Source organism: Phyllostomus discolor, chromosome 3 (assembly GCF_004126475.2).
Source record: "Phyllostomus discolor isolate MPI-MPIP mPhyDis1 chromosome 3, mPhyDis1.pri.v3, whole genome shotgun sequence".
Classification (NCBI taxonomy): Eukaryota; Metazoa; Chordata; class Mammalia; order Chiroptera; family Phyllostomidae; genus Phyllostomus; species Phyllostomus discolor.
Window position 1 is genome coordinate 192,273,864 of NC_040905.2, and position 72,089 is coordinate 192,345,952.

Consider the following 72,089-nt stretch of genomic DNA (forward strand, 5'->3'; position numbering starts at 1 on the left):
TTATAAATCTGTGTATTCAAGGAAAGACATAAATCTCCCAACCCTTTCCTACCTCAGGGTATGAAGGGTTCTTTTTTTTCCCCCCCTTTTTCTTTTTCAATGTTTTCAATGAAATGATGATTTGGAGTAATTTGCTGGTTTTGCAGAAACCCTTGGCTTTTTTTGTTTTGTTTTGTTTTGTTTTTTTACAAGAAAGGGTAGAGTATATTATTTATAATGGTGAGTCATTAAAATGCTCCAGGAAGTCATCGCTGCAGAGGGGGTTGGAGAGGGAAGGGGTTATACGGCGTTCCAGATGTGCCTGTGTGGAGAAGGGCCATGCATTTGGAGACGGTTATAGCACCTGGCTCCATTGTAAAGGGTTCTTGGCCTGGAGGCATTTCTGTTCTCTTCCCCTCCTCTTAGCCCTCTCAACACCATACATGCAGGGGCTCCAAGGTGTCAGCGCGTGATGGACACATGGCCACAGGATGTTGTGGTCTGGAAGGGAAGACTGAGTTCTCGCTCCTGCAAGGCTGCAGTAGGGCTGATGAAAGTGTCTGAGCTCCTTGAAGCCTGGGGCCCTCACAGAAGCAAGAAGGAGCCTCCCGGGGAAGGGAAAGAACAAAGCCGACTGCTCTGCAGAAATGCATGCCCCAGCTATGCTGCTCAGCCCCTGGACGTCTGGTCGCCTTAGTTCACTTCCTTGAGTTTCACATCTGTAAAATGAAGGTTGCATGCACACTCTATAAGGGTGGTGTGAGGACTAAATGCAATTATGAGCATGGGGGCACCTAGTATGATCCCTTTCTCTTCCTGTGGGAACCCCCAACTTGAAGGGCTAAGAGACTCAGGATCACCATTGTCCCCAGGGGAACTGCCTCATGGAGTCTGAGCCCTTCTCCAGCTTCCCTCAGCTGAGGCCACTGCTGACCCCACACAGAGCTCAGCTGTTTCTAATGTCCCGAGGAGAAAATGAAGAGTGTAACAAAGAGGCCCAGGCTCTTTCTATGGCATCGCTCCATCCTTCTCCTCTGTAGCATGCATTATTAACAAACAGCCACTTTGTCCTCGTTCCAGGCAGCAAGATGGAAAATGAGAAGAGCAGGCATGTCCCTTCCCTTTAAGGACCAACCTGGAAATGACCTACATCACTTTCCTTCACTGCCACTGGTCAGAACTTAGGCATGTGGCTCTACTTAATCAGGAAGGGGACTAGGAAAAGTATTCTTTATCTAGTGTAATCATGGACCAAGATAAATTCCCTTTCCATGGAGGAAAGAAAGATGGGCATTGGGGGATGATTGGCTATCCCTTCCATAGGGGTGACAAGTTGTTGTGCCCGAAACTCAAGTAGAACTATATACTTGAATAGAGAGGCTTGGGTTCTGTTGGGATGGAGAAAGGAAGATGTTATCCCATGGATGATGAAATGTGTTCGTGTCTAAAAAATAGATTAATTAGGATTTAACTATGTGGCTCACTTTGTTAAAGCACAAATGCCAGAGGCAAAGGTAACTGGGCCTCTCCTATCATGGGTCAGGTACGTTTACCTTCTCCTGCAGCCATCCATGACTACACACTGCCCATTGTGCTTTTCACCTTGCACTCCCAACGCACATCCCAAGGCCTGCCACAATTGTTGTATGAATGACGAGTGAATGAATTAAAGAGGGTACAGGACAAGTAGGGACTGGGCAAGAGGCTGGCAGCAATGGTACCTCACTGCCATTAACAAAACTGAATCATCTCTGAGCTTCTGAGCTACCACCTCCCTCATTCTGTTTTGTTTTCTTTTTAAATATTTTATTTATTTATCTTTAGAGAGGGGAAGGAAGGGAGAGAGACATTGACAGGATCAGTTGTCTGCCCCAGGGGACCAAACCTGCAACCCAGGGATGTGCCCCAACTGGAATTCTTGCCAGTGATCTTTCCCATCTTTTGCCTTGCAGGATGCTGCCCAACTGAGCCACACCCTACTGGTAGGGCTCCCTTATTCTTGAGAAACAAATGTCCTTGTTTCTCATTTACACAAGAGAAAAGGAAGAGCAAAAATTCCTCGGTGCCTCCAGCAACCCAGTAAATTTAGCAGCCTGAATATCCATCCTTTCTTTCTTTGCTTCTGTCAAATTGCCTGAGGCATCTGTCTCACTAGGAAGTCTGGTTTCCTGCTTCTGCTCCACCGGGGGCCTTGTTCCTCCATTTGGCCCTCTCTCATTCACCGTCACATTCTCCCTTCTCTTTCGGATCCCTCAGAATTTAAAATATACTTCTGGTAACTATCTTTCCCATCTTTAACACAAATGTTCCCTCAACCCCTATTTACAATTGTATCTTTCCACCCCCTGACCCATCTTTGGTCCTTTCAGGGCCAAACTTCTTAAAGCAGTTGGCTGAATGCACTGTTCCTACTTCTATACCTCCTACCCCTTTTTCATTCATTTCACTGATGTTTGATGTCAATCCCTTACCCCTGCCCTAACAATGCTGGTCAGAGCCACTGATCACCTCACTGCTGTAACTGCCAGAGCATTTTGCAGTTCTTATTCCCCTTGGCCCTTGAAAGTCTTTGACCTTGTTGATCATTCCCATCTTGAGGAGCTTCTTCCCATGACTCATGTAAAATGCCACCCATTCTAGTTTTTCTTAGATCTTGGGAAGCTTCTCTCTTTTTTTGTCTCTTGTGGACTCTCTTCCTCCGATCATCATTAAATGTTAATGTCTCTCGGGTATCTGTTCTGAGTTCTCTTCTGTTCTTACTCTACAACTATATTCCTAGACATCTTATCCACTGCCATTATTTCTATGCATGTGATGGGGGAACCCCCCCAAAACCAGAATTTATTTACAAAAATTTGTGTTGTTATTCTTTCATGTTTAAACTTCAGTCACCTACAAAGTACTCTCCATTTGATGCAACACACCTATCGAGACAATTTTTCCCACTGCTCAAAACAGTTTTTGAACTCATTGATTTTGATGCCTCTCAGTGCATCTGTGGTTTTTTGTTTCACCTCTTCCACATTAGCAAAACATTTCCCTTTAAGGACTTTTTTTATTTAGGAAAACAAAAAAAAATGTTGCTCAGGGCAGATTGGGTGAACAGGAAGGTTAGGACACAGGAGTCTTGCCATTTTGGGTCAAGAATTGCTGAACACTCAACGCAGACCCATTACGAAATGGACAAACATGTTGAAAAAGTCTGTAAAAAAAAGTTCACTGAAGCTGAATGCAGCCTCTCACAACAACACCATCTGGTGCACTGATACAGATGGGTTCCTAGAACACTCACCTAGCAGGGGAAGCATGCACTACAAGGGGACCACCCTCCAGAAGATAATCTGTTTTTGGGGAGACCCCTCTTATACATATGTAACTTAAATGCATATGATGTTCAAGTGTATATTTCTAGCCCACTGCTCTCTCTATAGAGTACAGATCCAACTGCCTCCAGAACATCTCCATTAATCAGGGGTGTCCAACACTTTGGTGTCTCTGGGCCACGCTGGAAGAAAAGAATTGTCTTGGGCCACACATTAAATATCTTGTGACATGTAATCACAAGAAAATCTTATAATGTTTTAAGTAAATTTATGATTTTGTAGTGGGCCACATCCATAGCTATTCTGAGCTACATGCAGCCCATGGTCGTCAGGTTGGACGTTCCTGAATAGCCTAGAGACCAACACATAATGTCTAAAATACTAAAACATCTAGAACACTGTGTGTCTAACATTAGATTCAGGCTCCACCATTCACTATTCTTGTGCTTTGTGTCTCATTTGTAAAATGAAGGTAACAGTAATTGAGGATTACAGTGGGGACAAATGGATTGATATGGAGGTCTGTGATATGTACGCTGTGAAGTACTGTATGCATGCAAAGGATGACATTGACTCTATATTAACCAGCAGGGCTTGATTGAGTACCTATAGTACATCCATCACGGTTCTGGATATTCTAGTGATTACAGAATAGAACAATCTATGGCTCCTGTTGTGAGGGCCTTACAGATTGATTGCAAAAGGTAAAAGTAAATAATAAAGTTCTAAAGTCTGATTTAGGCAACAAAGCTTGCAAGAATGGAAAGGCCAGTGGCATCACTAGTGGACTTCTAAAGGAGACCTTTATTTCCTCCCAACCCTACTCATCCTCTTCTTAAAGATACTACCCTGCACATTGCCAAAAGATGCAACCATAGTTATCACAGGAACCCTCACCCACAGCCACAGTCATTCGGAAAGGTATCCACTGACCTGGGCTGAGCAGGTCACACAGTCCCCCTCCCAGTGTGGTGATGATGCCAGACTTAATGCAATGGCAACGTGTAACTAAAGATTATGGGTACCAAAACCCTAAAATATCTGGCAGTTAAAGCCTGTCCACTGAAGGGAGATTGGAGCGGGTAAGTGGGGAGAAGTAGAGATGAGAGACCATGTGGTCCCAGGGACAGCAGGGGAGAATGGAAGCTGGAAATAGGTTCTACAGGTCTCCCAAAGCCTGGCTGGGTTTCCTGCAGTCCTGTTAACTTGCAACTCTAAGTCCTGTGCTCATTCTAGTATCATGTGACGCCACATCACATTTATGCTTCTTTTTAAAATTATAGGAAGATATTTCAATTCTATGCCCCTTAGTCATTTACCCATGTAGTCTTAAATTACAGTTTGATTCAAGTTGACCAGAATATATGGGGAGTTGATGCTTTTCTACCTCTAGTTTCTAAAGAAAATTCTAAAGGATGCATCTATCATGCATCCATTGCACATTAATTACTTTAATAATAATAACAGTGTCTTGCTTTTGTAGTGATTCACTGTTTGCAAGGATATTTCACACACATTATCTCATCTGAGCCTCACAATAACTCTGTGTAGCTCAGAGAGAGTAAGTAAATTATTCAAAGTTACACAGCAAGATTGGGACATAAATTAGGGTCTCCTGACTCTTAATCCAGTTCCAAAGCAGGTTAAAAGTACAAAAGTTCAAACAGTGTATTCTCCAACCTAGGCCTGAGATAGGTATATGTGCAGATGCCTCTTGTAACATTGCAGACTCTTAAGTCATTCTTGATTGCCTTTATATCCAAATTCCTAAAGTTCCAACCAAGGAGAAAGCCCCATTTCAACTCAGTTCACCAGCACATTCAGATTTCTTATTATGTGCTAGCTCCCAGCGAGGCCCTGATTTTCTGCAAACAGACTGGCTGGGTCTGAAACATCTGTATTCAAGCAGGTAGACAATCAAGCCTGACCTGTTAAAACATCAAATGTAACTTTCAAGAGGTCTTCTGTACAGGAATAGAGGTTGTATTACCCAGGGACAGGACTCAGCTGTTTTGTGGAAACTTCCCTGCTATTCAGCTCTGACATCTGGCTCCCAGGACACCTGAGCTAGAGGATGCTGAAAGCAAAGTAGCGTGATAGCTCAAAGTAGCATGCTACTGAGAGCAAGAGCTTTCACATGATCTCATAAAACTTGCAAAAGCTGCTACACCATTCCTGGAAAAACCACCCTCTCTCCCATCTAATTTGAGAAGAGAAGGAGGAAGTCCAGGTGTAGGCCCCTTTCCAAAAGGTGAGCCAAGGGAATGCCCCCAAATATTCCCCAGTCTCAAAAGGCAGAGAACTTCCTGGGAGGAAGAACAGGTCATCACTTTGCAGCATACTCTGAGAACAGGCTTGGGCTAATGGAATTCCTGCCAGCTGGTTCCTGCTCTCCAAGTTCTCTGCCTCTCATAACAGTTCCCCCTGCTCCTCCTCCCTTAGAAATACACAGATGAGGGCAGGTAATAGAAAAGAAAAGAGATGCAGTGCAGTGGTTAGACTGGAAGGTGAACCTAATGAACAAAAGGATACTACGCTATGGATCATACTTCCACCAGCATCTCCCCTTTTCTTCAAGTTACCTAAGATTAAAGAGAGAAACATTTAGGCACCAAGTCCCTGATTAACGATGCACAAACCAGGGCCACTGAAACTTAGGTTTTATTCCAGTTCCTTGACAGATTATTGGCTTCCTTTTCCAGAAATTAGTTAGTCTTGGGTACAATAGCTGAGACCTCTCAATTTCTCAGAAATAGAACGAGGAGCTGTCAGGCATGGAATTGCCCTTCATGCCTCCTTCATTTGTGACAGTCTTAGAGCAGACCTCCAGAGCCTGGATAGTTCCTACTCCTGGGCCCTCCAGCCAGGGCTGATCTGCTCAGAACAACTGCTCATGGGAGTACTAAGTCTCCAGAAAAGAAGCACCTCTGGAGTTGGGTACCTGCTACTGGGCTACAATTTTGGTTAAAGCAGATGTCGGTCCTGCCCAGGGAGTGCTTCAAATCCTGTCCCTTTCTGAGTCAAGGGTCTTGCACAGCTGCACAAGTGGGCCATAATCTAATTTAATTGGCTCTCAGAGGCCCCTTCCTTTCTACATGGAGGTCCAAAATACTGAGAGTACCTCTTAAGCCCAAAGGAATCAGAAACCAGTGACCCCTTCATTAGTAGGAGCCATTAGACCTCAGGGAACCAGGTATGCCCTGAGGAGGGTGGGGTGAGATGTGCCAGCTTCTTCCCAGGAATGATGACAGATCCTAGAAAGAGGCAAGTGTGAGCCATCCTCCAAGAGACACCAGATGAATGTGGGTGAGTTCAAGGCTGGTAACCCAAGGAGGAGAGAATAAATCTTCCAAAGGACTGTTTGTCCCATTTTGTACACACACACAAAAAAGATTTTTAAAGGTAATCTTGAAAATCCATCTTTCATCTGTGCTATCCAAAGGAATCCAATTTTCCTCTGTAGCTCTTCTGCTGTTTCTAAATGAACTCTACTATCATTTAATGAATTTGTGGAATGCGTGTATCTCTGGGCTCCACACTGGAAGGGCAGGGTTGAATGGATTATTCAGTTTGATACTATAGTTGGTCTGGTAGTTGGGAGTGTGGGAAGGCTTTCTCTGGAGGCCAGTGCCACATAGGAGTACCAGGACAGGTCATTGAGAGGGTCCCAGGGGAGAGCCAAGGGTGATGGTTTAGAGAAGTATCATTCAGATCACTAGGGGAAGTAGTAACTGATCTCTATATGGTCTCTTTAAGCTCCAGGCACTGTTTTAAGCATCTGATGTGTACTAACTTATTTAATCCTCAAAGTAACCCTAAGTGGGATGTAATTGTTTTATTCACTTTGTAGCTAAAGAAACCAAGGCTCTGAGATGTGAAGTAGTTTGTCCAAGGTCACGAGAGCAGCATATCTCAGAGTCTTCCCCAGGCAGTCCACCTCTGTGGACCATGCTCTTGTCCACACCCTCCATGGCCTCTAATACAACAGCAATATCTCAGACAGTTGGATACAGAAAGTGAGGTGGGAAGGAGAGAATGAACATGAAGTATGAAAGGGAGAGCAGGGACCTTGCATATGATACTAAGTCCTTATTTCTCATACTAGGTACAGATATCACCAAGGCTATATGGTAAAAGGTCAGGGGACATGATAATATGTCATTTTGAAAGTATGTGTTTACAGAAAAAAATATCAAAATTAGTTTGATGACACATCATACAAAAGCAACAAAAAACAATTACTTGATCCTACAAATTATACTTTAGGTCTTTTGTTTATTATATAGGTTTTACAAAGCAAAAATGGGCTTTTCTTCTGTGTGTGTGTACATATAATGTATGATTTGGAGCCTATTGTTTTTATTTATTTCAAAGTGTAATGATCTTGAATTTAAGAATACTTAGCAGTGGTTAAAAACAGGAAGTGTTAAGTCTTTACTTGAAAGTGGTAAAACTCTGAAAAATGAGCAAAATCTAGACATAACCTGAAATCACTGACCACCCAAAAGTCCATGGCCTGGCCTCACCACATACTTCACAGGAGGAAAATGTAGCATTTACCAACCACAATTGGTAAACCAATACTTTAGTTCAGAAGCTAGCTTGAAAAGTCTGTGCTTAAATGCTTCTTAAAATATGTACCTTGTTGTGTAATCTTTTGTTTCAAAGGACTTCAACTTTGGTGTCTCTTGTGTAAGAAAACTTTGAATCATGAGTGAATAAAGACAAAGTTTTGGCATTAATTTTATGATCCTGAAAATTTTGTATGACAATTATCTAAACCTTTTGAACCCAAAAACATAATTTAGATGGGAAAAATATGATGAAAATTTCAAGCAAACAAAATATGCTTAACACTTCTTTTGAGTTCAATATTGAAAATCATCTTGAACTGTGAAATATAAGTAAGTAACAGGGTGGGGAGTAATCTGACCAAATCCAGTTAAGGTCAAAAAGAGACAGCCATCCTGAAAAGATGATACCATCACATGCTCCCTTTCAGTGTGCCAGAAATATGTTCTTGAACAACTGCTGGAAAAGCTGAAGTTCCTTTGATTTTATAATGTCAAACTATATAAAACACTGATGCCAGTGTTGTGGTCACTATATCTTTCTTATACTGCTTTTAGATGGAAAGTTTTGGGATTAAAATGTTTATCTTCAAAGTAGTGACATAGTATAAACATGTAAAAATAACATAAATTTTTAAAATAAGCTTCTATGTGTGCAAAATAATATGCCCACATATACACTTTGGATTCATGTGCCCAGATGTGACAATGGCTCACATCAAAACCACTATGCACCCTTCAATACGTTAGTCACCTTTGCACTATTCTCTGAGAATGTATCACCTCCCCCAAAAAAAAATCTCTTGAATTTTTCTCAGGATATTCGATGGATGGAAAACTCATTCATTTTATTTAATAAAGAGAGTTGTCCGAATACTCATTTCTTAAGATAAACCTGAAATGTAATGAGACGTGAATTTGAAAACGTACCGTACTCTGCAGAATGTATGTTTATTTAACCAGAGAAATAATTGAGTGGCGATTTTCTAATGAATGGTCACACAGCTCTTTTTGTCACAGAAGAGGGGAGAAACACAACAAACAGAAGGAACCTGGAAAGTGGAAGATTTCATTGTTTTCCTCAATGATGAAGAAGTGGCCCACAAATTTTGGTTCTCTGGAGGAATTCACATGAACGATTCTATGAACAAATAGAAGACAGAACTGAATATTTTATTGTGACAAAGTGATGTTTGACATTTGAATGATGAGGATTAATTATGGGAATTGTGTTTTTGAGCCCCTTAGTCCATTTACATGTCACAAAAGTTCCAGCAGTAATAGGAAAACAAAGAGCACTATCAGTCATGTTTCTCTAGAGTGACCATACACTTTATCATCCAAATCAGTAATGAAAGTTGTTCCTATTCATTGAAAATGAAAGTTGGCCCATTTATTAATATACCATGACATTATAAGCCAGGACTGTCACAGGACTCCAATAAATGTTGTCATTGTACACTTTGCCCTACATACATCCCCAGAAATGCCCCCTTCTCTGAAAAGAATGAAAAAGGAAAGCAAAAGAAAATATAATGTAACACTATTTCCTTGTGTGATGGTCACACAAGGTGACACAAGTCTTATGTGTCACCTTGGCTGGGACACAGAGTGCACACATATTTGACGGAACAGTCCGGATGTGTCTGTGATGGTGCTTCCAGACAAGAGGAGCATTTGCATCTGTAGAGCACAGCAAATTGCCTTCCCCTGCAAGTGGGCCTCATGTAAGATCTGGAGGGTCTGAATAGAAAAAAAAAGGTGCAAGAAGGAAGAATTGGCTCTCTGTCAAACTATTTGAGCTGTGACATAGGTCTTCGTCTGCACTTGGACTTGGAATTACAGGCATACCTTGAAGATATTATAGGTTCTGTCCCAGACCACCACCATAAAGCAAATAGTGCAATAAAGTGAATCACACAAACTTTTTGGTTTTCCAGGGCACATAAAATTTATGTTTACACTGTGCTGTAGTCTAGTCAGTGTGCAAAAGTATTATGTCTGAAATAACAATGTGCATACCTTATTTAAAAATAGTACATTGCTGAAAATACGAAATACCATCTGAGCCTTCAGCAAGTCAATCTTTTTGCTGCTATAGGGTCTTGCCTCAATATTGGTGAAAATGCAGTAACTGTGAAGTACAATAAAGCAAAGTGCAATTAAAATAAGGTCTGCCTGTACACCAAGGGCTTCCCTGGTTCTTAAACCTTTGGGATTTAACTTAAACTCCATTACTGGCTTCCCTGAGCCCCCAGCTTGCAGATGGCATATTGTGGAATTTCCCAGCCTCCATAATTGCATTAGCCAGTTCCTTGTCTATCATTCTATTCTATTCTATTCTATTCTATTCTATTCTATTCTATTCTATTCTATTCTATGTTCTGTTTGATTGGAGAATCTCATACCCCGAGAGAGTGAAAAAGATTGACAAGTAGAGCATTGACAAGGAGTATAACCTGTGGCACAAGAGACTGAGGATGAGACAGGCCCCTCCATCCCTTGTATCTCTGATACCATACCACATAGCTATGTATACCTGCTTCTATCCTTATGAGTATTTCTCTGGAAGAGTTTAAAAAGAATGCTGAAGGAACATGGGAATCATCGAAGGAATGGAGAGTGGAGAGAGGCCTCACAAGATTTGATTCTAGAAGAACTCACTCTTGCTGTAGAAAAGCTGATGGAAACAGGTGGCATAAAAAAAAATTGAGACCTGGATTCAACTGATATAGTCAGTTGTCCAGGCAGGAAGTAAGGAGAACTGGAGCTCAGACCCTGCGTAGAGAATATGTCAAAGGGATGAAGGAGATTTATTTACCACTTCGGATCATGAGTGGCTTTGATCAACCATCTAGACTTTCTGACCTGGTTCTATATAACTTGAAGTCTAAACTACTCCTAATTATTGACTAAATGTTTCAGTCGATTGAAACGGAAAGCTTCAGTTCCAAATTTCTATTTAAGAAGGATGAAAAAGGCAAAAGAATTCCCACTCCACTCAGCTCGGGCCAGTGGATGGTTTCACCAGACAAACATGGCAACATAGGCCCATTCCCCAGTAACTGAATAGTCAGAAAATGGAAGTATAGCATGTCTTCTTTAAGAAGCATCTCTGTATGCAATAGGAATTGAATTATAAGCATGGTAGGGGAGGAAGAAGGAAAATGAAATAGAAAGAAATTAACATTTGTTAAGAGGTGTCAATGCGGTAGTCACTGTTCAAGGCTCTTTGCACATCTGCCATTGTGATATTCCCCTGGGGGTAGGGTCAACTCTCTTCCTGCTTCTTAGACACAGAGAGATAAACTTCCCATGGCCGCATAGCTGTTAACGTAGGATTCAAGAGTCCAAACAGATCTGTCTGCTTCCAAAACACATGCGTGTCCTGGCTTCCTCATGATGTTGTTTGACCTAGCATACAGGGATGCCTGGCCTTGGGGACCACCCCTCTTGGAATAACATTTTGCTTCCTGGCAAGAAAACAGGAAGCCCCCAATATAGTCTCTAACTAGCCTCTTTCTGGAACAAGTAGGTCTTCTTCGAGTTCTTTTCATGATTAAATTTTATCCCTACAGGCCCGAAATTAGGTCAGTTAATATCTGTGAGCTCCAGTTCCACTTTGCCTATTTAATTAACAAACTTTGATCCGGTGCCTTCCATATGCCACGCCCAAGGCCATCCTGGAGGATGCATAAAGACTGCCCCTGCCCTCAAGCAGCTCTCAGCATAGAAGAGATGAGATGTGAGTATAAATAATCATAATTCAAGGCAAACATAGATGAGTATTAAAGATACACTTGGAGTGATACAAAAATTTTAGAAGAGATCACCCAGATAAAACTTCACAGATGAGAAGATTCTGGCTGGGCTGGAAAGACGCTCTGAAGTTAAAGGAATGGAATTGGTATAAGGTGTCTCAGGTAGGGGAAAAGTATAAACAGGGGCCCAGAGGCTGGAAATTAGGAGCAGGGCAGGGAACAGCAAGAAGCAGTGCAGCGATAATGAAGCCCCGGCAAAGGCAGTGAGGAGAAGGTGCTGGATGTTTTTCTCATCGGCACACTGACATTGAGAGTGAGAATGGGTTCCCCGGCTGCTCTCTGAAGCAGCTGTGGCAGTCTGAGCTGGCGCAAGGCTGGTGCAAGGCTGAACACTTCTATCTGCGTGTAGTCTTTTTTCTTCTGATGAGTCCCCGGACGTACAAAGTCCACCTCCTCTCCTGATACTGTTATCAAACCTCATACTTGCATTCAAAATGGGGTCAAAAAAGAAAAGAAGAAAAGGGCAATTGATTTGTATGTTTTAGTCATATCCTCAGGAATACACTGAGCCTTTTACTCTGGGGTGACTGTGAAAGAGACCCCGCCTGTGATTAGATCTGTCAGGCAGTGGCTGTGTTACACTAGGTGTCTGGGGAAATAAAACCATGGCCAATTGCCAATGTCTGCACGTCTGGAGAGCTGTCTGTGTGCAGTACGGTAATGGGCCGGTTTGTGTGCATGTGTACAGGAACGACTGGGCTAGGACTTGGCAGGGGGATTCTAATTTGAATCAGGGTCGGACAGATGATCTCTAAGGTCCCTACTCGAATTTCAGATTATATATGTGGACAGAAGCACACAATGAAATGGTGCCTAAGGGTATGTAGAGTCGACAGCTAGGTAAAAAACCTCTCATCTTGACGATATCCATCCCAAATACCGTACAGCTACCAGAATGACATTTCTAAAACCTAAATCTGAACACATGGCCCTCCCTTTCTCATTTAAAAACCTTATTGTCTCCCAGTTATCTGGAGGATAAAGCCCAAGCCACCTAAGACTTGCTATGACCTGGCTTCAGCTTACTTCTTCAGCTTCAGCTCTCAGCATTTCCCAGCTTCATGATCCAGCAACAATGGATTGTTTGTAGTTCCTGCCCACACCACATCTTCCTGCTCATATTGCTTTATCCACCCTGCCCCCTTCCTTCTCTCTGTGATACACACACACACACACACACACACACACACACTGGTCTAGAATGTCCTTCTCAATCTCCCTTCCCAGTTTTCTCAGCTTTGCTTGCTTGCTTTTTTTTTTTTGAAGACTCAGCTCAATTCTCATTTCCTTTAGAAACCCTCTCTGACTGTACTAGTCTCAGAGTGGTACCCATATTTTCATCTTGTCTTCAAAATATTGAATTCTAAACTACCTAGAATATCTCTTCTCTAAACTACACTCCCCAGGGTCTTGATATCACGTAGCTTTGAATCTGTCATGCCTAGCACATTGTCCGGCACAGTGCTACGTACAGTGACTGTTAATTACATAATATTGGGTGAAAGGGGTGGATAGGCGATGGAAATGTATCTAAAAAAAATAGACAAAACCCAGGATTCTATTTCTAGTCTTGATATGATGGTTACTTTTGTTTGTTAACTTGACTGGGCAAGGGGATGCCCAGGTACCTGGTTAAGCATCATTTCTGGTTGTGTCTGTGAGAGTGTTCCTGGAAGAGATGAGCATTTGAGTTGGTGACCTGAGTAAAGCAGATGGCCCTCCCGAGTGTGGGTGGTCACCATCCGATCTGTTGAGGGGCTAAACAGAACAAATGGGTGGAGGAAGATTGAATTCTCTCTGCCCGACTGCTCAAAGTGGTCACAGATCTCCTCTTGCCTTCCATGCTCCTGCTTCTCAGGCCCATAGACTCAGACTGGACTGGACAATATTTGCTCATCAGGCCTTCAAACCACATTTCCAGTTTTCCTGGTTCTCCAGCTTGCAGGTGGCAAATTATGGGAGTCTGCCTCCTAATCACAAGAAGCCAATACCTAATAATAAACCTGATTTAAATAAATAGTGTATATATATCCTATTGGTTCTCTTTCTCTGGAGAACCCTGACTAATACACTTGGCAACATGTTATTTTCTTTAATTTTATAGAAGAAGCTGCTGTGGTACAGAAAGGCAAATGTCACACAGCTAACACTAACCTTTAAAATTGCAATCAGAGTCCCTTATTTCTAACATAGTGCTCATTTCTCTGTCCCTTGGCACCTCTCAGCAACTAAATACCTATTGCATCTTGAATCCTGAATTACCTAGACTTAGAATTCTATAGCTCAAAAGGACCTAAAAGAAGATCCATCCTACCTCACCCTTCTATTTTTTTTTTCTTTTCAGTAGATAATTAAGAGCTAGTAGTGGTCAAGTGACTTGACACCTCATTCGTCCTTCAAAATCCTGCTCAGTCATAACCATTATTTTCATCATTAGTAAATGCAAAATTACATCAGTGATTGATGCTACAGAGAAGTAGATGATACAACAAGAGCCCATAGTACAGAAAACTAACCAAATCAGGAGCCTGATGATGAACTAATTAATCATTAAGTGAATATTCAGTGAACACTGTGTGCCAGAGACTACCTAGTGCTGATAACATAACAGTTACTAAACAGTCTAAGACCCTACTGTTCTGTATGGAGCTTACATTTAGTGGGAGGGAAAAGACAATAAATACCCCAGGAAATAGATGCTATTTCAGGAAGTGGTATTATAGACACAGACTGGCACACAGGAGGGAATAGTCCAAGGAGTAGAAAGACCATAGATAAGAACCCTGAGGAATGTGAGATCATCTTTAGAATGCTTGAGGACTGAAAGATTTCTATGGTTAGAATATGGAGATAAGAGTGTCACAAAAATAGACCCAAGCTGGTTAGTCATGTCTCAAACCATGCTGGGCCTTGAAGGTCAAGGACTAGCATGACCTTGGACTAAGTAAGGTCATGTATTTGGACTAGCTCCTCAGTGCAAGACAAATCACTAATGAGTTTTAAACAGGAAGTGGCATGATTAGAGGTGTGTTTGTGTACATGGGTGTGTACATGGGTTTAAACATTTCGTCCCAGGAAATTTGGGGAAGGGAATAGTAGTAACAACTTTGGAGAGATAAGGTAAGAAGATAGATATCCCAGTAGTTCTGGTGAGAGATAATGGTGGCCTAGACTAAGGTGGGGCAAGGAGAAATAAAGGGAAGTGGAGAGATGTTTTAGAGATAGTGGAGAAGATGTTAGGGTTGACACTTCAATTTCTTGAGCAACTGGGTAGTTTATTATGCCATTTAGTGAGAGTGGTAACACCAAAACAGGAACATATTTGGGAAAAGAAGAGTCAGGAGCCCAATAATTTAGTGTTGGACTTGTCATGGTTGAGATAGGTGCTCATGAGGCACCTGAGTTGAAGTATTAAGTAATTCGGTTGGGTTATATGAATCTTTAGTTCACAAGAAATTAGGGCTAGAAATTTAAGTCTGGGAATCTTGAAATATATAGTGACCATGTGAAGTCATGGGAGTGGATAAACTCACTTAGGGAAAGAAAGGGCACCATGAGAAGAGACTCAAGAAGCACCAAATGAAAAGAGTCAGCAAAGGCCACTGAGACACAGAAGCAAAGGGGTAAAAGAGGAGATTGTGTTGTTACAGAAGCTAAGGAAAGAGAAAGTTTCAAGAAGGAAGGAATGCTGAATGCTGCTGACATTTCAAGTGCCAGCTGATGATTGTCCATTGGATTTGTAACAAGGTGGTTATTAATCATCTTATCGAAGGCAATTCTAAAGGAGCAAGCCAGATAGAATGGGTTGAAAAGTGGATGGGAGGAGATGTCTAGATATCAAGTTAATTTTTTTTGAAGAATTGACTGTGAAAGAAAGCAGTTTTTATCACAAATGTTCTCAAATGATGAATTTTGGTATTTTAATTTGATATCTATCCATGTTGTTGAACTTAAGATCAGGCAATACATCTTTCTTATTTATTTCATGTACTGCAGATCTAATGCACTTTTCACTTCATAGTAAAGCTTAGTAATATTTGATAAGTAAATGAATAAAAATGAATAAATAAGGATTTAGAGAATATCTTGGACAACTATTTTCAGAAAAATGATAAAGCTACATTTTGAATATATCCTTGGCACTGGAAGTTAATTTGTTAGAGGCAACTGTATTGTCAAGCTCTGTTAGTTTCAGGGAAAGACTTTGGGCCAAAAAAAGTCTAGTCCTTGGTCTGCCTTTTTGGAGGGGAAGGGGGAGAATTCCACTGCGATTGTTGTTTCCTTGAACTTTGCCCCTTGCCTTTGTCTTCAATGCTGTTGCCTTAATACCAGCCATTATTATTGCTCGTCTATTCTAATGCAACTTTAAGTGCTCTAGGCATTGCAATCCCTCTGTTGCTATCTGTAAATCAAAATCAGTGTAACACCAAACTATAAAACCCAAAGCTTATACATATGCTGATATTAAAAGAATTTTATATTCACTGCTTGCAAAATTCTGGATAAATCATACAACTGATACAGGCTCATTCAGACCCCTGTATTATTAGTGTCTTAAGCAGGAGCTTAACCCACCTACTGAGGAGTTCATTATTCCTCCTGGCTGGCCTCTCTTCAGTTCATCCTCTTCCAGAGAGATCTTACAACACAGATGTGATCTTTTCACATGAAATCCTTCATTGGCTCCCCATGACTTATTGGACAAAGTTTTTTCTCCTAGCTTGGCTTACAAGGTTTTTGGTTTAATGACCCCTGGAAACTCCCTGGTCTCATTCATTGCCACAGTACACAGGTGCTCCACACATTATAGATCATTTGTAGTTCCCTGAACACCTCTTGGGATCTCACGGATTCATACATTTGCATGGCCTGCTCTCTCTGACTGGAATACCCCTCTCCAGCTTTACCTACCTAATTCCTCCATCTCTCCAAACTCAGCTCAAAAAAAACCACTGAAAATCTGCTCTTCCAGGCCTTCACAAGGTCTTGACTAGGTTCCCTTCACTGTGCTATTGTAGCACATTCTGATTTTAGCGAATCTATGCACAATATTGAAACTGACCTCATTTCTCTTTCCCATGTTCCTTCTAACAATGACAGTCAGCATTTATTGACCCTTTAATGAGTTCTATGTGAGTCATCTCATGTAATTCTCACAACCCTATGAAGTAGGCACTATTAATATTGTATTTCACATATGACAAAAATAAAACCTAATGACTTGTCCAAGGTCCCTCAAATATTAAGAGATAGTGCAGGAATTGAAACCAAACTACCTACCAGTGGAATACTACTTGAGAACAAGGAGTGAACCTCATTCATCTCTGTTCCCAAATATTTGCACTAGGTTTAGAACAAGGAGAAGTTGGTGTTTGTTATATGAATAAAATGAATGAATCAATTTACTTTATTATGATTTATTCCTGTTATCTCCCAGACACTGTTAGGAAAATTAGATTATGTACATTTTTATTTTTTCTATAATAGTCTAATGAGAACATTAGAATTAGAAAGGAGTCTAGCATAAATCAGAAGGTTGGAAGCACTAGGAGGCTCTCCATGTGGACAAGAAATTAAATTCGTTCAGTCCCATGTTAAGAGCTTGAATTAGAGCCAGGAGAAGAAAGCATGAGGAAAATAATTTTTACTCACTGGGGATTAAAACATTTTAGCTTCCAGAGTTGTGTAAAGATAGAATGGGTTGCCCAGGAAGGTGATGGAGTCCCCATTCTCCAGGGTACAAGCCGAGACTAAAGGACCATCTGTTGAGATGTTGCAGAGGAATTTCAATGATCTCATGAGGCATTTTACTGGATGACCTTGAAGCTCTTTTCCACCCAGAAATCTTCTGAATCTGTGAAATAGAAGAGGGGGAGATGATATATTTTCATTTTGCTGCTGATATAACTGAATGTCAAAGTTTATGGAAGAGCAGTGTTTATTGGAATTTCCCTATCAAATCAAAGAGAACAGGAGGACCAAAATAAGCTAATTGAAAGAATTTATTGTGGATCCATTCTGTTGTGTTCCTGCCATCACCCTTGAGTTTCCTCATTTCTGCTACCTACCTTGGTGGTGACTTTCCTATAAGCAATGACCTTTCATAAAATGTGAACACAGGGAATTAGAGATGGGCATCCCTTCCAATGGGCCAGTTTTGAGGCTAGAAGAGGCAAGCGAAGGAAAACTTCTCTAGCACTGGGAGAAATGAAGGGGAATCTCACACTGGGTGATAGAGCAAAACATTGTGAATAAATTCTCTATTTCTGTAAAGGCAGCAGAATTAAGGATGATGGCTCCTACCCCTGAGGCAGGGATGTGCACCTCTACCTATTTCTATGGCCTCAGGTTTTCCTGGGCCTGTGGGAGAAAAAAAAGAGAAAAGAACAAAGAGAGACCAAGAACGGAGAAATAGCATCTGATGAGACCAATGCAGTGTTGCTTATTGCAGAAGCTCAGCTTGGAAGTAGAGACAAAGACTATGGGAAAGGAAGGCAGTATCAGAGGATGCTGGAGTGCCCAGCAGCAGTGCCTAGCCCTCGGCATCAGGAAAAATGGGTCTGGTATAAACAGGTTCATCAAAGGGAGTTTGGGAGGCCTCCCAATACCAGAGAGCAGTAGGGACTGGGGGATGGAAGCTGACATTGTAGTAATTTGACTGGTTTGTCTGAGCCAGGAATTCTTTCTTGTTACTATCTCCTTCCTGGAACTATATTAATAATCCCCTTAGGTTTTACTGAAGCAACTTGAGGAGAAAAATCCTACTTTGTTAGTCCCTGGGATACTAAGGACTAAAAAAATCAATCTTAAATTACTGAACAAATGAGTGAATGAATGAATGAATGAATAAAGAGCAATCCCTAATTTTGTATGAAGGACTTTATTAGACGTTAGATAGAGTCAGAGATGGAATCTACAAATGAGGAAGACAGCATCCACATTCTGAAAAAGACAGGGCAAGTGGGGATGTTGGATGTACACATGGTTAATACAATGGAGTAGAAGTTGATGAAAGAGAAAGAAGTACTAAGTTTAGACTGAGTCTAGAAGTTATTTGCCTCAAATATCACATGAGCACACTGATATTTTGATACCAGGGTGTTCTCTCTTTCTAGCCCTCGGCATCAGGAAAAATGGGTTTCTTTCTTTCTTTCTTTCTTTCTTTCTTTCTTTCTTTCTTTCTTTCTTTCTTTCTTTCTTTCTTTCTTTCTTTCTTCCTTTCTTTCTCTTCTCTTGATTGTTGATGTAATAGACCAGCGCTTGGAATAATTTAGAAAACATTAAAATACAGGACAAATATAAGCTTAGCACTCAGCAGCAATCTACAAGTACTGTTTGGCATATCACTTTTCACAATTTATCTTAGCATTTTTTCTTCAAAACTGAGGTCATATTGCACCTACAATGTTATGTTATTCTTTTCCTCCCCCCATTTACCCTGTCGTTAAAATATTCTTTCTAAGCAGGATGTTTGACTTCCTGGTAGTCTATTGTATGTCTGTACCACAGATTGTTTAATAATTCTCCTTCTATTAGACATATGCGTTCTTAAGATTTTTGATATTATAAAAATTAAACTTGATTTCTATAAACATAATTCCTGGTCAAAGGGGAAAATTATTTTTGGCTCATCTTTCCAAACTGCCCTCGTCTTGGTCTACTTGGGCTGTGTAACACGTTACCATAGACTGAGTGGCTTACAAATGACAGAGTTTTATTTCTCACAGTTCTGGAAGCTGAGAAGTCCAAGATAAAAGTGCCAGCAGGTTTGGTGTCTGGAGGGAGCCCTCTTTCTGTCTCATAGGTGGCTGTCTTTCTGCATGTAGCAGAATGAGGCAAGGGAACTCTTTAGGATCTCTTTTATAAGGTCACTAATACTACACATGAAGGCCTACCCTCAAGCCCTAATCACCTTCAAAGTTCCCACCTCCAAATACTATCACACAGGAAATTAGGTTTCACGTGAACTTGGGGGTAGGTGGTGTGGGGGAGCAAACATTCAGTGTATAGCAGCTCTCAGGGATGGTTGATCCAACTTAGACTCTACTGGCTCTCTGTGAGTGCCTGCCTCGCCATATATAGGGACATTTTAAAACTTTGTCCTGGGGGATAAATGGTGGTGGGAGGAGACTCGACTTGGGTAAACACACAATATGATATACAGATGATGTACTATAGAATTGTACACCTAAAACATATAATTTTATTAACCAATTCACCCTAATAAATTAAAAAATGCAAACAATGACAACAACAAATTTTTGTTCTGGCATTGGGTTGATGTCACAGAATCTTTCCCTATTCTCTGACCAAGAGAGAAATCAGATTAAAAAGCTGTATTTAAATTTACACCACTTTCTGAATTTACCAAAATATTAATATAATGATTAATTGGCACTAACAGGGATTGAGATGATGACTCTTGCACTGTGGATGGGAAGAAAAAATTATGTAACATTTTCAGAAGGTAATTCGGGAATACTTTTTAACAAACATCAATGACCATGGAATTTCATACCTGTAAATGCTTCCCAAGGAACCAATCCAAGAAAAAACGCTATCTTCATTAAGGGGATGAAATGCAAAAAAAACAAAACAAAACATTAAGCTTTTTGTAGATATTCAACATATAGGCGAATGTTTAGGTAAACTATGGCATATCTTCTCAATGAACGTGTGATGCATGCATTTTAAAATATCATGAAACCCTTGTGGGGATATGAGAAAACAATACAATTTTATTTAGATTGAATTATAACTATGTAAGTATGTCAATGTATAGGCAAAATGGAACATGGTAAAAAAAATAGGAAAGTTGCCTTTGTTGATGACTATAGGTACTGTATTTATAACATAATGTTTTTAAAATTGCATGTAACATTTATTGAACACTTACCATATTTCAGATATTATCTCTGCCATATGCAAAACACTTCACATACACTATTTAGAATATTTCTCTTGACATCTTTATTATATGTTACTACCACTATGTATATTTACAAATGGATGCAATTGAGGCTCAGAAAGGTAAAGTGCTTTGTCTAAAGTCACCTAGCTAGTAAAAAGCAAAACATGAATTCAAATTCAATCCTCTCTAACATAAGTACTGATGCTCTTAACCACCACACTCTGATGCTTGAATTTCCTTTTTTTAAAGCTGATAATTATTATTTATTTATTTTTATTGTGGTAAGAATATTTGACATGAGCTTCTCCTTAATAAATTTTAGATGTACAATGCAGTGTTGTTACTGAAACTTTTCTTAAGTTTGTTTATTTTTACTTGTTCTCTCTTTATACTCAGCTCTGTAAGTCAGCCATGCCCCTTTTCTTCCTAAAACAAAAGGGTGTATAAATGGCCCCTTAACTAAAAGGGACGTAGTAGATGATTTCAGGGTGAGATCAAGGTCACAAGTAATATGAGATCTTTACATATGACCTCAACCTGGGAGAGCCAAGGAAATCATACAGCAGTTAGTTTTCCAAGTTTCAGAAGAAAAAAAAAAACCCCACCACTTTAATCAGTTGAAGGAGGATTCCTACAGGCCTGGAGAAACTTCACAAAGATTGGAAAGAATGTGTTTGGCAAGAGCGTCCTGGCCTGAGCATTGATTTTTAGGGAGAGGGAAGAAAATCCCAGATAAAATTGCAAAAGCAGATGTCACAGAGGACAATAGGTCGGAAAAAAAAGAAGCAACATGGTGTGAAGTATCAGAGGAGCTCTCAGACAAAAAAATATGTGCAGAAATAAGGCTACAGCCACCTTGTGTACACGCCAACACATTTGGGGCAGAGATCAATAAAGAGAAGGAAGAAAGCACATAATGGCAAAGTGAAATTTCATAGGTATCTGTGCAACTTGACAGACTAGGGATCAAGGATGAAAAATGACAACTGGAAGTAAGTATATTTAAAAGAAATAGAAATACAGAAAAAATATAACAGGAAATGGAGGGATGGATCACTGTATATTTGGAAAGTATTATGTTGTATAATAATTTTGAACCTAGTGTAGGATGACATGAAAGACAAAAGCAGAGAAGAACTAACGTGATGTTGCCGTAGAACTACAGCACCTACCGCTTGATCAGAAGGAGGAGACTGATGGTGCTCCCCTGCAAAGGGTAGGGAGATGGCCTTGGATTTTGGAGAGTGAGGGATTCCGCATTTCTTGAGTCTTCTGAGAATCTCCATTTCAATAAAAGCGGCTCATTATACTTATTTGTAACTTATTTTGTAACACCACCTCCAAAAGATCAAGGCAATAACAAAGAAAATATGGATGTCAGATTTAATTTGAAGCAAAAAGGAAAACAATATTAAAGTGGATTTCATAAAGAATTGGAAGAGGTGACTGTGTAATGGATATAGATATAGGACACTAGATATAGTTCTATCTCCTCGGCTTAAAAATGGAAAAAGTGAAACTTGCCATCTGAGAAATGGAAGAGTCAAAAATGAAATTTGGTCCTACAGATTAAAATGGAAACTGGCTATCAGTCTTGTCTCCCAACCTGTCCCAAATTTCTACTAAAAATCCATGAAAATATAGTAGATGAAAAACTCATAACAAACAAAATAAAAATGGCAATAAAATATTTTTCTAGAATCTGGTAGAGACTTTATTCATAAAACAGATTTTGCATCTGGACTAGGAGAGGAAAACGGTGGGCTATCCATGTGTAACCTCACAGAGAGAGAGAACAAAAGTAGGAAGACACATTTTATCTATTGCCAGCTTCCTTTTGGCCCAGAGATGTGGAAATTATGTAGAAGTTAAAGCTTGGACTCAGGGACAAATGAACATGACATTGAACCCCATGCTGTCATCTTACTACTTAGTCAAGTCATTAACTTCCCAAAGCCTTGTTTTCATCATCTGAAAAATGGGATTCATTTAATACTGTCCTTAAAGAGTAGCATTGAAACTAAATTAGAAGAATTAATTCATGCAAAGCACTAAGGACAGTACCTGAGACATAGTAAACATTCAATACATAGTTATTATTTGTACTCCATCCTTTTGGAAACTTGATCTCTCAGAGAACAGGAAGTTTCCCAAGGTGGTGAAAAGGAAGCAAAAGAAGGAAGGGCAATTTCAGATAATATCCTAGGATATGGAGTTCCTTCCAACATTGTAAAGAGAGGAGGAAAGAGGAAAAGCAGGGCTTCCGGAGCATTGCAGCATTTGCAGAAAACCAATATGTAAAATAGGAAAAGAACTCTCCTCAGTAGATCAGTGCCAGATAAAAATTTGCTGCACAGAAAGAATTGGGCTAGGTTTGATGCTTGTCAGACTAATCAAGTGTTTTCAGATAAGAAAAATTTAGAGTATTAGAGGATTTGAAATTATTTTACCATAAGTATATCCCATACAATATCTGGAACATTTATATACTAAAAAATTCATTGTTTATCTGAAATTCAAATTTAACTGGGCATCTTGTATTTTTCTTTGCTAAATCTGGCAGGCCTAATTTACCTTCTGGCTGCAAAGAAATGGAGAGTGAATGAAGCCACAAGAAATGTACTCATTTCAGCTTTCAGGACACATACACATTGAAAGTGAAGAGACAGAGAAAGATATTCCATGCAAATGGAAACCAAAAGAAAGCAGAGGTAGCTATAGTTACATCAGACAAAATAGACTTTAAGCCAAAAACTGTAATAAGAGACAAAGAAGGTTATTATATAATGATAAAGAGGTCAATTCACAAAGAGGATAAAACAATTGTTAATATTTATACACCCAACATTGGAGCACATAAATATATAAAGCAAATATTAACAGAAATGAAGGGAGAATACACAATAATACAATCATAGTAGAGGACTTCAACACCACACTTTCATTCACGGACAGATCATCCAGACAGAAAATCAATAGGGAAACATTGGACTTAAACTACATGATAGACCAGATGGACCTAACAGAAAATTTCATCCAAAAACAGCAAAATACGTATTCTTCTGAGGCACACATGGAACATTCTCCAGGATAGATCATATGTTAAATCACAAACAAATCTTAATAAATTTAAACTGCTTGAAATCATATCAAACATCTTTTCCAACCACAATAGTATGAAACTAGAAATCAATTACAAAAGGATATTGGAAAATTTACAAATATGTAAAGATGAAACAGCATGTTCCTGCACAGCCAATGTGTGAAAGGAAAAATCAAAAATACCTTGAAACAAATTAAAATGAAACACAGCATATCAAAACTAATGAACTGCAGCAGCAAAAGCAGTTCTAAGAAGGAAGTTGATAATGATAAACACCTACATTAAGAAAAAAGAAAGATCTCAATCACAACCTAAATTTACACCTCCAGCAACTGGAGAAAGAACAAACTGATTGCCCAAAGTTAGTAAAAGGAAGAAAATAAAGATCAAAGTCAAAATAAAAGAAATAGAGACTAGAAAGGCAATACAAAAGATCAATGAAACTAAGAACTAGTCTCTTGAAAAGATAAACAGAATTGACAAACCTTTAGCTAAACCAAATTAAGAAAAAAGAGAGATGACTTAAAGAAAAGCAGAGATGAAAGCATAGACATTACCACTGAAAACACAGAAATACTAAGGATCATAAGGAACTACTACAAATGATTAATTGTGTGCCAACAAGTTAGATAACCTATAAGAAGTGGATAATTTCCTAGAAACATACAATTTACCAACACTGAATCATGAACATATAGAAAATGTGAACAGGCCAATAATGAGTAGGAGATTGAATCAGTCAAAAAAAAAAAGACAGAAAAGCACAAAGAAGCAGATGACTTCACTGGTGAACTCTCCCAAACATTTAAAAAAATAATACAAATCTTTCTCAAACTCTTCCAAAAAAAAAGAAGAGAGAGCACTTCCAAGCTCATTTTATGATGATACCTCACCCCAATACCAAACCCAGACAAGGACACTACAAATAACTATAGGCCAATATCCCTGATTAACATAGATGCAAAAATCCTCAAATAAATATTAGCAAACCAAATTGAATAGTATATTAAAAGAATCATACATTATAATCAGGTGGAATTTATTTCTAGGATTCAAGAATGATTCAGTACATGCAAACCAATCATTGTGATACACCACATTAACAAAACAATGGATAAAAATTGTAGGATCATACCAATAGGGCAGAAAAAGCATTAAAAAAAATCAAACATCCTTTTATTATAAAAAACTTTCAACAAATTAGGAATTGATGAAAGGTACCTCAACATAATAAATTCTATGTATGACAACTCACAGCTATCTTTCTACTCAACTGTGAAAAGTTGAAAGATTTTTCTCTAAGATCAGAAACAAGAAAACAATGCCCACCACTTTTATGCAACATAGTACTAAAAATTCCAATTGGGCCAGAGCAATCAGGCAAGATTAAAAAATAAAAGGCATCCAAATTAGAAAGAAAAAAAATAAATATTTTTTTATATTACATATATTATATGTAACCCTAAAGACTTTATCCCAAAAAATGTTAGAATTAATACATCCAGTAAAGTTTCAGGATATAAAAATCAACATACAAAAATCTGTTGCATTTCTGTGCGATTTCAACTGCATCAAAAGGAATACAATATTCAGGAAAAAATTTAACCAGGGAGGTGAAAGATCTGTATACTGAAAACTACAAAAATTTGATGAAAGAAATTGAGGGACATTGCAAATAAATGGAAAGATACTCTGTGTTCAAGAATTGAAAAAATTAATATTGTTAAAATGTCTGTATTACCCAAAACAATCTATGAATTCAATCCCTATCAAAATTCAAATTGTATTTTTCACAGAAATAGAAATAAAAAGCAATTGTAAAATTTATCACAGCAACCAAAGACTCTAAATAGCTGAAGCAATCTTTAGAAAGAACAGGCTGTAAACATCATACTTCCTGACCTCAATTGTGTTATAAAACTTTGGGAATCAAAACAGTATGTTATTGGCAATAAACACAGACACATAAATCAATGAAATAAAATTGAGAAAGTAGAAATAAACCTATGCATATGAGGTCTGTCCAAAAGGTATCCAGCAATGTAATGTGAAAAATAGAGACATTTATTGAAGAAGATACAAGAAACATTGTACATAGGACAGTGACCCCTCAGTCTTCTTTAAAGTAGGCACCTTGGGACCTTACACGTTCCCCTCGATCGCCATCAGGTACTCGGTCATGTTTTCCTGAATCTCATCAACGGTCTGAAATCTCTTCCCTTTCAAAGGTGATTTTAGTTTGGGGAAAAGCCAGAAGTCACAGGGTGCCAAATCTGGGCTGTACAGGGGCTGAGTCACTTGGGTGATTTGATGTTTCCCCAAAAAACTCTGCACGAGATTCAATGCATGAGTGAGCATGTTGTCGTGATGAAGCTGCTAATCACCAGTTGTCCATAGCTGTGGCCTTCTGAATCATCCAAATAGTTTCTGTGGAGGACTGTTCATGCTTAACACAAAATTTGATACAGATTTGTCACCCTACTCACTCAGTCATTTTGAATGCGACGGCCACACAGTACACATGGTCACTCGGTGGTGTCTACCACCCCCACTGACCAGCACAGCAAGGTCATCTTTATTTACACATGTGCATTGCAGTCCACTCTCCTTGGCTGCCAGGTTACATCCATGCTGGACAAACCATTCTCATTTTATCTTAGTAATGGCTGGACTTTTTCCAGACAGATATGATATATGGTTAATTAATTTTGACAAGGAGCTAAGAATATACAATTAGGAAGACAGTTTCTTCAACAAATGGTTGAAAAAACTGGATATCCACATTCAAAAGAATAAAACTGGACCCCTTATCTTATACTATACCCAAACAGGCAATTCAAAATGGTTTAAAATTTTGAATCTAAGACCTGAAGCCCTAAAGCTCCTAAAAGAAAACAAAGGGAAAAGTCTCCTTGATATAGAACTTGGAAATGACTTTTTGGGCTTGACTTCAAAAGCACAGGCAACAAAAACAGCAGTAAACAAGTGGGACCGCATTAATTAAAAAGCTTCTTCACAGCTAAGGAAACCATGAACAAAGTGAAAAGGCTACTTATGGAATGAGAGTAAATACTTGCAACCCATGTATTTGATAAAGGGTTAATATCCAAAATATATAAGGAACTGACACATCTCGATAGCAAAGTAAGTAAATAAATAAAAATAATGTATGTCTTAAAAATGGGCAAAGGACCTGTAGATTTTTTCGCCCAGAGAAGACATGCAAATAACCAACAGGTACATGAAAAGGCATTCCACATCACTAATCATCAGAGCACTGCTAATCAAGACCAGCCTCCAATACTGCCTCATACCTGTTATAGTGGCTATTATGAAAAAGACAAGAAATAACACATGCCATTGAAGATGTGGAGAAAAGGGAACCCTTGTGCACTCTTGGTGGGAGTGTAAACTGGTACAGCCACTATGGAGCAAGGTATGGAGTTTCCTCAAGAAATTAAAAAAAAAGAACTATTATATGATTGAGCAACCCCACTCCTAAGTATATATCTAAAGAAAACGAACTCATTATCTCAAAGAGATATCTACTTTGTTCTCAAAGAGATACCTTGTTCCTTGTAGCAGTGTTCACAATAGCCAAGGTATAGAAATAACCTAAGTGCCTTGTCAATTGGTTAATGAATAAACAAATGTGACATATATAAATATATATGTATATGTTGAAGTATCTTTCAGCCTTAACTAAGCCTGTTACAGTGCTGTTAACCTAAAAATAAAAGGCCAGAACAGGAGGCAACAAGCATGTATCTGAGATCCACACGAATAGCTATTCAGGAAGCACCAATTCAGGCAGAAGCCCAAACAGTGTTTCGATTAGAGGCAAAGCAAAAAAGCATTATGAAGAAGGGAAGGGGAACAATTACCTCCACAGAAGGACGGTGCTTCTCTTGGGCAGACAGGCTAATTTATTTATTTATTTATTTTGCTGCTTCAAAAGACTTTGATTTTATTTTGTTATGTGTCAAAAACTGCCTATTCTCAGTGCAGGTGACCCCCTCCTCTCCAGGAAACAAAAATGGAAGAGGGGTTCCTTTCGTGAAGTCTCAGCCTCCAGAAGGCCCCAGGGAAACCCCACACAGTTCTGAGTTGGCAGGAATCCTAGCAAAGACTAGGGTGGGTAGGAGGCAGTGACAAGAGGTGAGACTGTCATCAGGCAGGAAGCTGGAGGTTGGAGAACCCTGCCCTTGGCCCTGCTCAGCTTTGGGGCTGCCATGTGCATGGTGGAGATGGCGGAGAGAGGAGACTTCCCCTGACGTTGAAGGAACGCTTGGCTGGGCATGGCTCTGATTCCACTCAGGTCTCAGCACAAGGCTGTTGTGGACTGGCTGCTTCATAAGGCGCTGCTGCTGGTGCCGCGGAGCCCGACACCACGGACGAACTGCTCCAGCAGGCCTCCAGTGGCACCAGAGGGACTGGGGGCTGCTGCCCGAAGCCCCGCTGTGCTGCTGTATTCGACCAAGAAGGCTGAGTGCACCTCCTGCAGCTGAGTCTCCCGTTCACTCAGGGCTGCAAGCCTGGCTTTGGGCACCTCCAGGGGACTGCTGCCTATCCTGAAAAAGATGTCAGAATGATTCGAGGAGGAGGACCTGAAAAACTTGGCTTCTACCAGCTGTTGATAGGAAGGCAGGCGGTCCCTCTGAGGGATATGGCCGGTTCCAGAGCACACTCTGTGGAGAGGATGAGTGGTTTTCCCTCCAAGCTGCTTCAGTCTGTGCTCCTGCAGCGACCAGCTCCATGGCCTCATAGGTGAAGCTCCCAGTGGCTCCTGAGGAGCTCTCCATGACCAGAGAGAAGTTGCCGCCAAGGCTGCTGGTGCTGCCATGGTCCTTTCGTCTTAGCATGCAGATATCCTCAAGGGTGAAGCCTGCATCCTGGGCTGGCAAACTCTTCCTCCTCTGTGTGGGAGGTATCTGTGGCAACAACATGCTTCTGAAAACTTCATTCAGTGCAAAATAGCAAGTAAAACTGGAGACTTTGATATTTCATTGTAAACTGGGTAGACATGATTTGCAGAAATCTTACTGAATTTGGCTAGATGCCCAAAGAACCTATGCATATTTTAGAGAAAAAAATACTCATTTCAGTTGCAATTAGAAAAAATAGTCAACTCTGGTTTAATAGACATGAAGATATGAAATAAACCACTTCCTAAATATGTAAAAAAAAATAGATATCTACTCCCATGTTCCTTGTGGCGGTGCTCACAATAGCCAAGGCATAGAAATAACCTAAGTGTCTTGTCAGTCAGTTACTGAATGAACAAATGTGACATATATAAGTGTATATGTATATGTTGAAATATCATTCAGCCTTAAAAAATAATCCTGCCATCTGTGGCAACATGGATGAACCTGGAGGACAACATGCTAAGTGAAATAAGCCAGACAGAGAAAGAGAAAACTGCAGGGTATCACTTACATGTGGAGTTAAAAAAAAAAAAGTCAAACTCAGAAATGGTAGAATGGTGGTTACCCAGGGGCTAAGGGATGGGGAAAAGGGGGAGAAACTGATAAAAGTATGCAAACTTTCACTTATAGGCTGAATAAGTTCTGAACATCTATTGTATAATATGGCAACTATTACCGATAATACTGTATTGTGTAACTGAAATTTGCTAAGAGAATGGAATTTAAACAGTCTTGTCAAAAAATAAGGTAAATATGTGCGGTGATGAATGTGTTAAGTAATTTGATATGGGAATTCTTTCATAATATAGACATATATCAAATTTTCATATTGTGTACTTTAAATATAATGGACAATTTTATTTGTCTACTATATCTATAAAAAACAAAAACAAGAAAACCCTAAACCCAAGCATATAGTAGAGATCAATAATGACGGGGAAAAAACTAACATTTCCTGCCTGTGCCAAAATACTGGAAATTTCAAATGTTTTATATATTATATATAATCTCATTTAATTCTCACAGATACCTTGTGAATTTATATAACCATGTTAAGCAAAACCTTTGGTATTATTAGTTATGGCAGCAGAATTAGTTAAACTTTTATATTTTTGTTATAGTTTTCAGCTCAGAATTTTTTAAAAGCTAATAAGTCAATAAGCTTTTTTAAATGACTAAGAAAACTTTCTGAAGATAAAAAGGAGAAAGAAAAAAAGACAGTGGCCTTCTAGATACCTTACCTGTGTTAACTGTTTTTTACTTGAGAATAGAAAACAATAGAAAATTGTCTCTAGAGGCTAGAAGTTCAAAGTCAAGGTGCCATTAGACCATCTTCTCTCTGAGGCCTCTGGAAGAGGATCCTCTCTTGTTTTTCCCTAGCTTCTGGGGGATGCCAGGGTGTTCCCTGGTTTGTACATGTGTCACTCCAGTCTCTGCCTCTGTCTGCACAGGGCCTAACCCCCTGTTTTTCTGTGTGTCTGTGTCTCTCCTCCTCTTCTTTTAAGGAGATCATCAGGATTTAGGGCTTATGCTACCTTCACAACTACCCTATGTGACAGATACTATGTCACCCCCATTTTACAAACTGAAACAGAAGTTATTTGTCTTGGGCTTTCTTTTTAAAATTTTGTTCAAGGTCACAGTCCTGGTAAAAAAACAAAGCTAGGACTTGAACCCAGCTATCTCCTTTAAGTGAGTGCTCTTAATGTTAAGGCTGTGTGCCATCTACAAAAAACACCCCCTTAAAATTTTCATATGCAAATTTTCTGACCTCACTTGATTATATCAAGGCAAAATCAATGAAAAGTTTTCCAAAGATTTTCCTGGAAATAATGGAATATTTGAATGTGAAATATTTGAATAGACAGAAAACTATTTTATAAGCATCTAAGCTGAAAACAAAACAGAACAAAAGAAATTACTTACAGAGAAACAATGATTAGGCCAAACTGACACTTTTTCTCTGTAATGCTTAGTGCCAAAAGAAGACAATGAAATAATCTTACAGTTTTAAGGAACACTGATTATGGGCCAATAATTTTATAACTAGCCAGGTTGTTGCTCATATGTGAAGTCAACAGTTCTAAGAATTTCATGATAGGAGCAGGTTCGGAAAATATGCCAACCACACACCCTTCTTGAAAGAATTAGTTGAAGATGCATACCTGTTCTAAAAGACCAGAAGATTAAGCAGAGTTAAAAGCTTGAGTAAGAGATTTATGGCCAAAGGGATCTAATGATGAGTAGGAACTCAGCTGAACAATGAGTCATGGAGTCTAACCTAAAATGATTGTTGAAAATATTGTTTCACCACTGAATATAAATGTCTATTAAAATTCTTGACATGGAAGATATATGGTACACAAAAGAATAATTTAATAAACACAGTCTGGTGTGCCGCATCCAAAATTATATTTTAAGACTGAGAAGTGTTAAGTGGGAAGAAAACTCTCACTTGATTCCTCATCTAAATGGCTTGGCTGTGGGGGAATCAGAATGTCTAGTTTCATTTCCAGTTTTGAGATTTAAAGAGACAGAAGTTGACCAATGCTGATCAAACTCCTACAAACCTCACCTCACACCATTTCGCTAGCTCTCTAGGCTCCAGCTGCAGCATACTTTTTTTTTTTAAGTTGCAATTGATTTGTTTTTAGAATTCTCAAAGGCTTCTTTCTACTTCGGGTCCTTTTCATCGACTATTTCTGATGGATGGAATGTCTCCAACCTCGATCACCACCCTCCCTTTTCATAAGGAACTCCGACTTATTCTTCCTGTTTCATGTCATCCTTAATTTCTTGAGGAACTTTATGGAACCATCATGTCTCTTTGTCAAATGCTTTCATAGAACTGCATTCCTTTATTTTGGAGGATTTATCACTGTGTAATGATTTACAATGCAATTATTTGCAACAGTTAATTAATGGAATAATTTTATTTATTGATATTTTCCCACTAGTGTGTTGCCTCACCCCAGCAGGGACTGGAGCTGTTTTCTTTCCCTTTATTTTATACCTAAAGTCTGGCAAAATGCCTGCCACCCAAGAGGCAGTTCATATTTGTTCAGTAAATTAATAGAAAATACAAAACAAATAAAAAATAGTCCAGACAACATGAGACATAAAATAAACCTCAAAGAAGCACAAAAAGAAAGCACAAATGTAGATGGTCAGAGAACAAGTATATGTTTCAGTCATGACATGCTATGTGTGTGGGTTAAGCTGCTTCATTTAAAGTCACAGACACCTAAAGTAAAGCTATACATTGAACAACATGCTGCCACATTCAAGGGACAATTTAAAATTTATGGAAATAAGAATGAAATAATCGGGTGGTGAAGACATAGCAAGAAAATGTAACAAAAACAAAATCACAGCCACTGATAATTTCAGATAAAATAAAATTCAAATTTTTGTAGAGAGTCTTATATACGAAAGAAGAGAAAGGGAATCATTTGATCATTTTAGGATACTTTAACCCATCTTTCTCAGTAATAGACATATCCTGGAGGGGGGAAAAAGAGTGGTCATACTTATTAAAATTAATTGTATGCATGTACATATGTATAGATAATTGTATTGACAATTGTATTGTCAATTGTATTGACATATGTAGAATAATGCATCCATATATACATATATTGAGGTTGTGCCTACCAAGAGAAAATATACCTTGCTTTGTTTGCCTAATGGGACAATTAGGAAGCTTGATTATTAACTAGGCTATAAACACATGCATAAAAATAAATATTTCAATAGTCACATACTACAGAGGACACATTTTCTGTTCATAATGCCAAATCACTAGAAATGTTTTTACAAGTATGAATTTTAACTATTCCTCAAGATCAGATATTTTAACATTGTTCTAAATCACTACAGGACAAATATAAATTCAACAAACTATAAATACAAACTATTTGAAAAGTATTTAAAATGAGAACATCCAAGAAAACCTTAAGACATGCAGCCAAATCTGTTATCAAAAGGAAATGTGGAGTATGACATTTTTTTCCATAAATATTAAACAATATTAAGGGGGGCTGAAGAAAATAACAATAAAATAAAAAATATTAGTTTTATAAAATATTTTAAATTATATATAAATCAAAGCTCTATTTTACAAAATTAAAATGGAAAACTCTTAAAAAATCTAAACAGAGAATAGTGAAAAGTAGATAATTAATATTAAAATTAAGAAGAGCCTATAAAAATCCCCATGGTAGAGATTGTGGTTTTACAAAGGAAATATATGAATACATTCTACTCTCATAAAATTTTAGATTTCAGTGAAATGGAAGAATTTGGGGGGGAAAAGAAAAGGGGTGAATTATAAATAGCCATGGTAGAGATTAAAAATTTTACTAAAATACAGAATAGTCTGCAAAACTAAAAGAATTTAATTAATTCTCTACTTCTTTCACAGATGATAATTCTCATTCAATGTAATTTTTTCTAAAACAAAGAGTAAATTTAATAATAAAGAGAACAATGCCTTCTCCAAATAGGGTTGGTCTAAAATTTGGTATATTCTTTAATATAATAGCTATATTAAGAGTTGCATCTTTTACATGAAAAAGTGAAACAAACAAAATCTGGGTCCCAATCCATCCTCTCCTTAGGAGTCATAAACACAGATGGACATTAGCAATGAATGTAATGAGCAAAAGAGAAGAGTTGAAGAGCAAGATGTGGAAGGGGCATTAGCTGTTTAAGTTCTTCTCAGAGAACCTGGGAAGCTGGATGTAGAAAAAAGGAGGTAACATTTCAGTGTCTACTCTGTGACAGGAATTAAGCCACAAGATTTATATAGATTGTCTTGGAAATCTTCCAAAACCACTACAAAGTAGATCCTTTCATCTCCCTTTGCCGAGACGAGAAATTAGACTTAGAGACTTTAGGTTACTTGCTCAAAGATCACAAAGGTAGTAAATAGTGGAGCTGATTTTTGAAGACAGGACTGCCTACCCCCAAAAGCTTTTCAAAAGGTCACCAAGACATCAAAGTTGGGCAAAGGACAGATTGTGAAGAGAGGTCACTAGTGCAGAAGCACTATTTTGTGAGGGAAAAGACAAAATGACATCTCTGGAGAGACATATTCATGGGAACATCATTCTTTGCATGTGGGCATCTTTGAAGTTTCACACTCTCTCTTCCAAGGCTAAGTCTGCTTCCTGTTAAGGCTGTCAAGTTGTTTTGTTTAAATAGCTAATGCCTGGTACCCAACTGTCTCCCTGTGATAGTACTATGTCAGTTCCAGCAATAGAAGATACAGGTTTAATGTTGGGTCCTTACAAAAGCTGTGCAAAGCCTACATTCTCCATGTCCTCATGCCAAGAATCAGTCCCCACAGTGCAGTCACTTTGAGTCTCACAGAGATGACAAAGTTCTTTAAATGGCACCTAAGCTTGAGAAAGCTAACAATCCTGTATTCCAAGTTGACTCCAGACTCCACAGGGAAGATTGTAGGTGAGATGAACTGACAAATGTCACTTTGGGATAGAAGCTTTATGAGATAAACTGCATACCTTTTTTTTCTATATTGTCAGTTATGGTAACATATGTCAAGATGGACCCTCCACCAGACTGGATTCCCAGGTGACTATGATGTTTAGGGCTCCCATGCTGAATTCCTGGGGCCATGTAGTAAGAGCAAAAATTAAACTTTTGTTACTTAAAACCTGTGGCAGATTGTTCTAAAGATGACAACATTGATATAGTCCATTGCACATGGTCTTCTTACCTTATGACATTGACACTCTTCCATTGAGAGGTGGGGTCTCTGTTCCCTTTGAATGTGAGTCAGCCCTGTGACTGTGGAAGAAGTGGCACTACATGACTTCTGAGTCTGAGATAAATTGCAATACAGCTTTTGTCTGTTTTTCTTGAGATACTCACCTAGGCAATCTAGACTTCATGCTGCAAGGAAACCAAGCAGACAAGTGTCGTAGCCATTCCAACCACATTCCCAACTAAGGTTCCAACCAACTGCCATCATGAACCACCAAGCACAAGTCCTTGAGCCTTCATATGATCCAGTTCCCAATCTTCCAGCCACCCCGCTAACACTGACTAGAGCAGAGAAAAGGCGTTCCCACCAAATTCTGCCTAAGGTACAGATTTGTGGGCAACGTAAGTAGTCATTTGGCCACTAAGTTTTGGTTCATCAAAAAGCAATTGGTAGCTAGAACAACTCCACTAACATTTTGGACTTGTTATAGCAGAGTAAGTTACATATCCTGATGGATATAGTGGAAGTCACTGTTTTTGCCATTTTGCAAGTGGGAAACAAAAATGCACTGAGGTAGAATAACATGCTCAAAGCTCATAACCTACGACAGATTGGCAGGATAGAAGAGATAGGAAAAGGGAAGTAACACTGGACACTTATATGGACAAAGAACACTATATTCCTTTCAATAGTATCACATTAATTTTCAAAACAAACAATTATAAGGAGAGTGTGGTATTTCTTTCCATTTTACAGTTCCTTGAGGATTGAGACTGTATTTTTTCATACTTTCCTTTTTCTCTCAAGTATTATGTACAATATTTCAATGCACTCAACAGCCTCAATTAATGTTTTATTTATTAAGTAACTGAGTAGACTGAAGGCCAAGAGGAGCTTAGAGGAAGCCAAGGTTTGCATGGCTGCTGAGTGGTCCACTCACAGTTAAACTTAGGTCTGACTTACTCCAAAGCCTGTCTTTCCTCTTTATCACCATGGCATAGTGAGTGAACAGACATCTTCTCCCATGGGTATTGTTAAGGCCCTAGAACTGTGCCCTGTGAGCAAGACAGACCCATTTTAAAGTCATGGCAGCATAGACAATGACCCTAGGGTAGAATCCTGGTTATCTCTCATTAGCTCTTGGTTCCTGATAGACCCCTGGTTCAACATTCAGCCTCAACAGAGCAGACTTTGAGGATTAAAGCTCCATTTCACTAAGAACTGGTAAGATGACAGTCACAAGTTCTGGGGTTTAGAACTTCAACATATGTTTTTAACGTATGCAAATCAACCAAATAACACTAATTATATGGGATAATATTTGCTATAATAACTGACCTTTTGGGTATCTCTTTCTGTGGAGGACCCATTCCAAACCCCAAGTTATTTTAAAAGTTGGATTGTTTCTCTTTTCTTACTGATTTGTGGGATCTCTTTATATTTCTGGACACAAATCTATTACTTATCATGAAATTGTATTGAATCTTATAAAATGCTTTCTCTGAATCTCCTGAGTTGATTTTTTCTTATTTCTGCAACTAATGTGGTGAATTACCTTAGACTTTTAGTGTTAAACCAAACTTGAATTCCTGACATAAACTCAGGTGGATTGCAATGTATTACCTTTTTCATATGTCATTGAAAATTTTTTGCAAATATTTTTGTTAAGATTTTTGTTATGCTCATAAAAGAAACTGACCAATAAGTGTATTTTATTGTAATGTCCTTGTCAGGTTTGGGGTATCAAGAAAATTTACATTTTGCCATGTAAAATGCAGACCCATGTTTTTGGCCCAAACTTTCAGAAAAAAATCTTTTGTCTTAATTTTTTAATTCAATTTGTTATTTATTTACATTTAGATACTTCTTTGTTGTGTTATAAAGGAATTTTAGCATTTATTTTGAACATATTGTGGTATTAGAAATTTTATGTAAGAAATAATTATAAAACACAAGAACAGAAACAAAGTATTCCAGGTACTGCCCATGTATAATGTGGGACCTTATTTTTCCCTCAAAATTTGAGCAAAAAGTGTGCATTATACACAGCAAAATATGGCACTGAGTTAATAAATGTTTGTCTTTTTCTGTTCTCTGAAAGATTTTGTAATTTTGTATTAATTTTTGCTGCATGGATTATTAGAATTAATGAGTAAAGCTATGTAGGCCTAGAGTTATTTTCCTTCTCTATTTTTCTATTTTTTCTGATTAGTTACTAAGAGGTATGTTGATGATCACTTCTCTTTGAGTTTATGTCTTTAGATGCATATAAATTTGGGATCATTATATTTTCTCTTTGGATCAATTTTTGAGTGAAATATTTCATTTTATTTCTAGTAATATTTCTTGCTTCCAAAATTACTTTTTGCTGTTAGTAGAGGTATATTAATTTTCTATGTCTTTATATTTAAGGCTTTGTCATAAGGTGGTGAATATAATTGATTTTATTTTCTCTAAGTGTGACTAACTTTGATGTTTAATTCTAATATTTAATAATTACATTTAATAGATACTCTGATATATTTAAGTTTAAATATACTACTTGTATTTGTTTCTTTTGGAATGTGTTATTTTTCTTTTATCTTTTTCAGATACTATTTATTTTATTTTATTTTATTTTTTTCTCTTTTTTTAATTACTTTTTATTGTATTCAAGTATAGTTGTCTCCAATTCCCCACCACCACTCCTCCCCACCCCGGCCATCCCCACCTCCCACCCTCAATCCTACCCTCCTTTGGCTTTGTTCATGGGTCCTATATACATGTTCCTTGATACCCCTTCCCCCTTTCTCCCTGAATTATCCTCTCCTATCTCCCCTCTGATTACTGTCAGTTTGTTCTCAATTTCAATGTCTCTGGTTATACTTTGCTTGCTTGTTTGTTTTTTTATTAGGTTCCACTTATATAACTATTTTTAAAATCATTGTATTTCCCTTCACTTTGAATACATATTTTCTTTTATTAATTTTACTGGCCATTCTGCAGATTTCAATATGCATCATTGACTTATTAGTGTCTCCTTTATGCTGAACTTTTATCACATCCTGAAGAATACAAAGATTGTACAAAACTTTCACTCCACTTTTTCCTGTTCTGATCCTGTGCTATTGTTATATATTTTATTCACTTTTTTTCCTGAATTACCTGCTTCTAACTGGAGTAGGATGGTTGATGATAAAGTCTTCCCATTCTTTTTCAGAAAATGTGTTTATTTCGCCTTAATTTTAAAGATTTTTTTTTATTTCACATAGAAGTTTAGGTTGGTAGTTATCTTTCAATTTATTAAAAATTTTGTTCTAGAATAACAATAAAAAATAGAAAAAATATTTTGTTCTATTGCCTTCTGCCTTCCATATTTTCTACTGAAAAGTCATCTGTAAGTCTTGTTATTGCTTCTTTGAAAATAATATGCCCCCCACCTCCAGTGCTGTTTATTTTTTATTTGTCTCTGATTTCTAGAACTTTTTGTATAATGTGTCTAGGTATGTTTTCTCTGTGTTTATCATGCTTCAGGTTATAGAGCTTTTGAATCTGTGACTTGCTATCACTTACCATTTTTGGAAAATTCTCAGCTAATATTCCTCCAAATATTATTTCTGCTCCTTTTCTCTTTTCCCTCCTTTTTGAATCCCCACTTGCATGCATATTAAATCTTTTTAACATTTTCTATATATCTCTTATGCTATTCCTGCATTTTCTGTGTACCTGTCCTTCAATCTGTATAGTTGTATATTTTATGCTTCAATCTGTATATTTTGTACTAACCTATGCATAGGTTTAGTAATTTCTTTTTCGCTATATATTATGTTCTGTTAAAGCAACAGAACATATTTTATTTCCAGTCAATGAATTTTCATTTGATAATCTTTGTAAATTCCAGTCCTTTACTAGAATTTTCTAGCTTTTATCTATTTTTCATATATGATAAGCATACTTCTTTTAAAATCCATGTTCAATAACTCTGATAGCTAGATAAACTTTAGGTTTCTTACTACTGTATATTTTTTCCTTTGGATAATTTGGTCCTGTTTCCTGGCACACCTTGAAATTTTAGATTAAATATTGTTCATTTTGTTGAAAAACTATAGAGACCATTGGATGTAGAGACTCATTGGATGATTTTATTTTTTTTCCAGAAATTTCTTTCTTCTTTGACCATTGACAAATGACCTCAGTCCAATCAGGGAGTGAGATGACTTGAGCTTTGGGATGGCCTACCAGGATACCTTCTCCTTGAAGTCAATTTTTATTTCAGCCTCATGAAATTAATGAAATCTCTATTTAGCTTTCTGGCTCCTTAGAAGCTATTTTAAATTTGTACATGCTACTTTGACATTAGCAAATTCCCCTAGAAGAAATTGTGATCAGAATATTGGATTCAGTTTTTTTATTAATGCCATAATATTTACTCTTCTATTTTCTTTTTTCCCCAGTATATAGGAAGTGATTTATTTATTGTAACTCTTTTTATTTTGATTGAGATATAATTGACATATAACATTGTATTAGTTTAAGGTATACAACAATGATTTAATATATGTATATATTGTAAAATAATCAGCACAATGACTTAACACTTATCACTACATACATACATTTTTTCTTCTAATGAGAACTTCTAAGGTTTACTCTCTTAGCAACTTTCAAATATATTTTACATATTGTTCACTACAGTCACCATGCTCATATTCTTTTTTAGTACTATGTCCTCACTGCAAATGTGCAAATGATCTAAGAGGAAAGAAGGAACAAGTTTACATACAATGCACCTGGACTATTTTCCTTTCTCTCTGGGATCTTGGTCTTTGCAGTCCTGGATGCTTTGGTTACTCCCCTTTGAACAGCTGTATTTTGTATGTTATATTGCTTTTCTAGCTGTTTATTGTGGGAGCATTAGTCCAATACAAGTTTCTTCTTCATAGCCAGAAGTACAAGTCTTGCATTTAATTTAAAATATACACTTTCCACCAAATGATATATTGGGAGCATTTTTCTATGTTATTGAAAAAATTTTAAATGTAACCTTCAGGGGCTACATAATATGCCACTGTAATGAATGTATCACACTTGACTATACCAATTCCCTGATATTGAGAGCCTTCAGGCTACTTCCAATTTTTCACTTTTTCAGGTTATTACAGGGAGACTTTTGATGCTTCCCTAGACATGTTGTTTATATTTTATATGTACAGGATTGCTTCTTTTGTATGATATAACATGTATATACTTGAGCAACTACTAAAAATTGTGTGCCAATTAAATACATGGGAAGGTTATGTGAGATAAGCAAATTCTACATGATCTCATATGAAATATTAATCTTTTACTCAGAAGAAATTCGTGAATTCACTAAGGGTAAAACAGTTATGGTTTTAAATCTGATTTTTTTCACTTTATTAGCTATATGACCCTGATCTAATTACCTGGGCTTGCTGAGTCTGCTTCCTCACTTCTTGAAGACAGATAATAATATCCACCTGAAAGAGTTATTGTGCTTTTTAAAAAGAAATGATTAGCTATTTATGTGTCTCTACACACCAGAAACTCCCCATTAAAAAGGTGCACTCATTCATTTATTCACTCTTCAAAATATTTATTGATCATTTAGAGCAAGAGGCATTTGGGATATAGCTCTAAAGAGGTCAACTAAGTTCATACTGATATTAAGTTTACATTATAAAGTGGTTGAGATGGACAATAAGCAAGTAAATAAAAATTTTAGGTAGTAGTGCTGTAAAGAAAAGTAAACAAGGATAAAAGTTAGAAAGCTATGGTGGTGATGTTGCTAATTTTAAATGATTGTCAGGGAAATTCTCTGAGGAGATAACTTCGAACTGAAATGTATAGAATGTGAAAGCCAGCCATATAGAAATGGGAGAAAGAGATTTCCAGGTAGAGGGAACAGTCAGTGCTGGTGTCTGGAGTAGAGGCACTCAGTGGGTTCATAAAATAGGTAGGAAGTCAGTGTGTTGGAAATGGAATGAATGAAGACACTACCAGGAGGTGAGGGCACAGAGGTAGGCAGGGGCCCATTCAAGTAGGGGCACGTTGGCCATTACTAATGGAAAACCACTGCAGAGCTTGATTGGGAGACATGTGGTTGTATTTTCTCATTTGGACATTCACTTGGGCTGCTGTATGGAAAATAGTCCATAGGAACCAACATGGAAATGGAAGCTATTGCAGTCTTCTTTATCTTAAATTCTCTTTATAGACCTACCACATTTTATTGTGCTTCACTTCAATTTAAGATAAGATCCTCCACTAGCAAAAAGATTACAACTCACTAAAGGCTCAGATGACAATTAGCATGTTTTAGCAATAAAGTATTTTTAATTAAAATGTGTATGCTGGTTTTTAAAGACATAATGCTATTGTATACTTAATAGACTACAGTATAGTGTAAACACAACTTTTATATGCACTGGGAAAACCAAAAAATTAATATGGCTTGCTTATTATGGAACTGACTCTGCAACATCTCAAAAGTATACCTACACTCAGCATGATTTTGGGTGCATAATTGTGAAATATTAATTGTGGTTTATATGTATAAATAAATATATATTATATATATGAAAGGAGCATTTGGGATAGGGAATTTACAATGGTCTCAAATGACTGCTTTTGAGTTATGAGTTCACTGGTGAGTATAGTACAAGCAGACAGTGATTATAGCACAAACAGACAGTCAAATTACTTTGGCAGTTAATCGAGGTTCATTCAACAGCATTTTGAAGTCACAGGCAGACAGTGCAGTGTCAGGATTTCCAAATGGTTTCAAAAATGAAATCAATCAATATTCATTCATTATGGCCTTAAAATTGACTGCTTGGTGAACCAACTGCAATGCATAGCAACAGCTTCTACACCCTTGTGTTAAAGCAAGAAGACTAGGGTTGGTAGTAAAACCCTGATCCAGATTTCTAGCTATGAAAAGATGTTAGAACAGTCTTATTTTGAATTTTAAAACTCTCATAATCTTTAAAAGTAGCTTGTGTGAAGTAAAACAAAGAAGCTTTTTAATTTAATCCAGAAAACAGGGGAGATATCAAACTTGAGAGTCTCCTTTAAGTCACGCCATGTCTGGGACACTAAATATTGAATATTTTTCTTATTCAGAGGGATCAGGTTGCATACCATAGGTGGATGTTCTTAAGCAGCCTCTGTAAAATAACAGAGGGTTGAGAAACAGGTACTCAGGTGTTTGAAGGAATGAATAACCTATACTTAGAGGTACTAGAAATAATTCCCCAATAGATTTGATCATTCTCATCAATGGAATGATTTTTGGCTTCTCTAGTATCTCCCACAAGCATTAGTGCATGATCAATTACGACAGAATAAAATCCTGTCACAGTAATAGAGCAGAAAGTCATCAGGATCTACAGAATATGTATTTATTTGCTTACCAAAAAATATTGTCAAACATTATCAACATATTGGATACTATGATAGACAATAGGATGAGAAAAACTAATGTAGTGAGACAACCAGTCATTTAAAAAAATGCATAGTTGCAAAAACAATGGGATAGGTGCTAGAATGAAAGATTTCATTATAATGGAGAAGGTGCTGATTACATGTAAGTTATGGAATTGGCCTTGGGTACTTACCAAGATGGATGGGCGGTATTGAGCACCAAATGGGGGCAGGGGTACTGTTGTGTAAAGAGAGAGCCTTATCTTGTCCTACCCCATCTAAGTTTACCCTGGTCCACAGATTGGCCCTCACCTTTCCTGACCCATTGGCTAGTTATTCTCACTCATATTCTTAAAGATAAACTTTTGAGCAATTTTACCAAGTTCCAAAAGTAAATTCTATTGTAATTTTTATTGATATTTTCTTAGTCCTTTGCACTAATTTGGAAGAATTTGGTTTTAAAATACTTAGCTTAGCTTTCTCATAGAGAAACACAATCTGCCTCCCCATTTATTCAAATCTTAATTTGTATTTCTCAGTAGAGTAGTATAGGTTTTCTTAATTTGTATCTTAAACATTTCCCATTCAGATTATTCTTAGGATATTTTTGGCTTATGATAATTGAGTATTTTTTGTATTATATTTCTAATTGATACTGTTTTCATATATAAAGAAGTTATTGCATTTTAAAAATCTGTCATGCATTCAGTACATTTTGTTCAAGGAGGAGATACAATTTTGTCTTAGTGTTCCTTAGAGCTGAATCCACAGCAAATTAAGACCCTTTTCTTTTCTTTAATTTTCTTTTCTTTTTTTTCTATTATTGACCTTGACCTGCCTTACTGGTCTTTCACAATTGAGAATGACTGGACCATCAACTATGCAAGGTCTTCTGTGTGCTGGGACAATGGCTGCCACACTGACCTTCAAGTTCTACTCAAGTGCTCTTCCCTGTACTCCCTTTCTCCTAAACTTCTAAGTCAAAATGATGTTTTACCTAGCTCCTGTCACTGTAATGAGATAACTCCTAAGGCTTGAGACATGTTTGATCCTGCCTTAAATATACTAATAGCTAACAATAGACATATTTCTTCTGTGGGCTTTGTATGGCATGCTAATCCAATCCCTGGATGAACATCTTTTGGATTTCTCACAAAAATATCCAACTTAATATGCCTAAGACATATATCTTTTTAAAAATTTCATTTATTTATTTATTTATTTATTTATTTATTTATTTTTGAGCAAGGAGAAGGGAAGGAGGAAGAAAGGGGAGAGAAACATCAATGTGTGGTTGCCTCTCACACACCCCCTACTGGGGACCCGGCCCTCAACCCAGGTATGTGCCCTGACTGGGAATTGAACCAGCGATCCTTTGATTTGCAGTCTGGCACTCAGTCCACTGACCCACACCAGCCAGGGCAATATCTTGATGCTATCAGCAAACCCACTACATAGTTTAACCAATGCCACTACCTTTCACTATGCTGTTTAAGCAAGAAACCTGGAAATTGTTCTTGATTCCTTTGTTATCACATTTCATCCCTTCCTTCTGCAAGTACTATTGACTTTATATACAATATGCTTTTAGAATCTCTTATCTCCCTTTATATGGTTACCACATTGGTTCATGTCACCATCCTCTCCTTCTTGGATTACTATGACAGCCTCCTAAAGGGTTACTTCACTTCCATACCTGTTCAGCCTGATTCCATCATCCAAAAATAGCTAAAGAAATTTTCCTAAAACTTATATTGCAATATTTCATTCCACTGCTTGAAACATTTACAGGACATGGTGATTTCACTAGAATAAAATATAAACTCTTTACCGAGGTCTCCAGGTTCTTTGTGACCTTGACCTTGCCTCTCTGTCTAACCACACTTCACATCACTTTGTCCTCTCTATTGTTTCATTATTTTAAAAAATTTTATTTTATTTATTTTTAGAGAAAAGGAAAGGGAGGTAGGAAGAGAGAGAGAGAAACATCAAAATGTGATTGCCTCTCACACACCCCCATCTGGGGACCTGTCCCACAACCCAGGCATGTGCCCTGACCGGGAATTGAACAATGACTCTTTGGTTCGCAGACCAACATTCAGTTCACTGAGACACACCAGCCAGGTCCTCTCTACTGTTCCAGCTATACCAGCCTTTCCTCAGTTCTCCCAAAAGGACTTTACAGATACTATTTCATCTGCCTGGGTTGTTTATTCCCCTACTTGTCATATGGCTAGCTGCTTCTATTCCTTCTATTTGAGGACTTCAAATGTTTTTGAGTCTCTATGGTGGTGGGAAAACACTGAACCTAAATTTTCAATATAGGCATATTTATTTAATTATAAACTATATATAAATACTACTTTGCCAATGTCTTATGCACATTATGAAATACAAGCAGATATAAAGCTGGAAAGAAAATATTGGAGATAATGATGTTTTAAGAAATAATCATGTCACTTTATTAATAGTGCCCTTTTTTCTTTTCTCCCCAGCTTCATTGAGATATAATTGACATATAATATTATGTAAGTTTAAGGTGTACAATGTGCTAATTTGATACATTAATATATTACAAAATGATTACCACCGTAGCATTAGCTAACACCTCCATCCCGTCACATAATTACCACCTCTTTATTGTGGTGAGAACATTTATTCTCTTAGCAACATTCAAGTATATAATACAGTTTTATTAGCTACAATCACCAGGCTGAACAATAGATCCCCAGAAGTTGTTAATCTCGTCACTGGAAGTCTGTATACTCTGACCAGTGCCCTCTCATTGTTTCCATCTCCCAAGCCCTGAATAGTACATTTTAAGTGATAGCTGATGTAAATCTATATTTTAAGTCATCTTAATAATTTCAATTTTGTGGAGCACTTTTGTTATATCTGTTTTTCATTGTAAACAGACTTAACTCCATATGAAGCAAGCAAAGATTTTACGCAAGGAATTGATGTATCCGTTGCTGTCTTCTTAATGTTGCTTGCATTTACCTTATTACTATTATGTTCTATCCATGGTTTCTATGGAGGAATCCTTTAAAGCCACTTGTCAACTTTGTCAGTGTTCATTTACTTCAAACTAGGTAATATAATGAAAATCCACAGAACCAGGTACTCATGAACTCTAATGTGCGACTACCCATGGGAAAGGCAAGAACAAGTGAAGGGCCACTGACTACTCCTTGACGTTGTAGAATTTCATTTTCCTTCTCAGGAGATCAAGCCTACTTTGTGTGACATGTGGTCAGCTAACTCATGGACAGAGAAGGAGAGAGGGGAGAAAAAAGATAGGAATCATTGACAGATATGACTAGCACAGAGCTTCTTCATTTCAGGTGTTAAAGTCATCGGTCCAGGTTCATATTTTTGTTTATACCAGTAGACCTCTGGCATGGCCCTTTGTGGGGATTTCCAGACAGAGGACTGTGTGCATTTTTTCTCCACCAGGACAGAAACCATTGCCCATCCCTTACTGACCTTCATCCCAGCTACCTAGACAGTCCTGGGCTCTTTATGAAAGTTCAGGAATTCTCAACTTCGTTTTGATGATACACTGATGTGATGTGAAAAAATTGTAAGGTGAATGGCAAATCATCTGTTATTAATAAAATGAAATATCACTTGTATACAGCTTTTAATTTACATTAAGGGGCACAAAATGTTCCCAGTAATAGTATTAGTTTGAGTGGCATTTCTTTATAATTTTTATAGTAGAGGAAGATATGTGAAATTTCACCTGGTGCCAGGAGAATCGTGCATAATTCACCACTTATCTTGTGCGTGTCACATCTCATCCTCACTCATCAACACGAGTTTCATCTTTTCTGCACTGCAGGGTAAGAACTGGTTACCTGTTGAGGGAGAAACATATGAAGATGAAAACATGGTGCATGTTCCGACAGAGGGATGGATCGAGAACTATGGGCAAGACAGAAGTGTGCCCTGATTGCTATTTGGGTCGATAAATCTCAGTGGAGGGGAACACCTCAGAAATAGACAGAAGGTAATTCTAGTCCTGCGTCTATACAATTTACTAACGGTATGATCGTGCACATAGCATTTACACTAGGAATCTTAGTTCCCTCATCTCTAAAAATGATGATGATACCCCAGGTCCTACTGATTGCAGAGGATTGTTGAGAGCTAAGTGAGGCAACTGATGACAAAGCTTTTGGTTAAACTTAAAATACCGTATAAAAATGTTTTAATCAAAACCACTCTCCTCTCACATGTTCCACTGAGAAAAATTCAGTTCAATTTAATAAATGTTTTATGAGCACTTATTATAGTTCAGACAACATGCAACGAATCTGGGATATGGAGTAGAGGGCAGAGCCTGCCCTCAGGTTCCTTACCATCTGGTGGGAAAGGCAGACACAGGTGCAGGCCAATATGCAGGATGTGGTCCGTGCAATGGTGGACATGTATTCTTACAGGCCAAAGAGCACAGCAGCAAGACTGTTGTGTTGGGGGAGGGTAGTGTTTGTGAGGGAACAAAGCCTCAAGGAAAGCTCCTACAGGATGAAGACCGGGGCAGTGTTGGGAAGGCATTTGGGAACAAGAGAGGGCTTTCCCTGCACAGGAAATACCATGTGTGAAGTGAGAGCCTCTACAGCAGAATCTTCTCTCTCATGTGTGCTCATGTGTATGTCCCTGTGTGTGTGGACAGGAGAATCACGGAGAAGGTGGCAGAAGATATTAAAAAGTTCTTTGGGGTTCAAGAATAAAATAGAGGCACAAGAGAGGCAGGAGATGAGGCAGGAGGGGCAAGGGAGTTTGGGAAAAATATTACTAACTTATACATAATGAATATTTACTATGTAATAGGCTTTTCCATGCATGTATTGTCTCACAAAATTGGATCCCTTTTATTAGTAACTCCATTTTAAGATGAGGAAACTGACTGAGGTTAAGTGACTAGCCCAAGATCGCATCACTAATAAGCTGAGGAGCCTGGATTTGAAGCTGACTCCAGGGTTGCAGATGCTGACTCTCCAGAGAGGACTGGGTTAAACCAGGACCCTGCTTTGTCTGTGGTGAAAGTCATGTGACCCACCGAGAACTGCAAATAAAGCAGCAGAGTTCATTTTCACCTCCACCATGCCAACTTCTGGAAGTATTTTTATACCTGATCCCTGCTAGTTGGCCTCTTACCCCTGCATTACAAGGTTGTGTTTCTTCATGTTCTTCCAAGTGGAGCTGGAGCCTTTCAGCCAAAGAGGAGACACCAGGTTTCTTTCATGCAACAACAAGCCCACAGGCCAACTTGCCAAGAGCTCCTTTCTTCTGTCCCATTACAAAATTTCACTGGCCAGGGACATTCAGTGGAGACTGAATTTATAAACCTCACTTCCTGTAACATTCCCCACCCCACCCCCATTCCCTTCAGGCATCAGCCTGGAGCTTGGAGCCCCCTCCCCTTGGAATCCAGGCAGTTGGAGCTGCAGAGACCTACAGGGCTCCTTCTGAATCTGGTCTTTGCACAATAGCAATCTCATTGGTTTGCAGTCCTGCCTGCAAAGGTCACCGTGTGATGAACCCATGATTAACCTCATTCTCCGATCAGAATTCTGATCTAATCTCTGGGACAGCATGGTTAACACACATGGTCTTTTTGTTTCTGTAGAACTGGAGACCTGAAATGTGACAGCCTCAGCGATGCCAAGCACCAGAGGAAACCACAGAGTTCATATTACATATGTTAGGCTTTTCTTTTCTTTTTTGAGCTGCAATTCTCAACAGACTCAAGCAGACCTTGGGTGGTGGAACAGCTTCCTGCAAAGGAGACTCTCTCCTTCTGTGGACTTGCCATGCAGAGGACACTGACACAGCAGTGTGTATTTTGCTTGGCTCTAACATGGTGCAGTCACATTTTGTAGGCAGGCTGGAAGTGGCCACCCCAGAGCTGAGATCTATGGAGAACATTCATTTTTGCCACCGCAGACAGCTCCGCCAAGACATGGATGATAAAAGGAAAATTGGCATTGACCTTGCTGCTTTGCAAGAAGCAGATGGGACTTGGAATCTGGGCTGCAAAGAAAAATGAACCAAGCCTCCTCCCCAACGGCCTCTTCCTCACTGTTTTGTGCATGTGTTTGCTTGCATGTGCACACACACATTGTGTCGGACATGCACAGGAGAGACAGAACCACCCTTGTTTGTGCTGAAGCTCCCTATTGCACATTTGACTAACATGTAAAATTCTTAGGGACCTCAATGGGACAGTGCCTCCGAATGCATAAGAGATTTCTGCTATTGATAAGACAAAGAGGAGAATGTTAGGGAGAGTACCTCCTAATCCCTCCAGGAGTCGTATTTCAGAGGAAGAGGGTTGCTCTTAAAAGAGTGATGCAAGAGGTGAAGAACAAAACTGACCAAGCTTACAATACACAGCCGTCCCAAATCATTGGAATGCACCATGTGTTTTGGTTTGTTCCTGTTGGTTTCCCCTGCTAGGAGCGTCCTTACTCTTCCATTTCTCACCTTCTCACCTCCCAAATCTCAGTTGGATTTTCACTTCCTTCACAAAGCCTTCTCTGAATTTTCCCCACTTGATACAAATCATTCCTTCCTCTTACCTGTACATTCTTTGAGAAAGGGGAGGCTATGCCCAACACTGACATGCCAGGTGCTCAGTGGTGAGGCGCTCATACCTGGAAGAGGTGGGTCCTGAGTTTAAACTAGGTTCTCCCACACTGGACCTATGAGACGTTGGGAAAAGCCTCTCGAGTCTCAGTCTCCTCATCTGTAAAGGTGGATGGCAATAACCCCTTCATGGGTTTAGTGGAAGTATTTAATAAGATAATATATGCAAAGAGAGAACATAATAGGTAACTCAGAACATATGGTTTCCTTTGCTCATGTACTGGGCCTGATTCCTCTTTGTATTGTATCTTGTAAATTCTCTACACACTTTAGGTATGAAATGAATCTTGATTAATTAAATAAAATATTTTTCTACTTAAGCATCCCAAGCCATTGAAATTAAATAATAATATTAATACTAAGGAAAATAGTAGCAAACACTAGTGCACAGAGATTTTATCTTTGCATGTAGTATCTTATTTAATTTTCATGAAGAACTCTGGAGGCAATATAATGATCACCGTTTGCAGGCGGGGAAATTGAGACCACGTAACTGGCAGTTATACAATTAGATTTAAAACATAACCCGAGTGCTTAAGTGTCACTTAGACTGTGACTCTCGGCCATGACTGCACAAGATTACCACCGGGGGAGCTTTAAAAATTTCAATGCCTGAACCCCACCCTCAGATTTAGACTCAATTAGTCTGAAATGGGGCTCAGGGATTGTTTTTAAAAGTCCCAGGCGATTCCACGTGCAATCACAGATGAGAACTCCTGACTTCAGGAAACACTGCAGTGCAGGTGGAGTTTGGGATCTGAACATAGTTAGCAGAGTGCCGGCTTTATCTTGCCCATCGCAAATAAATGGCCACCTGACATCCAATCTGGGGACAGAACTTCCCAGCTTCACGAAATTGCTCTGATGAGAATTCTGTCAATACTCTGTAGCTGGTCTGGGTTCCTGAATTGGATATGTCTGATGTGCCATTTATTTCCAAGGTGACTCTTCAGTGGTTCAAATGCTATGTGCAGAAGGGAAGACACAGGGACGGTGAACTGCGCCTGTGTGGGCCACACAGCTGAAGCCTTCCTGGAGCCCCAGGGGTCTAGGGCAGCGATGCAGTCTTCTGGCACTGAACTCCGGGGTGATGTATGGACTCCTGGGGTGATGTATGGACCACTTACTTTTGACAGCTCTAAGCTTTCGCACACATTTTCTGGCCATTGGTGGCTCGAATGAGATAGAATGGTTTGTTCACTGCCTGGCTGCCTGAGTATCCATGTTGGTCTAATTGGAAAAGGAACATTGTGTTATGATGTGAGTTTGGTGACTCTCCAAGTAATACCAGGGCGGCAATGGGCCACTAGGATTCAAACCAGTGAACTTGCAGTTGAGTTCTAATTCTATTGCATTAGTTATGGGCCCTTGGGCAAGTCATGTAACTGCCCTAAATCTCACTTGTCTTGACTATAAAATAGAGTAATAAATACCTTCAGTATAATTTACAAAGCCAGTGTGCTGGAAAGGGCTGTATAAGCTTTTGAGAACTATACCAATGTGACGACTTCTAATGCAGACTCGGTCTGGGTTAGTATCCTGACCTAGCTTGGGCAAGTTCCTTAATGCCAGTGTACTTCATTTTTTTAGATCTTTAAAGTAAGGAAAATGATGCCCATTCACAATCACAGAATTGAAACCTTTGGATTAGAGTATGATTAGGAAAGTAGAATTTTTGAAATTTAAAAAGGTAATGAAGTTATATATGTGTATGCTGTCTAGTACATAAAACCCTCAGAAGGTTCTGGAACAACCCCCTATAATCAAAAATGGTAGTTTTTTTTTTCAGTGAAGTTTGACTGTTCATCAGTGAGATAAATAAAGACCATTGAAAGTCTCATGTCAGATCCTATAAGGTTTTGCTACCAAAGGAGTTTGTACCAAATTTACCAAAATATTCCAATTTTCAGAGCTTTTTGGACTCTAGAATTGGAGGTAAGGGATATGGACTTGCAGCACCTACCATTTAGAGTAGTCATGAGGATAAAATAAATTAATATGTATAAAGGGCTTAGACCAATGTCCTGCATATAGTAAGCACTACATAAATATTAGCTATTATTACATTTATTACTTTAAAGTAGCAATTTTCAACCTTTTTCATCTCAGGGCACACATAAGCTAATTACCAAAATTCTGTGGCACCCCAAAAAATATATTATAATTTTTGCTAATCTGACAAAAAATAGTTACAATTTTAATACATTCACACCAACTGCTATTGGTGTGTTGGCTGTTGGCATGTCTTTATTGACAATCTAAGGGAAAAGAGGTCAGTGCCCTGACTAAATAGTCAGCAATGGCATGTTTTAAAAATTCTTGTAGCACACAGGTTGAAAATTGCTGCTTTAAAGAATAAAACCAAGAGAGAATGGGGCTTCACAGCCTCTCACTGACATTTCTCAGATTTCTATTAATTAATGAATTAATAGATATTCCAGAAACTAATCTCCTACTCCTTCACCTGCTGAGAAAATATATTTCTGGTCCGAGCTGTACTCAGCACTTAAAGGGACAGTATTGTCCTTTGAGGACACATGAATACATGTACAAGCCAGAGGGAGAGAAAGACTTCAGGCCCAGCAAAATGCTAACAGGTTGCAAATATGAAGTATTTTAATTTTCTTTTTCACCACTTGCATGCATTTTCTAAATTCTATCTTTTGATTTTAAACTACTTTTAAAATGAGAAAAAATGCATTCCCTTTTAAGCCCTCTTCTGTTTCCTCTTCCTTAGAGAGCTGGTTCTCAGGCTCGGGCTCCCATTTACAGATCACCATCGGGCCACAAAGTCTTCTGTGATTTCCAACTGCATGACAGACATGACAGGAAGTGCTGAGAAATAAAAGAAAAACCTGGAGATATTATCTGAAGTTTTTTCAGCAAAATCACTTTGCATAGCAATTTATAGTTCACACCATGCTTTAGTACAATTCTTTTCATTGTTCCTTCTGTGTGTATTAGAGGAAGGATATATTTCAGTCAACATTTTGTGAATGAAGAAACTTGCCTGAGGTCACTCAGCCATTAGTGACGAGGTTGGACTCACAGGTCTCAATCAGGTGAATAGCATAAGAGGATGAACGCAAGATTCCTAAAAACTTGGAAATCAGTGACACTTCGAAAAGGTAAATATTACGAAATCAAGTTGTAAATAATTGTGACCAACTTTACATCAACTGTGGCATCTTCACTTTGGCAACAAGTGGGAATGGAGGCTACAAAGACTGAGGGTAGCAAATGATAAATATCCTTAAAGAGTGTTCTCAGAATAGTCCAGTTTTCTAAAGCTAGGCATTATCAAATCTAAGAAAAAAAGCTTCAACCCAAGACAGATGTTTGGAAGAGAGAACAGGAAAAGGAAAGAAGGAAAGAGGATATGGTCTCTATATATTCAACATAATTCTCTTTCCAGAGAATCAGGGTGTGGGCTGAAACGCTGCTAACAACAACCTTAACTGATTGAAAATGTTTGTCTGGAGGTTGTCCTTCTTTTTTTTTTTTTTTGACTTTTGTTAGAAACGTGGTCCCTAAAGTGTCTGATTGATATTAACTCCACTGCCCAAGACAGATCTGGGAACCCAGAAAGTAAACAGCAGACCCTGTTCAAACAAGGTCCTATTAGCTTAGACCCTGTCCAAACATCCTGCCCACCTTCTCGATGACATAGCGACTTCTCCATGTTCTAACCACCCAGAATCCAAATCAATGGCTCCATCTGTTTCTTCTAATCACAGACAGCTTTTTCTGGGTAAAAGGGGCTGGGACTGCCTGCCCTTGTTAAAAGGAAGGGAATCATTCAACATTTTGTTCTGCATTCTTCTACCCCAGATAACCCTCTCTAATTTGAGGTTGGCTGGAAATCTGGAAATCCTTATTCTTATCAGGAGAATTTCCATTGCTGAAGGGGAGGGCGCACTAGGCCACATCCTGTGTTCTGGGAGAGGCTCGAGAGTCAATTGCAATGCTCTGGACTCAAACAAAGTCAGGGACTTTCTTAAGAGCATTCAAAAAACAAGCTGGGACAACAGCCTCACTGTAATTTTTGTTGTTCCTTCCTCCTTCGCTTGCAGAAGTCCCATTGCCCCAGGCAGCACAGTAGACACATTTTCCACTTGTAGAGTTCTTCCTGTGGACCAGCAAAACTCATTGCCTGGCTCCTGACTGGAAAGTCTTTGGAGCCTCATGTGATCAAACTAATATTTGATAGGCCCGGAGTCCTCAGTGTCTACGGAGAGCAGCCATAAGGGCCTAGGACATGCTTGCATGTGTTTTGGAATGTGTAGAGGTAGGCTGCACTCAGGGGATTTGTTCATTTTAGCAAACTTGGCAGAACTTCTGTGCGTGACCTAAATAGAATATCTTCCTCTACGTAAAGCATGCATCAGGGTATTTCCTGATTTATTCATGAAAGGTTTGCTTTACAAAGGCCTCAGGAACTGTGCAGTCTCAAAATACATGATACATAGAGCTGGATACTAGAGCGGCATTTGCACAAATTGCTGTGATAGATGGGCTGTGCCGCATGGTAGCAGAGTTGACTCAATTTAAATACTCACTGTAGGAGGTGGCTGTTTCAGAGGAGGAAGTGAGACCCACCCTGCAGATTGTTAGCAATAACAGGGAAGAGTGCTCCCTCTTTGCAATGAGTAATTGATCAAGGAACAGGAAAAGAAGTGAGTAAAATTCATGGGCACTAACAGGGGATATAGAACTTTTATCTGCTAATCATTCATTGGTTCATTCATTCATTCCTAGCTAGAAAATCAACCTGTCAGCTGCTGATAGACTGAGTTCCATTGAGGGTGCATTGTAATAGATATATATGAGCTCATAAGGACAATAGGATGCAGTATTTGAAACCTGATCAGTCTTGGGAATTTGGGTTTCTATTGTTGCCATGGTGGTGGATGGTGATCAATCTCTCACCTGAGAGAAAGAAAGAGTGCTTTCTCCCAATCAAAGGCAGACATTTTCAGGTGAGTCCACTGTAATATCTCCGATCATGGATTTATCTAATGCTTCAGTATTTTCATGCTGGGGTATTTTTAACAGTGCAGCAGATGGGCCTTGGTTCTTTGCAAAGAAGTTTTATTTTGGAGCTTGTGAAGAGATTGGGGTTAATGTACAATAAAGTGAAAGTGACGTTTATAAAGATGGTGCGAGCAGAATGCCAGGACCCATTACCCTGATAACCCCACAAACAGGCTGGCTGCCTCCATTGGTGAGCTGCTGCTCAAATCCCATCAGCGTTACTTGCGGGACACTTCTCCACTTTGTGGCAAATTTCCAGGGATTTTCACATGCCAGACAACTCATCCTAACTAGGACAAGGAGGCATTGTTTAACAAACTTTGCTTTGGGGCCTAGAACTTTAGGGAGAGCCAGACCTGGTTCCTTCCCCTGGTTTTGTAACAGTGGACTTCCAATGGCAGTGAGGAGAAGGACAATCCCAGTGCAGGCCCAGAGCTATGTCACAATAAGGTGGTCTGATTGAGTAAAGAGTGCAATGCGCGTCAGCTGAGCTGTATGTGGGCTGATGCTTCTCTTCAGAAGGTGACAGGCATTGCCCATGGCAGTTTAGATCCCCGATGAGAAAGTAAAAGAGACTTTCTGGGGAGGATCTTCCTAGATGGAAAACCAACTGGAGCCAATATTTGAATGAATTAACCTTCAGTGATTTCCCATGACCCACAGGATCAAGTCCAAATCCTTACGACAGCCTCCACATCTTTCATCATCTAGTCCCTGACTAATCTTCAGTCTTTCCATTGTCCCCAAGCAACATGTGTTCTGACCATTCCGAACTGCCCTTTGTTCCCTGATGCTAATGATAGTCAACATTTATCCAGGCCCTTAAAATGCCAGGAACTAGGCTAAAGGCTTTATACATTTCATTATCTACTCTTCAGAGCATTCTCTGAGGTAGACATTATTATGGTCCCCAGTGTACAGATGAGGAAACAAAAACAGAGGTTATAAAACTGGTCACAAGCTACTAAGAAGGTTGGGATTAGAAGGCAGTATGACTTCATGGCCAGCCTTTAACCACCTCACTGTCCCTTCCTTCTTTTCTGTATGAGAAAATACCTCTGACCTTGCATGTACTGCTTTTCCTGCAAAGGTTTGGCCTTTCTCATTTGGCTGATTTTTAAAAACATCTCTTTGTTCATCCAAGCTGTCAGGATCAAATATTGCCTTCTCTGGATGCTATTCCTGGCACTCTCCGGCAGAGTTAGAGGCTTTCTCCTTGCAGCTCCCATATTCCTTGTACAAACTCAACAGCACACACTATACTGCACCACAATGTCCTCCTCCCCTGCGTTCATTTTGTGTCTGGTCCATGCAGACTCCTTAGAGCTTTTCCCAGATAAATCAAAGCTCCAAGAGAATGAGCAGCAAATGAGAAGCAACCATTCCCTGAACCCAGAAGTAACTCAGGCTCCAGGTGATGATTGCACCCAAATGTCATGTGGTATTTCTCGAGCTGCTCTGCAGACAGATCCAGACGAGTGCCCGCCTGCCACATTCCTGCCTTTATCATTAACCACAGCCCATGGTGACTTTCTTCAACATGTGAGGCAGCGCCTGCCTGTCTGATAACCCGGCTTCCTTCTGGAAAGGATTTCCTTTGGCCTGGGTGCATACCTGGCCCTGCAAGAGTTAACCACAAGGCGGCCCCGATCAGGAGAACATGAGGTTTCCATTAACTGGTGGTATGCGGACAAGTGGCACGAGCATGGATTATGCGGTAATAAAAACACACTGCGCAGTATTTGTCAGAGGCCTCCTTCCTCTCCTTCCCTGCCTCCCACCCCAACTCAGAGAGACCAGACCCTCCTCCTGCTCGCCTATAGCAAAAGTTGGTATCAGACATTTTCTCCAACTTGCTTTAATCCTGCTGTGTATGCTCGTCGTATCCCCAAAAGAGAGATGGAAAGAAAGAGGGCCAGAAGGATTCATTCCTTCCCCTGGGATGAATCCTAAGGGAACCAACTGAAAGGCAGAAAAAAGGGAGAAGGTCAGGGGGAGAGAAGGAGGGAAGACAAGAGGGAGGGAAGATGGGAAGGATGGTGAGAAAGGTAGCAGAGACTGAGCTCACTTGGGAGGGAGCAGTTGGATGGAACACTGAGGGAGTCTGAAACCATATCTTCTGGAAGGAAGAAAATTCACATGTATGGAGAATTGACTATATGGCATGTATGGTAGTTAATTTTATGTGTCAATTAATGTGGGCCATCAGCCGCCTAGACATTTGATCAAACATTATTCTGAGTGTGTCTGGGAGGGTGTTCCTGTATGAGATTAAGATTTGAATCAATAGACTGAGTAATGCAGATTGCCCTTCTTAATATGGCTGGGCCTCATACAATCAATTGAAGACCAGAATAGAACAAAAAAAGCTGAGTAAGAGGGATCTTGTGCCTGTCTATTTGAGCTGGGACATTATTGTTTTCCTGTCTTTGGAATCAAACTGAAACATTGGCTTCTTGGATCTTGAGCCTGCTTACACTGGAACTTACACCATTGGCTCTCCTGGGCGTCCAGCCTGCCAACTGCAGATCTTGGGACTTCTCAGCCTTTATAACCACATGAGTCAATTCCTTATATATATGATCTCTCTGAAATATATATGTGTACAATTGGTTCTGGTTCTGTATCTTTGGAAAACCCTGACTAATACATCAGGCAACGTGGTGAACTCTTTACATATTATTTCACAGAGGCTTAGACACTTTCAGTAATTTGTCACATAGGTCCTTCAGTTAATGAGGGGAATAAGTATCCAGTCAAGGTCTCTCTGGGTTTAAATAATCATGTCTCCCTTTCTTTTAGTGATAGGGTTGCCTGGCTGCATAAAGGTGAGATTAGTCTTGCATTTTTAGTTGTGGGTGAATAGAAGTTCTTTAATCATTTCCTTTCCTTGGAGACAGATGATGTTAAGGAGCAATTGCTAGAACACAGCACCCTGGGGATCTCTCCGAAGCTCTGCTCCATGACTCAATACCCCATGATCATGGATGGTTTTCTGAAAAGCAGTCATTCTGGGTTTCAGAAACACTTATTCTGACCACAGTTATCTACTAAGTGCCTGTTTCAGTGATGAAGAAACACATAAATAGAACACAATCTTCCTTGTCAAATCCACAATTGCCTTACGGTCCCAGAAAGTCATGTAAGCAAAGAGTACACATACTATGATGTAGATATGTGTAAATTGTGTGCAAAGTACAAAGCAAAAAGAGTGATCCATCTTGATGGTTCGGAGGGGGAGCCTGGTGGAGAAGTGGACAAGGTAAAGTAAGGAATCCCAGCCCAAAGCCTCAGAGAGGGCAAGGCAGGTTTGGATAACAGAAAGTACTTAGCTGTGGGTAAAGAGTGGTTCTCCACTCCTGTTGCTCATTAGAGCCATGTGGTGAGATTTGAAACATGCAGATGCCTAGGGCCCACCCCCTAAATCTCTGGGGGTACAGTTGAACCTTAGTATTTTTTTAGGAAGAAAAAATAAAAAGCTCTGCAGATGACCCTAATATGTTGCCAGGATTCAGAACCTCGAGTCTGCCGCCCAGTGTGGATCTAGGTTAGAGAGAGATGAGTCTGGAGAATAAGGAAGGATACGAAGATGAAAGGCCGTGGGTGCCACTCTAAGCAGTTCGAACTTCCCCTGTGGGCGTGCAAGGTTTTTAAACAGGGAAGTGACCTTACTTATAGGAAATGAGTCAGCACAATGGTGCAGCCTTGGTAGGCTGAGTTCCAGTGGAAATTCTGGCTTCATCTTCTCAGAGAGCCTGATCACCTGTGATTACTAAGACACAATTGATTTAACTCTCCCTTTGGTTCATGCAGCCATAACCTTGTACACTGTGGTTGTCTAACAGTCAAGAGGTCCTAGTTCCGAACTTACTGCAGGTCTAACATGCTGAGGGGCCTCAGCCAGCTCCTTGCCCCTCTCTGATCCTCAGCTTCCCACACTAAACACACAGGAGATTAAACAAACCAGTGCTTCTTTATGAGGTTGGTAGTATCTGATTGCCTTAATTAGTTTTTAGCCAAAATGCTATATGTATTTTTCCATTTAACAGAGCAATAGAGCAGATAGCAAGGTTTCCGTTAATCAAACAAGAGAGGTTGGGAAAAGGTGAGCCAGGGAATTTCAAGCAGGCAGTGCTTTCTTGTTTCCTTTGGTCTCTGAACAGATATCAGTTGTTTTCCTGATATGTTTAACCTGTAAGGATATTGCTTAGTTCAAGGTGCTCCCCAAATAATCTTCTTGTCCCTCATCAGTATCTCCATAAGTCAATGACCCAACCTGTTGAGATGGAGGAGAATCCAGATTTGGAGATGTCCTATTCATTTCTGCTGCCTGTGAGCCAAGAGTAGTGCCAGTTGGAAAAGGTCCTCTAACCTGCCTCCTTACCTAAGGCATTTCCTGCCCCAATCCACTCACATCAAGCTCAAGAGAATCAAAAGTTGCTACATTGTACCTTCAATGGTTCCTCATTGTCAGGGACCAAGCCCAAATCCTCCAACCTGGCTCTGTAGAGCTTTTGCAATCCTCCCTACACATGATTCCTTAACCTCATATCCTGCAGGTCTTTACAAGGCCCTGCATGCCAGGCATGTACAACTGCTTACTCTTTGCAAAGACGGCCAATCTCATTCACATTCACAGGTCTCAACCCATATAGTTCCCTGTGGTGGAATGCTTTCCCCTCACCTTCTCTACCTGGGAAACTTACTCATCCTATAAGCCCCGCTAACATGTCACTTCATTCATGTGAGCAATTAACCTGTATTCCAAGAAAAATGTCAGATACTTGGAGGATGAACAAAACAGACTCTCTTAGTAATGACCCCTATCTCTGTACCCTTGCTCACTTTGCTCCCAACTTTGTCACTTTATGGTGTCTACCTGTTTACATTTCTGCATCTCTCCTAGATTATAAACTCTGAAAGAGTCAAAGTGTCTCTTAGATACTTCTACATCCATAACAATGAGCAACAGGCCTGACACAGCATAGGGGCTTAGTTGTATTTGCTGAATGAGTGAATGATTTATCTGATAAATGAGTGTGTGTGTGCGTGCGTGAATGTTCAAAGCAGAGTGAGAATTGGTTTAATTCTCAGGGCTGCCACAGATTGTAACAATGAAAACATCCATTATATCCCTTAGTCCTGATAAGAAGAGTCTGGAAGAGATCTTCAGGGGTCATTGACTCCCTACAGATGAGAAACCAAGACCAGACAAGGGAAGGGGCTCATCCAGATGACCATATGACCAGCAGCTGGTCCTTAGCTTTTCCCACACCGGCTGAACAGGCAGCCTCACCTGGCTGTGACTCCGTCCTCCTAGCACTATGAGCCCCCTTAGCTCCCTGTAGTTCCAGTCTCTCAAACAGCATGCAGCCCCGACATCATCGCCTTGGAATCCGATCACCTGTTCAGTTGCTTTCTTCCTCTGTCTATTTGATATGGCCGGGCAGGAAAAGAGTGCTGACGAGGCAGTCTTCAGCCCTGCACTGACAGAAATCAGGTGTCCTTGCTTCATAAAAGAAACATTAACCGATCCGATGGGAGCTGGAAGCAGAAGTGCTGACAAAGATGTAACTCCCAAGGATTCTATGGGGCAAGGAGAAAGCTTCATTCTCTCCTGATTTAGAGACTTTCTGAGGTTTGCAGACAAGACAGAGACAAATGAGAAAAGCCAGGGATGAAGGCCATTAGGAAGGAGGTGTCAGCCCCTCACCTGATGGGATCAGGAGAGAAGGGATGATAAGGAAGGTCACTGTCCCCTCCTCTCTGTCCCACTGCATTATCCAAGTCCTTATCACTCTCTGTTGGACCCAAGCTTCTCGGCTGGTTCCCCACTGTCTTCTCTCTATAGCCTCAGTCAGTCCTCCACCCGGTCTTCCCACGGCCAGGCCACCTGATGGTCTTTCGAAGCTACCCGATTGTAATTCACATACCCTTCATTAAAATCCTTCAGCTGCCCCCTGTGATTCATATGGCAATCAAGACCTCCCTCAATTTATTCCCAATGCCTGAAGGCAGCTATTTCTCCCCACAAGAGGGGATTCTGTTTTCATGTACCATGTGGGTCAGAGAACCTCTGGCAAAGAAAAGATTCTGGAAACAGAGATGGGTGATTTGATGGCAGGAGCGAGCCCCATTTCCTTCCTGTGCCCACACATGCTCCTCCCCATTCCTCCCACAGGAAAGTCAATTCTAGGGAGAGCTCAGTGATGGAGGCACTCTGCTCTATGTGCGGCCCCATCTGAGGCATCAGGAATTTAGAGGTGATCGGACACAGTCCTCACCCTCAAGGATCTCACAGTCTAATGGGGTTGTGGGGGTGGGGAGTAGAAACAACTTATGGCAAAGAAGTAAATGCTGTCCTAGAAGTCTTCTCAGAGTGCTTGGGAAGGGACTAGCCGTTAGTGAAAGAGTGGAAGAGAAATTAAGGATATCTGGGCTAGGTAGGCCTGGGAGGATGATTAGACATTTCCCAGGAACAAAAGAAGAGAAGGTGCTGAAAGAGCTTTCCTACGTGGAATGTTCGGAAAGCAAGGTATAATTAAATAGAAAGTGGGTGAGGGCAAAGTAAGAGATTAGAAGACTTCACATAGTGTCATCACACCTCTCTCTCTCTCTTTCTGTCTCCCCTCCCCTCTCTCTGTCTCTCTCCCCCTCTCCCTCTCCCCCTCCCTCTCCTTCTCCATCTCTCTGCACCTTGGCTCCATTTTGTCTTATGCAGAGGAGCATCTTGCGGGAAAGTAGAGAGAGAAAGGTGGCATGTATTGAGGCAGCTCCAGGCTGACAGCATCCCACTGAAGGAACTCAGAGGGAAGAGCTTCTTCCTCACTGCCTCAGTGTTTGTTAATCCTCAGGAAGGACTCAGATGGGCCAGTGTGAGTCCGGTGCCCACCTCCAGGACTACCTCCTGGTCACCAGGATGAAGGGTAGATTTAAGCAGGTAGTGTGTGTAACATGATGAAGGCAGGGCTCTGGGATCCCTAGTCTCTTCAGAAGCACATGGTCAGAGTAAGGAAGGAGCAGTTTCTCACAGGAGGGTGGGTTGCCATAACCAGAAGACAGGGAATAAAAGTCTAGCTGTTACTTCATTTGTGGATTCCCTTCTTGCAAGGACTCCTTGGTGACTCTCTGGGAATACCAGGGGCTTCCTGATCTTCTTTTTATCCAGAAGGATGTGTACATACATGTTCTCAATGGATGTTTATTGATAATTATTTGGCACATCTAAAACATACAATAAATAAAGTTAATGATTAATAAAAGAAAAATAATGTGGTGGTCTGGAAATTCAGACACTGCGAAACAACTCATTCGGAAGAAATGTCTTGCTACCCGTGGTGAGTCTGAAGAAAGAATAAGAAGACACTCAAAGAACATGTGGAGTGTGTGCAGCTGCATTTGCACCAGGAAGGGAGCTCAGCTGAAGAGCTGCAGTCAGCATCCGAGATAGGAGGGGCCTGTCCTGGCTTTGATGCTGTTGGGATAATGGAGCCACAGTGCAAGCACAGGGCCTTTTATTGGCAGGGTAAAAAGAAGCCAGCTGGGGTTTGTCTATAGCTGAGCTTCTGATTCTATCCCATACTTCTGAAGAATGCCCTCTTTGTTCCTTTGCTGCAGGTGGCACCTGTCATTACAGGACGTGGAAATAGGATAAACAGCCCTGAGTTACTTAGGAGATGCCCCTTCCTCAAATGAGTCTCAAACCGCTCTCCAAGTTCATCTTCCCCACTCTCTTTTTCACTTGGTCTCTCTCCCCCAGTCAGAGGATTCATCTGAACAAGGAGGTTGGTGGTCACAGAACTCTATGTTCCAATAAAATGTCACTACTTTTTGTTACAAGATAAAAGTCTCAACTTTACTGGAGCTTCCTCTCCCATAACAATTCCCTAAAAAGTATAGAAAAAAGGTAAAAGAAAAAATAAATTCAAAGTGAGGCCCTAAACCAAGACATGGAGCTCTCAGAGAGCCTAGAAACAATAAAGAATTCTTCAAAAGCAAAAAGTAGGTGAGACTGGTGCCATTGAGTGGCTCAGTCTGACTCCCATTCCCACCACCAAGGGCAGCTGACCACTCCAGGGGTGCCTGCCTGCAGGAAAAAGTGATGTTGTGGGAACTGGGAAGGGAGAAATAAGGCAGGAGCACAGGCAGCTGGTAATACCCAGGAGAAAGGAGAGCATCCATGCCAAAAGGCAATCACCGCATACAGCTATCCAGAGGCAGGCCCCACCACTTCTCAAGACCCACTGAAAAAGGGAAAACTCAGTCCAGGAAGCATGTCCCACTCCTTGTCCCAGACAGGCTCCATGCACAGAGCAGAGGCGCGTGAAGAAACTCAGCTTCAAAGAGGGAGGCACAGTCTACTCCCACCGCTGTTAACTGAGGACAGTCAACATATCATGAAAGAGAAACAGCAGACTGAAACCCGGAACCTATACCTAGCAACTCAGAGGGTTGGAAGTAAGCAAAATTGGACCTTAGAATAAGGTAATTTAGGGCCTAGTTAAAGAACAAGTATAAATGACCCATGGACATGGACAACAGGGTGGGGATTGATCCCACCCATAAGTGGGGATGAGGGCAGGGCAGGGGAGAGTAACAGGGAAAATTGGCATAACTATAATAGCACAACAGTAAGGAAAAAAAGAATAAGGAAAAATAAATTATAGTTAGAGGTAAAAGGACTTAACAGCAGTAAAACACCAACTAGAAATCACGACTATTGGAAGTTTAGTCAGTGAATGAAAAGAAAAAGAAACAACAGAACAGTTGAAAAGTAAAATGAACATAATTGAAAAGGGAATTAGTGAGCTGGAATATTGAGCCCAGGATTCTGTGGGAAGGCAGCAAAAAGGAATGCAGAGGTGAAATAAGTCAGACAGAGCAAGAGGAATACTGTATGACCTCACGTACATGCGGAATCTGTAAAAACCAGACTCAGAAACAGAGAACAGCTTGATGGTTGCCAGGGCGGGGTTGGGAGGTAGAAGAAATGGGTGAAGGGGGTCAACAGAGACTCACTTCCAGTTATAAGGCAGATAAATGCCAGGGATGTGATGTATGGCAATAATGACTATAGTTATCAATATTGTATTCGATATTTGAAAGTTGCGAAAAGAGTAGATCTTAAACATTCTCATCACAAGGAAAAAACTTTGTGAGGTGATAAATGTTAATTAGACCTATTGTGGTGATAATTTCACAGTCTGTATATACATTAGATCATGTTGTTGCATACCTCAAACTAATGGAATATTATATCAATTATATTTCAGTATAACTGGAAAAGGGCAAAGAGAAAGGAATGAAGAGATCAGGATAGTCAGAGAAAAATTAAGAATATAGGGAAACATATAAAAGCACTCTAACATCCATGTAACAGGTGTTCTGGAAGAAATGACTATTTAAAGAAACAATAGAAGACTCCAGACCTACAGAAATACAAGACTCTGCAGATGTAAAGTGCTCAGCAAAAATCAATTAACACCACACATACCAATTACAGACCAGCAGAGAGGAAATAAAATCAGAAAAGCATCCAGAAAAGGAAAAGAAAATTCACCTACAAAGGAAAAAGAGTTCATCTGACATCATCACTTCAACGGCAAGAAAAATTAGAAGTTCTAGCCAAAAATTACTTCAAGTCTAGGATCCCATGGCCAGTCAAAGTTTCACTAGAGAGTGAAGAAAGTGGGTATTTTCAGAGATACATGGCTGTGGAAAAACTTACAGTCCACATTCTTTAAAAAATATCATCACTAGAGGATGTCTTATAAGAAGGAGAAAAATTAATACAGGAGGAAGAGATGAGACTCATGAAGCAATGACAATTCAAGGGAATACATTCATGAAATTTACTCTGAAACCTAATGTTTTATCTTATGTAACTTGTAGATTGGTACATGGGTTAAGAGAGCAGGGAGATAACTACTAGAAGACAAGTCAATGAACAACTTCAAGCAAATTGGCCATATTTTTAAAAAAAGGAGTAAAAAATAGTTGATAGAGACAAGAGAAGACAAGAACTGGAGAGAGGGAAAAGCAATTAGAAATCACATTGACTTGGAAACACAAACCATGAAACAGGAACAAATCCAAACTTAATAAGCACCATCAATATTAATGCATTAGACTCACCTGTGAAAGACAAACTCTTAGATTGTACTTGAAAAATCTAACTACTTGCTGTTTTCAAGAAACAGACAGAACAAAATTTTCTCTGAAAACAAAGCAGAGGAATATACTGGTTTAGAAATGGTTAACAAACATAAAGCAGATATAATTATGTTAAATAAAATAAAATTTAAGGTGAAAACCATTGAAAGAAACAAACATGTATATTTCAGAGTGATAAATGCAGCCAAGAAAAAATGAACTTTTATGCTCCTAAAACATAGCTACAAAGTAGTTGAAGCAAAAATTGACAGAATTACAAGAAGAAACTGAAAGATATAAAATTGCTGTTGAAAACTTTATGGTCCCTAAGAAAAAAAAGATACCTACCAAGAGGTGCTCCCAGTGGCTAACTGGGCTCAGATTTAAAAAGCAGAGCCTAGCAGCCACTTCTCCACAGGGGCACCTCACACAGACTGCACTTGAGGGAGAAGTTCTGCACTGAACTACCTGCCTCTGCACTGAACTGCCTGCCTGCACTGAGTTCCTGCCATCTGAGCCAGCCCTTGTAAAGGAGTTCCTGGAATCCTATTTCAACATCAGGACTGAGGCTTTCCCCATCCTATTGGAACTGAGCAGCTATATCCCTATCAGCTTCTTCACGGACAGATCAGAGTGGTTCCATTCTGACCAATCAGGACAGTACCTTTTAGACCAATCTAACTGTGAGGATTTGGAGTTCTCATTTGCATGAAGATGGACCAGTTATGGACCATGGGTCTATATAAATCCCCTTCCCTCTGGCTCTGGGAGCACACTTTCCTTTTCCACTGAAGACTGCATTCCCCCAGGTGGAGCTGGAGCTGATACACAGATGCCTTGCTGGAGCAGAGCAGAGCTGTCTAGCTGGAGAAGGGCCTGGCCCCAGGGCCTCCTAACTGCCTTGCTGTTCTCACAACTGTGTTGTATCACAATTGAGCTGTTTACATTGAGTAAAGTTTCCTTCTCTACCGCACTGAACCTGGGGATTCTTGTTGGTGTTGAATTGATGCCAAGAGCTTTGGTTGACAACTTGAAGAGACTACTCCAGAAAACAGAATCAAGCAGACGAAAACCAATAAGGATATGAAGAATTTTAGTAACAATACATCAAGTTGGTCTACTATACAATTTAGAGAACTTTTTACCCTCTAAAAACAGAGACTCTGTATCATTTTGTAATGCAGGTACAATGGTCATAAAATCCATCCAAAAACAAGGTCAGAAATGAAATACCAACAAATTCCAAAAAAGCTAACTTTATAAGCAAAATTCACTAGTGGCTTTGCAATTAAATTAGAAGTTAACAAGTAAGAGGTAGATGTTCAAAAACAAAGAAACAAAAACCGAACAGGTATCCAAATATAAACATACACACATTTCTATATGATTTGCTTAAAGAGAAAGAAAAGAAGAAACTTTTAATTAAAGAAGTGTGAAAAGAACAATAAAACCAATTCAAAAATATTTTTTAATGTGTAATGAAAGAATTAAAAAATAGAAAAACAGAAATTAATGAAATGGAAAAACTGACCAGTAAGTACCACTGGTGGAGGCTCCTGCTGCTTTCCCCAAGGTGCAGTCTGGGACTGCAATACATCTGGGTAGCTGCTTTGTGCTTTGGTGTTGGAAAAAGTGTCATCTTTAAATGAACATCTCCCTTGATGAGCCGAGCCAGAGACTTCAGATTTCTAAGGACATCTCAATCAGGTCAGACTTTTGCCATAATCCCTAAAGTACAGGAAGTATAGTTTCTCCTTTTTGGCAATTCTGTAGATTGTCTTCTGACCTTGTGTTGACCTTCTCCTCAAAATAGACATCAGAATATCTCTCATTCTGAATGTACTATCTGGCTTTTCTTTCTTATAAATTGCCTTTGTGGAATGAGATTTTTCAGGACTTTCTCCACCACTACTGGTAGATTAAAATGATTTGAAAGTGTTAGAAATGGAATACGTGCAAAAGAGTGCCCCTCCTTTTTAAAGCAGGCTGAGAGTTTAAATGGGTTTTTAGAGCAAAGAGTTGTGTGCAGTATATTAGAATGTATTAGAATGTAATTACATTTGGTTCATATTATTTATTCTTAGGAGGATAATCTACTTCTTCCTGGATGAGTTTGTTATAATTGTTGGGAGTGCGTAAAATTATATGGCAAATATTACATGATTGCTATGTGCCTGGGCTTGTGCTAGGTGCGTAAGACATATAGCCTCTAATCTGGAACTCTCAGCTCTGATTCCTGGAGCATGCCTATTCTGGAAAAGCATGATTTCATTTTGGGTTGAAGAGCTTAGAGATTCCACTAGGACTAACGTGTAACCTTGAAGTCTGAACGCAGTGAGAGGGTGGAGCACAAGAGGAAGCCAAAGCAATGATCGTGAGGCATGATGGACAGCCAACCCCAGAGGAGTGTCATTCTCACAAATTCACCGTGGTCTAGAGGCTGGGGCTCACAGTCTGAGAAGCCCAGAAAATGATCTTATCAGTACACCTGGAGAGGAGAGATTCTCAGTGACATGCTGATACTAATTTCACACAAGATTGATTTTAAAATGCCAATTCGCCACTTTCCTATGGCCAGAGTCATCCTGTTCTCAATCCACCACGCCGCTCAGTACTAAGGTACCTGCAAAGTTGAATTAGTCCTGAGAAGATTGCTTGGAGGACATAGATACATAGTGGGGGAGACGCTACTTTGACATTTTCATCTGTGGAGAAATTGCCACACAACCATGAATGCTCTTAGGCAGAATAAAATTTAGTTTGTATCTAGTATGAACCATTTCATTGTTTTCCTGGATCATCAGTGTACAAATATGTCTTATTTTTACTACTACTTCATCTTCTATTACTAGTACTGCTAGAACTACTATAGCTAACATATATAGGAATTACTATTTGGACACTGTACTAATAATTTTCCATATACTCACTTAATACTCAAAAACCCCTCATGAGGTATACACTTTCACCATTTCCTTCAGTTCTTGGTTAAGGAAAATGGAGCAGGAAAAGTTTAAGTAAACTGCTCAGAGTCACCCAGCTATGAAGTGGCAGAACCAGAATGAAAATCCAGGTTGCCTGGCTCCAGACTTGGTGCCTCTGTTTGGGGTCCTGGCCTCCCTCAGAGTCATCTTGCAGGACAAATTCAAGCAAGAATTGTGTATATGAGTTGTTAGACTTATTACATCAGAGACAACTAAGAACAGTAAGATAGAAAGAGCCCAACTGGCTTTAAACACCAGTCCTTTCTTCATTAATCTTAGAACCTCAAATACGGCATGAAAACATTTGAAAAAGAAATGTCATCTCCCCTAATGCAAAAGTGGAACTGAAATACTTTCTGAAGTTCAATGTCTAGCACAAAAGTCGATTTATGGTGTTCACAGGTCTTATTCCAATAGAGTTTAAGGCTCATAACACACCTGAAGAACTTTCCAGAAGCTTGGGCACTTGTGGATTAGAAAAGTCAGGAACCTAAGCATTATGGGAAGGCATTTCAGGTACAAAGCCCCTGCAAAACTCATGGCAGCAGGCATTGGGATGGAGGAAGTCGGAGAACAGGTAAACCAAGAAAGGTAATAAAACATTACAACAGAGTACCTGGTACACAACTGAGGTGCTATCCGGGCTTATTGAAAGAAAAAAAATGACACTAACTCATCAAGTCCCGGGGGTACTCTTGCATTTGGTGACCTTCTCTAGGTGATTATTTAGAAACTCAAAGGGTGTCTGCTTCAGACAACTGCACATGTTTGCTACATTTGCTGACTTAGGAAGCCAGAAAAAGTGTTGAAGACTTGGAGAAGATAAATTTGTGCCAGTGGTACTCAGGGTATTTGCACTCTATAACAAGTCAGACTGTGGTTCACCATCATGCATTTACTATATTCAAAATTAACTGTTGAGTCTCAAAAGCCTTTTGGATTCAAAGTTCTAAACAAATATAAAGAGAGGAGGGAGTCTTAATACCTAGTAGAGGAGGAGAGTGGATAACAATGATAGAGGAGATGAGAATGAAGTACAGAGCCACCTATGAGAGGGAAAGGGCTGTGGGAGGCTTGTGTGCAGTGCCTTTTGATGCAATTGGAGGTGAGACAGTCAAAAGGTAGCTCTGCTCAAATGAACAGACATTCATTGAGTTCCTGCTAAGTGGCAGGCCAATGGTAGGTGCTGAGGATACAAATGTAACTCATGCTTCACTGACCTCTCGTCACCAAAGATTCTGCTGTGAATCCTTCTGGAAACCCCAGATGGGGTCACACAGGGGACCGTGAATGTTTCTTATTCAGGCCCAGTTCAGTGACATGTCTTGAAAAGGCCTGCTCCATCTGCTACGTTGTGAGGAGCATCTTTTCTTCCAGATCCCACTCTGCAGTCATCTTTTACCACACGTTGCAATCTGGGACCCAAAGAAATCTCATGAATTTCTAACTGAAAATAGCTCCTTCACCTTCTGCTAGTGGCAGGCTCTGGCAATTGTCCACTGAGCGGTGTTGGAGGATTAACTTCTGGGACAAACGTATGCTCTCCTAATTGCACTTCTCACCCATACATGTTCTTCCCTGTCCTTCCTTCCAAATGCTTGTGCAAATTATCCCCAGCCCATCACAAATGCCTCAACCCACCCAATACATCTGGCAGAGACCACCTGGGTTTCACTAGAATTCTTCGATGGACCTGGTCTCATCTCTGGTGGATCCTAGGCATCTGGTGGATCCTAGATGAATTTCTGTTGTGTCAAAACTTAGCTCAGTTGGGGACTGCTGACCAAAAAGAGGCCGCACTTCAGTGCAATGGAGACCTGTCGCACCAGGCATCCAGAGCTCTGTCACGTCTTGGAACTGTTCCTTGACATCCAAGTGGACTTGAGGAAATCACTTTAGCTTTTCACATTTAGTTTGTAAGAGAGGAACAAAGGAAATCTCTTCTGTACCTCATGGTAAGGTCATGATGACCAAAAGAGATGATACATGTGAAAGGGTTTGTAAACAGCAGACTCCCTCTGCCCTCTCCAAGCAGTGAGTGGTCCTCGCTCCTGAAGTACCTACAGCTTGTCTGCAACATAATGTCCATCGCCCTGCAAGGTGTTTACTTATATGACTGATTCCCACAGTGGAGTGTCAGCCCCAGGAGGCAACCATCTCCTTCTACTCACTATTATTATCATTATTAATATCTAGCTCTTAGTCAGGTGCCAATCATATAATAATCACTTTTTAAAAGCATGTTGACTGCATGAATGAATGAAGCGGATGCAAACATTTACTCTATACTTTGGTATTCTGAATAATTTTGGGCAAATCACATCACCTTCAGAACTCTGGTTTTCCAAATTGCAGGTAGGAAAAATACATTAGACAAGTAAACATACAGTGAGGTATAGGAAGATATGTGAGTTTACACATTTTATAACTTCCATCCAGGCAGTCCAAGTTCTTCTATCATACAGATGAGGACATTGAGGCCACAGAAACTGTGTGACATGTCTGAGGGCACGTGGTGGCTAATGGGCCAGGACATAGATCTCTTGACTACCAGTTCAGTGATCTTTATGCTACATTTTGAGATCCTGAAATGAATTTGACACAGTTAACGCAGGGCGATTTTATAATCTAGAGCACCGTGTTGTGTTCCAGATAATAGATCTGTTCCTGGCAGAAAATAGACACTCCGGTCAATGGGGAGATCATCCTTGGTGAGAAGGAGCCGTGAATTGAGAACAAAACTGCACAGTACTATTCAAGGGGGATATCAGTTACTCTGAGCACATTACACTTGAAGAACGGCCAATGGATTCCCACCCTCCACAGCCCCACACTCAAATCCAGTGGCTTTGTCCAGTAACACAAATACTTGGGAAATTTAGCAAAGCTGGGTGGCTTGTAAAACACTTCATTACCAAGAGAAGAGGCTGAGTACATTAAATATGGCCCACATTAACAACCAGCAATCTAGGAGATGATGAATTAGCGCAGGATTTTAAGAAAGTTGCCACGGAATCAGAAGTGTTTTTCAGACCGATCTTTCCAGCACCAGTGTGGACCATGCACAGGGGCACGGGCTGGAGGCATGAGTCTGTGGGGAGAGTGCGGGAGCAGTTCAGGTGCGTGAGAGAGAGACGCCTGGACCAGGCCAGGGCCAGTTTGTTGGAGAATAGGTCCCTTAAATAACTGACGTTTAAAATTGTTTATGTATAAGTATTATTTAATAATACGATTATTTATTGTTAGTTTTCTATTGCTGCTGTAACAAAGCCACAAATTTAGTGGCTTAAAACAATACGCATTTATTCAGAAATCCAACAGGAGTACCCATGTTGGCAAGGCTGTGTTCCCTTCTGCAGGTTCCAGAGGAGGATTATATATAACCTCCCTGTTTCCTCATCCCATCTGCAAAACCCCTTTTGTGTGCACGATAACTGCCCACAGATTCCAGTGATTAGAATGTGGACACCTTGGGTTGGGAGGGCAGAGTGTAGGTGGGGATGCATCCGAGGCCTCAAGCGTGTAAACAGCAGAAGTGGGATCCAGGCCTCTTGTGTTTCAGTGCTGGTGGGATTCCAGCTCTCCGTGCATTTGGCCATAAGGGACCTACTGGTCACTTATCACCATATACTGTGGAGAGTGTGGATAAGTGGGTGGCAATTGCCTAGACCTAAGGGACATGCTGATTCTTCTTCTTCTTCTTCTTCTTCTTCTTCTTCTTCTTTTTTTTTTTTTGGCCAGGGTGGCTATACTGCGGCCCATAGAAGGGAAGCAGGCACCAGCTCTGCGTGAGCTGGTCTTAGCTTGCACTGACCAGATCTGCCAAACCCCATCCTGGTTTAGCTTTGTCATATGTACATCACAGTTCAGTAATCAGAATGTATCCAGAGTGAGGCTGTTCAGTACATGGCATGGTGCAAAGGAATTGGAGTTGGGAGCCCGAGGTGCTGTCTCCCTTCCATTGTCCTATCAGGTGATTTGAAATAGGTCATCTCCCCTCATTTGAGACTCATTACCTTCCCCTGTGAAAGGAGATGGTTGGGTTAGAGATAGAGGTCCCTCTAGCATTGCATCAGTATGGGATGGGGGAAATGATTTGTGCACTGACTGGCAAATCAGGTAGAATGGATGGATGACAATCCTCACAGAAGATCCTTTCCTCCTTTGATTCTTGGCCCCTTGATGCAACCTTGGAGCTCGGCTTCCAACAGTGCTGCTGCACTGGACTGTAGCAGCGAGAAATACCAGATTTCTGTAGTGACAAATGGCTGTGCAGGCTCTCAAGGAGCATTGCAACCACAGGCTGTGATGGATTCTACACACCACGCATGCTGACCAAAGAGTTCCTGGCTAGGCTATGAGCTTTCTGAAATCTCGACAATACCAGAACAGATTCACACATGTCTCTGTGTCTATATATGAATGGCAAACATAAACAGAATTTCTAAAAATAGTTGGCGTCTAAACAGTAGCCCATCAATCTCAAGAACTAATAAGCAAAAGGAAATGGAAGGAACAGGATAGAACTGGAATAGACCCTCGGGGCTTACTTTGGTCTTATACTAGCAGAAATGACATTTAAGAAGTTGAAATGTAGAGATTAAGGGGGGGGAAAGGATAAGGGATTAAGGAGAAGGAGAGCATTTAAAAGCCTACAAAAAAAAAAACAGGTTAGGACATCAGCACAGAAATTGTGAGGGGACATAATTCAGCCCATAGCACTGGGTGGTTGTGAACACCCTGCCAAACTCTGGGGGTCTCTGTGCACTCTGACGGGAAGTGAATGGGCAGATTATACGACCTCTACACTTCCTCCCACTCCCAGATTTCCTAAATGCATCATCTTCAGCTTGCTTGTAAGCAGCCTCTTGTCAAAGCTCTTCATTTTTCCATGGATTAAAGTGGAAGGTAGTTTAGGTTAATAGGTAAGTGAATAGCTACATTTTCCTGCTACAAACATAGAAGTAGCTCATAGGTGTGAACCTACTTTTTCTGGAAGTTCTGGGACTATAAGTTGTTAATTTGACTGAAATTCCTCACGGAGAGAGAAGGAAATAATTGAAGTTGCAGAGAAAAGGAAGCTGAGCACATAGGGGGAATTCGTTAGAGAGAGGCTCGAAGTTAGGGAGGGAGACATGTATAGAAACACCTTGAAGGCAAAAAGAAGAAAAAGAAGAAGAAGAAGAAAAAGGTACTCCAGGGTGCCCACAATACTGTCAAGTGAGTGATGGAAGGCAGCTCCCATTTTCCAACACTGTGTGTGTGTGTGTGCATGTGTGCATGTGCAAGATATGTTCTTGGTGTTCAGGGACCATCCTGATTTCATGTAACCTGATTCTCCTCAATAAAGGAGGTGATTCATTAAATGTGTAACTAAATGTGATTCCATTTTTATAACCTTGCTAGGCTTCTCATATAAAAATAGTCATAGTTCAGGAAAAAAATCTTTTGTCAGCTGGAGTCTATAAATTCTTGGTAC